Here is a 72,089-nt window from a genome sequence, read left to right as displayed (position 1 = left end):
CTTCCACTGACCCTGCTGTGGGAATGATAGCTTCCAGCAAGCACAGCAAACAGCTGGCAGACAGAGGCGGTGGGAAGGAGTCACCCTCAGCCCTCAGACAATGCTGCACTGCCAGCGCCTGAGGCTCCTGGACACTGACAAGTGAAAGATTTACCTTACCTTTCTTGTCCACATCAGTCCGTTTGTGGGGATCAAGCACCTAATAACTGGGAAAACATTAATTAGGCAGTCATTTTCTCGATCTTCCCATCCCCGTGCTGCAGCATTTCTCAGTACTAAAGAAGGGGTCGGATACTCATACATCGCTCAGTTCTGGACTCTTCCAGTCTTCTAGCTCAGTCCCTGTTATTAACAAGTAAATTACCTCTTAATTATTTTTCATATGTATGCACTGTACTATTTTAGGCAGATTTCTATAAAGGAATCTTTCTACTATACACCATTTGCCTATGATCCTTTTCTCGCTTTACAGACTTTTTTTTAATTGCAATTAATTATTTTTAGCCTAGCTGCCTCATCCTGTACCACTGAAATCAGTGGAAATTCTGAAGTTATTTTAAATATATGCTTTTTAAAAAATAGCCAGGAAAAGAGTAGACCTATATTCTGAGTGCCATCTGACATCACCATAAATGTACAGAACGCTCCATAATAATAGGTCTCAAATGTTCTCAGAACTCTGGCATAAAATTAACATTTACATCAGCTGTTCTATCAATGTCAGCGACTCATCCACTGGAAATTTTAAATCACTTGAGTCTTCCTTAAAATTGAAATGAACCCTCTGTAAGAAAAATATTTTCCGTCTGATTTGTGTTTTCCATTTAGAATGTGTAAGCAATATAGTGACCTTAATCAGTTGTGGCTTAGGTTAAAATTGTGCACTGTCTTGAGAGCTGCCCAGTTTATAATTTTTTGAAATTTTTTTTCAGTCCTTGGCATTAATCCTTCATAATCTGGATATGTTTGCACTATTGTCTCTGTGAAAAGAGCATGCAGACAGGTTTACATTTCTCATAGGGATGTTTTAGTAACAGATTTGCTATTAAATTAAAAAGTATGAAATTGATCCGTTTTACCTAAAATCCTTCTCTGATTGAACATCCAATATTGCAATTCAGAAAAGCCATTGCAAAAATCTGTACTTTGGCTGTTAGTGGTATGAATAATTTAAAAAGTAAAGGCATTTTGAAATATACAAAATATTAAAAGATTACACACTTTAAATGTCAAGATGGGCTATCTATGTAGGGCCTTAAGAAAATGTTTTGAAAGATACATTTTAATCTAGCATAACAATGTAGTGTTGCTGGATTTTTTTACAGCAAGGTTTTCCACGTTAGCAAGATATTAAAATACTAGGCCGGAAAGATTTCTATTGCAGCCTTTCAGTTGTTACTTACAATTTTGGTTTTAGATCTACTGCTGAATTTCACATTCTGTTCCTTTTGACTTATTGACATACTGAGCTGATTACAAAATTCAAAATAATGTAGTGGAAAAGGTGGATAGCTAAAACATACAGTTCAGCTTATGCTTAAGCACTTAAGAAATCCAACAAAACTATCTCTGGATCTCACAACTGCACTGTCTCCTTATTGTACAAGAAACCCCCTCACAGTAGTGAGGAAAGTGAAAGCAAATAACCACAATACAGCAGAATGTTTTTTCAGACAGATTTGCCAAAAGAAAAAGCAACTCAGCTATCAGCAAGGGAATGATTTCCACTACTCCATCATAGATGTCTCACATTTGGCCCTTAAGGAGAGTAGAAAGCACCTTATAAAAAAAAAGAAAACCAGAAATCCGTACATTCATAAAACAGATTGTGTTGGAAGGAACCTTTAAAGGCCATCTAGTCCAACCTTCCTCCAATGAGCAGGGCCAACACCAACTATGTAAGGTTCCCCAGATTCATGTCCAACCTTACCTTGAATGTTTCTAAGGATGAGGCATCTACCATCTCTCTAGGCAAACTGTTCCAGTGTATAAATGTCCTAATAATTAAAAATTTCTTCCTTCTGTCTAGTCTAAATTTGCCCTCTTTTAGTTTAAAAACACTGCCCCTTGTCCTGTTGCTATAGCTCCTATTAAACTGTCAGTCTTCATCTTTCTTTTAAGTCCTCTTGAAGTGATGAAAGGCCACGATAAAATCTTCCCAGAGCCTTCTTTTCTCCAGGCTGAACAGTCCCAATTGTCCCCCTGATTTTCATGGGAAAGGTGTTTCATTACTCAGGTCATTTTTATGATCCATCCTGTGGACGTGTTTCAGCAGGCTCATGTCCTTCTTGTGTTGGAGGTATCCAAGTTGGGTGCAGCACCCCTGACAGTGTCTTACTAGACCAGAGCAAGAGGAACAGAATACCTCCCTTGACCTGCTGGCCACACTGCATTTTATGTATCCCAGGATATGGTGATCATTCTGGGCTCTGAGCACACAAATGTGTGGGGAAGAAAATGTGGGGCAGATAAAATGTGGGGGAAAAAATCCTCAAAGCTACTGCATTGTGAAACACACAAACTTTGATCCATCCACTGCTGTGCTCTGTAAGTTGCAAACAAGATGGATCTCTCTTCTCCCCAGAAAATAACATTTCTCTCTTCTCCACTCCTTCACTTGCATCTCTTTTACTGGAAAGCTTTTAGTAATGTTTTCTTACAGACATAACCTGATAAACAACAAATTAAATTGTTAGTATTGCTTCCAGGTTCTATTTGGTTGCTAAGGTTCCTGTTTCTATTTCAGAAATGAGTACAAGACAGAAACTCTGAAGACAGTATCTTGTCATTGTTAGCTGATGTAATAAAAGATTAGTGCTGAAACGTGTCCTTACAAAGAAGCTTTTACAAGCTGGTCCTTTTCTATATCACTTACATTTAGAGCCATGAAAACATTGTCTTACGGGTAAGTTTTGCAGGCTAAGACTGAGAAAAACAGTGCTGGAAAGGTCATCTGAAATATTTGCTTATCTCCCTCTGTTACTGTTTTGGTTTGTACTACTGCAGGAGCTTACTTCAATGTCCTTCTAATGCACCTACAATCCTTGTCTTAAGCCAGACTCCAAATACTTGCAAATCTCATGTCTTTGTAGAAAGCATAATATAGAAATATCTTTTTGCCTCACTGTAACAAACACCTTAGGTGCACTTGGGCTTCTGACATGGATCCCATGACCTCATAACTTATCAGAATTTGCCACATTTCCTGGCTACCCCTGCTCCCCGACTAAATTTCCTCCTCCCTTGGTCTGTGAAATGCCAAGAGACAGATTGAAAAGTTCAGCTTGAATGGAGAAGTTTGAATTTGTAGTGTGTTGCAAAGGTGGTCACTTAATATGTTCAATTGTTTGATTTGCCATTATGTGTTTGTGTGAGGAAGCATTAGCACCATCTAACCCTTTAAGTCAACCTAAGATAAAATGAAAATACAAAAACATATTTATATGACCTGTTTTAAGAAGTGCCTCTTAGGAGGAAGTGTCTCTTAGTGTCACTTTACTGAGCTGCCTATTTTTCTCCACGGTCTATAAAGGAAATTCATATGTCTAAGCTAAGACAGATGATTCCACCCTCAGTAGATACATTTCAAAGGGAATTACATCCATCTGCTCAAACTTATATGTATACCAACCTCTACATAAACAGATATGCTGGCAACAACACTGATATTGGAGTAATACACTTAGCTTTTTTCTGGTTTTTTTATTAAGAACAGCTATAAATATAGTCAACTATTTGGGGTAATTTATTGTGATTGATCCCCAAAATCCTTGGCCTGCATATTCCAAGCCCACCCTTCTCTCCAAGAGAGGAATACCTATCAATCTTTCCTTCAACAAAAGCATTAAACCATTTCTCTCACTGAGCTGCAATAAAAGCTTCTCTGTGAGATTTAAGCAATCGCTCTACCAATCAAATCCTTAAAGTTGATAATCAAAGGAGTTCCTAAAGTAGCAGCTGCCAAACCCCTGAAGTCCAAAGAATGGTTATAAATACAATCTCTTGAGCAATCTTGCATAGCAAGAAAATTAATAAGCATCTTGATTGATTTGTGGATAGCTTGCAGAGAGAAAAAGCTTGTAATGGGATATAAAACATAGATCATGTTCTATGAATTGCTGAAGGACCGCCAGATCTTCTGCACTGACCACCAGCAAAGCATAGTCATCAACGTCATGTTGCAACAACCCATGGAAAAGGATTTAAATTCGAAAACAGAAGGTTGGATTAGAAAATGTTGCTGAACAATTCTGTTTTCTCATGTGTTCATTGAGGAGACATCCAGAGTCAGATGTTGGGAAAAGTTAGTTATGTTTTTGTATTTGAAGCCTCTCCTCCTTTGAGTCTCACTTGGTTACTCATGATCTCATGTTATTCGCTTGAGACAGAGCCTGGGGCTCTCTCCTGAGGTAAAGTATCTAAATCAAAGGTGGTCATTCTTAAAAAACATGGCCAAAGTAATTTCTAGCTTTCTTGGCCTTTGAGCCAAGGCACCAAACAGGGAAGTTGAGTTCCTTTTCACTGTAGAGAAACAAAAGCAACTTAGATGTTCCCCAGCCCTTAACATACAAATATGTTAAAAAACATCCCATCAGCTTTCCATCTAAACCTAATGAATTTTACATTCTTACAATGTAAGTAGTAAGTGCCTGTTTCACATCACATTGATCTTATACTACAATCCCAGGTACTGCTGCTGCTTCAGGCTTACTAATGTTTGCCAATATTGTGTTTAACTTTCTATGATAAAACATCCAGGTGTGATTTGGCCCTCATGTCAGACTGACATCAGAGCCACACCTCTTACTTGCTTCAGAAGATGAGAAAATAGTTCAAAACATTGCTTATCTAAAGGCAGTGGAAAGGAAAGTGTTTTATTTGAGGTCTTTATTTACTGTGAAGGTGAATGAGATAACGATTGAGTCATGGTAGTGATTTCTAACAGAGTTGTTCATAACTGATAGCTAGGTGAAAAGTAGCATCATTTTGGTTTGTACTATCAGTGTCTGTAAGGAGGTCAGGCACATATCTTGGTCTTTTTACCTTAACATCCCTCCTGGACTAAGACAAATAGCAACAAACTAAAGAAGTAAACTCAAATTCCTACATGAAACTTTCAGACAGACCCCGATACAGCTATCAGAGTCTTCACCTAGACTTCTCACCCCATGACTGCAATGGAAATGGTTACAATATTAATACCATAAAAATTTCTGATTTCTCTAAACTCAAGCAGTTTGGACTAAAACAGCCTCCACTGAAGCTAAAGAATGGAATTATTAAGCTGTGTCTCCAGGATTTCACTCAATTTTACGCTATGCCCAGTCATTAAAAATTTAACTGTGACTAACAGACCTTTGGACTTCTCTGCTTTGCCAAGCTGTCACAAGTACAAACTGGTTTAAGCTGTAAATGATCCTATAAAATTGGCTTTAAGCATTTAAAAAACATTTAAAAGAAATTTTATGGACCTTTTAACAATCCCCACTTATTTAGAAAGAGCATTTTTCTTCCCTTTCTACTGTATTGCAAGTAAATGAACCAGACTGCAGCTCAAAATGAGTCCCAGTTTCTAGTCAGAGTTCTCAAAATCTGTATTTCTCAGATGGCCTATTCAGGTATATGCTTATTCAAAACCAAAGTTGGTCTGATATTTTAGGTTGATTTCTATGGACAGAAATATTTTGGGTTTATATCATATGAATGAGCATTATGAAGCATGCTCCCTTCCATCCTCTGTGGATCCATGGGTGCTCAGAAAATAACTGAATACTTCTAAATCTTGTTTTATCCATGGGTGAAATTTTTTACATAAGCAACTTAATCCTGTAACTTTACCTACCAATGATTCTTATTTGCCAGCAAAAAAAAAAAGGTTTCCATATTCTGTTATTTCTTATACACTACACAAAAACCATATGGGTTTCCTTTGGTCAGTCACTTTAGTAAGTCACTAAGTGTTGAATAAGTTTGCTTTACTGATGAAACTTTGCCCCAAAACACTGTGTACAGAGCATATGTTTTGAATTGCCTGTATATGCATAGTAATAGAATGTTCCTTAATTCCTAATAAAAACGCATACTAGTACATTTTAGGACACTTTCTTCTTAGCCAGCCTGAGATTTGATTTATGTTTAACTAAATATCCTTTTCTATAGGATTTCCAAATCACTTCTGAAGAGGCAAACATCTCTGCATTCTTCTGATAGTGTACATTCAGAAATGTGTGAATTATTTAGGAATGTGCGGATCAAGAAGATTATGTGTGCTTTCCATGCCTAAATAATCTAAACCAGAAAATTCAACATGAAATGTTCCTCCCTATTGCCCTCCAACCCTGAGGTAATGTAGTGGTTTTCTGAATCCTGGACACTCCAGGAGAAGTTCAGTTGTTCTCATTCATCACGGTGCTGACGGGGCTTTCTCCAAATCCCAGGATTGGGTATACATCTTTAGTTCCTGGCTTTCACAAGCTGCTCCCTGGTGCAGCAGGGAGGTCAGCAAAACCACCAAGTTTTAAGGTTCAAGCCCTGTAAAGAAACTGAGCTTAAATGGAAAAATTGAATTAAAAAAACAAGGGCTGTAAATGGTAATCTCTAAATCCTTAAAGAGAGGAATACTGGAGCTTAGTCCCTGACAAAGCACACTGGCTTGTTGTGCCATTAAGTTGATGTGATAACAAGTTCCTTTAGCTTCGGTGTATCAATAACTGGCCTGTGCACTAGACTGCATTTTGAATTAAAGGGGTAGTTTGTTCATTAATGCAGTGGACTGGTACACAGTAAACACATTTCCCAATTCTGTCACAGGCACCTTCTGATACAAATTTCATGTTATTCAGTTTATTTCCCTCCTTATTCCCCAAATCAAGGACAATATTACCAAGATGTTGCAAACCCCAGTTCTCTGTTGTTACAACATACAGATATTATGGAGATGAATCACAGTAAGGAAATAGACGGTGCAAATATCATTAGCATGAAGAAATATCTTGCAAATGTGAATTTTGTTCATTTAACAGTAAATCAGCAATCTGTAGTGTTTTCAGCAGTTGGCTATTTGGTAGTAAAACATCAGGCCTACAGTATGGGCAGATGCCTTTGTAGTTATTTTTTCATGCAGCTGAGATCAGGATTTGGCCTGCACATCCTTGCCCTGATGACTTTTTAAAAAATCTAGGCACAGATTGCAGAGAATAAATGGTATGCTGAAATACTAGCTCATCTATGATTTCTTTCTTTTAAGAATAAAAGAGCATTTCCCACACTGTCTCCCTTTTCTATTTCTGACCCCAATTCAGTCCACAAGAATTGGTGGTGAATAAAATAATATGCCACATGAACTGAAGGCAGAGTTTAACTAATGTTAGTTATGGCCTATTTACAATGCTGGCTGCAAAAGTCAACCCTCTCCTAGTATTCCATAAGCTGAAGTGAACAATTTTACTTCAGACTATGGAAAAATTCTACTTTTCAAAGCACTGGTCCAAACAGAGGTCTGCAAGGGATGTTGTGGGCAACCACACGCTGTGCCCTTTCATGAGTGCTTATAATAACAGTACTTTTTGTTCTTGCCATCACTTTTGGCAGAAGATTTGCCTTTTTGAGGTTGAAAAAAACTAAAAGAGCAGTATTTGAGTGATATGAGTGTGAGCTCTGGGCTTTGCATTGTGTCTCAGTGTGAGAACCTGTGGTGCCTCTGAAGATCTCATGCAGACAACTTGGAGGGCCTGCTATGAACAGCAAACTTTCACAAATCAAAGGGAGTTTAATCTACCATCTTGCAAAGGCGCTGCAGCAACTTTGACAAATTCTTCCCTTTCTATTAATGCTCTTTTTGTAACATGGATTGTTGTAGTGTGTTGTTTGAGTTTTTTGTATTACTCCCCCATTTTATGTATTGTATTACCCCTTTTATATGAAATGGTTCTGCCCTTCCCAGTTTTCCCGCCACAGCTCTCCTGCCAGTTTTGTTCCCATAGCAACCCCTGCCCCTGGTATTGTCAGTTAGTTATGTTATGTAATTCCTCCTCCCCTATCCCTCCTTATATGTAAACTTTTTCTCGTCCCTGGGCCCAGTCAATCACCTCCCACTCCTCCTAGCTTTCGAGAACCTTCTTCTCTCTGGGGGTTGTGGTTGGCTGTGGTCCCGGGGCCCCTCCTTTACTTTGTATTTATTGGATATTGTTGTATGCCTGTTATGTTAAGTTCCTCCCAATACCTCACCTTATTGGTCAGCTGTGGATCCCTCCTTTATCCACCCCCTGTCTTTAAAACCCTGTTCCTCCCTTCCCTCCTGGCCATTTGTGGGGGACCCTTCAACTGATTGGAGCTTCTGTGCTATACAATAAACTGACCTTCGCCCCCAGCAAGTGTCCGGCTCCTTACTCGTCCCGTCCACACCGCGTATTCCAGCCCGCCATCCAGCCCAGCCCAAGGCCAAGACGCCAAGGGGGGCTGGCCTCCGATGCAGCTGAGGTGTTGGCCACTGAACCACAGCTAGCCGGACTCCGCTCAGGTGGCCAAATACGCCTGGCCGCAATAGATGAGCAAGCCAGGCTGTGGTCTTAACTTCCTATGTTCTTGGTCCCTTCTAACTGTTTTGTCAGATGGTATTTTCAACCTTCAAGAGGCTCCCACAGCCTCAGTCTAGCTGTTTATCCAGAGTGTTAACAGTACTAGGGGATAGAGAGCCACAATGTCCCTGAAAGCAGCTGGAAAGGTAAAATAACTGGGGTCAGGAGGCCGGCAGGTTTTAATTCTGATTCATGGATATGTTTGTGGAGAGTCTGTGAATCTTAGATATTTTCACCATCCTTCAGTAGCTTTGGGTGACGTCAGAGCTTGAGTTATACAGTTTCTGAAGCTGCCATGTAGGGTGATATGCTTCCTGGTAAACTTACATAGAAAAGATTCTTTTCCTTCCTGAGAGAGATCAAGAGGAGACAATGGGAGGAAACGTCATTAGGGTAGACTAAGCTAGAGAGAAATGGGGCCTTTCCAGAGGACTCTGTTTGTAGAATATAAATTCACACTCAATTACTCTCAAAGTGCTCTTTGAAGCATGCATTAAGTCTAACTTGGGTGTTGAAAGCTGTGGAAGTTTATTCAGTCTCACTGTGATGGCATCAGAATGATCAAATCCAGTATCCAGATCAAAAATCCCTATTCCTTAGTCTGGGTGAATTGCATACAGGAGGCAAAGGAAGGCAGCTGGCAATTCAGAATAATACTGAAAGATTATATGAGAGTGTTCAGCCAGAATGCATTTGGCCTGGAGAAAATAAAACAAGTTAATTCCATTAGAATCACGAAGGGACTTCTGAAGCTGTTGACAATTGTTTTCAAACATTTATAAATAAAGAAAGTGTAAATCCAGTGGTTGGGTGATGAGAAAAATATTTTAATGGGGGCCTAGGCACCAGTGTAGAGTCTCTAATGAGTAGCATGTCATGCTGCAACTGAATTTTCACAAAGCTAAGTTTTTAATTATTATGCAAATATAGTGCTTCAAATAGCTGCATAATTTTCTAAGTAGCTAAATCTGGACTAAATTTGTGTGACTGGCCAGAGCAAAAGGTCTTTGCTTTGGCTGGACAGCCTAAAACTTCAGTGATCTTCACTAAGTTGTGTATAGAATAAAAGCTTACTACTGTTCTTCCCACTGAAGCCCAGCCAGGAATAACAGAGGTAGGCATGGTGCTGATGTCATTGTCTGGAGCTGTTAAGTCCACATTTATCAAACTAGACATGCCATGGAGGCTAAATAACAGGTTGCAAGTATTGAAGGCTCTAAATCTAAAAAGATTCATGTTGTTTTGATAGCTTTAAATAAAAATCACTTCAACTGGCAGTGAATCTAGAGAAAATCCTCTATTCTGAGTACACTTGAATCTATGTTAGCATTTTCCAGCAGCAGAAAAAAGTATGTGAATTCATGTCCTGTCAATGTATGAAGATGAGATTTCTAGCCATGCCTCTGGTAGTAAGAGAGGTAGTAAGTTTGTTTGAAAACAAGTATTTGTTCTAAGCCTGAGACATAGAGAGCATTTTATGTTAACCTGGGGGGGTTTATATGCCTCTTCAATGGCACTGGTTGAAAGATTGCTCGTGCAAGTGAGCTGTTTGTGCACCAAAAGGTAACCAATGTACACAGATGGACATCAGTGCATGGATGGAAAGAAAGCAGCTGGCCAATTTTTATTTGGAAGTTCTATCCATTGAAGAAATAGTTTACAGGTTATGTATAACATAGTTTCCATCACTACATAGATTTTTATTCTCATTTTCTAAAAATCTGCCTTTTATTATCTCTCTGTAGAAGAGAAGTGCTTTGTCCTTTTCACTGAAAACAACACAGCAAAAATGTGGGTTTTTCTTCTCTTTCCATTTGTTTTGTAATTAACCATTCCTGTGTGGTTTCTAAATGATGTAGAATGTTTAATGACAAAATCCTTATACTATTACACATACTATACATATTGCAAACTGCTTGCATAGTTCCATTGGATTGTTCTGTATAGCATGGTCAGTCACCTGCAATACAGTTATAAATTTTGAAGTAAAGTCAGGCAAATTATCATACAGATTACTCCTGGGAAAGTTAAATAACTGCAGTGTTTAATTGATGTTGGACTAAGTACATGTATGTATTATTTCTCCTCAAGAATTATTTGTTTACAGCTCACATAACAAACTGAACATTTTCCCCTTAATGCTACTGGGATAAGTATGCAACATATGTCGCTTTATTTAAATGGGGATCTAAAATGTCATTTTATGCTGTGGAATTATCTCTTTTCTCTTGCATAGCAGATGTGTGCAGATTTCATTGCTGAAATTTCCATGTAGCTAGAAATTTTAATGATATAATAATAAACTCCTATATAAAGAGTGTGCATTAAGAGTTAATGACACTTAACCCACTCATCCAGATATTGCCCTTTACATTCTGAATAGAGAATACCACTACCACTAACAGCATGCCATTACTGATGTAAAGCATAGGCAAAGCTTCAGAAACATTTTGTTGTGGAAATGGAAGGCAGTCTCATCTTTCTGTAAAAGTAACAGGTGAGAGAGTGTGTGTCTGGCTCTTTCAGAAAGTGCAAGCATTCTGTGTCCAGCAGTTATAGTCCCTTAATGACATACATTTTTTTATTTCCCTTCTTTTGTCACTTTTCTTTCTGAGTAGTACCTTAGATACATATTTAAATTACATTAGTTTCCTCTAGTGTGACGTCAACATTTTTCTTCAAAGCATTTGAATTTCAGTCATTATTTAAGTTTATAATACATCCTCATAATCTTTTTCTCCTAAAATTAGTGCAACTAATGAAGACTGAAACTTAAGCAACATAAAGAATTTCTCTAAAATGGCAACATTATCCTATGAAGAAACTTTAAATCTTGTTTAAATTATCATAAAAGGCACATTTTTAAGACCACATTTATGGAACAAGTGATGCATAATGTAGGGCCACACTAATCATTCTGTGTGAGATCATTTCTGTAAGTATCATTATAATCTTCTTAGATAACCAACTAGCAGTTTAATCTTGCAAATCAGACATGTTCTGGCTACTGTGATGGAAATATTTAACCACCCTCTGAAACACCTTAGAACTGCCAGAATAAAAAACAAGTGTGAAATATTGTTTCTTAAACTTAATGTGGAACCCTTCAGAATTCTAATACACAATTTACAGAAAAAATAAAATAATTTTTCAGCTTCTAACATCACAGATTGATATTACTGCTGTATTTCTTAAAAATAATTTGATATTTAGTGTCAGTTGGTAGGAAAGAGACTGATGTCTTTGGGGTTTTTTCCCCCAAAATAACTCTTCAGGAGATAGGGAATGTCTCTGAAGAGTTCTCAATTTCTTTTAGTGTCCTAAATAGTGAAAATGTTTTTAAAAATTCAGCATACTAGAGCACCTTCTATAATACCATCATTATTTGGCTTCTAAGCAGCATCAGATACTGGGAGAGATTGAATTATTAGAACATCACAAGGAAATGCAAGAGTAGTGGCTCCACTGTGCAGCCCAAAAATCAACCTCACTGGTGCTTCCAGTCTTAGCCCAAGTCAATCAGTAGGCCAAGTACGTGGTTTTCTTTCAGAAGCGTAGCATAAGTGTTTCCAGAGAAATTCAAGCAAGCGTGAAGTTCCCAAGCCAAGTTCTAGTCCTGCTCTCCAAATCTGCAATTCTGAGAAAGTATTATACTTAAGTGGAAAAACAAAGAGATTCCCCCATTGTAGCCCCTTCTTCCACACACACAGACATATGGCATAGGAAGTTTTTTTTAAGCTAACATGGGACCATAATACTAACACTTGTCCTCTCTGTCTGAGGAGTCTCCCAAGAATACTTTTGACCATTATTTGGTAAAAATCATTAATCCCAGGCAGTTTGTTTTGGCTGAGTTTGAGACTGATTCAATCCATTCAGAGCTATTTTGTAGTGGTTTCATTATCCAAACTTGTATGCATCTTCTGGGCTCAGGAAATGTTGGCATGAGTGCAGGGTTCTTAGTTTCAAAAGTATTAAAACATCTTACCCTTTCACCAGTGTTTTATTTCTCTCATTACACCATACAAAAAGAAGCAAGAGCTCCTCATTCTGGTGCCAAATTTTACTCTCTTAATAATAAGTAGTAAATGAAACAAACTGTACAAAATTGATCATTTTTATTCTACCCAACATATGTACATAGGTTTTAAAAAGGATGACAAGACAACACTGACTTTCTTCTACAAAATCTGTCAAAGTGCCAAAAGTTACTTCCTATTTCAATACCTTTGTAAAGAAGGGGTGATTATAGATGATGATAAACATAATAGAAATAATAAAGATTGAAAATATGAGTACCTAAAATAGTTTGGTTATTATTTTGGTTATTATTTTGTTGCAATACCATCTGTTTGCAAATGGTGGGGCATCTTTGACAGGATAGGAAAAATAGTCACAGTTCTTCCATGACTAATGAAAAATGTGCTTAAAATTAGTTTCTATGAAGCTGAAGATTAAATTAGATACAAATACTACATACCTATGTCATTAAGAGATTTACAAAAATCTGTGCATGTTACAAGCAATGACAACCACTAGTTACTGGCCTACAATGCTACAGCTTTTTAGTATAGATTTGGGGATTTTTTGATTCCTCACAGTCTATACCATTCAGATTGATCAACTGATTGATCTGTCTGCCTTCAGATATTTAATTCCCACACAGGAGTATTTCATCTTCTATTGTCATGTGAAATACTTCACAGAACCATAGAAGCACAGAATATCCTGAGTTGGAAGGGATCCACAATGATCATCCATCCAGTCCAGCTCCTGGCCCTGCACAGCACCATCCCCAAGTGTCACACCACGTGCCAAGAGCATTGCTCAAACTCTTCTTGAATTCTCTCAGGCTTGGTGCTGTGACCACATCCCTGGGGAGCCTGTTCCAGTGCCCAACCACCTTCTGGGGGAAGAATGTTTGTCTAATATCCAATCTAAACCTTCCCTAACACAGCTTCAGGCCACCCCTCTCCAGGTCCTGTCACTGTCACCACAGAGCAGAGGTCAGTGCCTGCCCCTCCCCTTGCCCTCACAAGGAAGTTGTAGCTTCACTGAGGTTTCTCCTCAGTCCTCTCTTCCCCAGGAAGACTTGAACAGACCAAGTGCCTCCAGTTGTTCCTCACATGGCTTCCCCTCAAGGCCCTTCCCCATCTTTGTTGCCCTCCTTGGACACTCTCTGATAGTTTAATGTCTTTCTTACATTGTGGTGCCCAGAGCTGCCCCCAGCACTCAGGTGAGGCTGCCCCAGTGCAGAGCAGAGCAGGACAATCCCCTCCCTTGCCCAGCTGGTGATGCTGTGCCTGATGCCCCCTGGACAGGGTTGGCTCTCCTGGCTCCAGTGCGCTGCTGACTCGTCTCCAACTTGCCGTGAACAAGGTCTGTTTCCATGGCACTGCTTTGCAGTATCCCATTCCCCAGTCTGTCTGTACATCCAGGGCACTTCGCACTATTGAACTTCATTAGACGGTGGCTGCCCAGCCCTCTTATTTGCTGAGGTCTCTCTGCAGGGCCTTCTAGGTCCTGCCCTCAAGTCATTTATGAAGATGTTGAAGAGGGGATTTATGAAGACGGGTCTGAGGAGCCCTGTGGAATGATCCTACTAGTGTCAGGTCACCGATCTGATGTCACCACATTCACTGTAACCCTTTGTGCCTGACCTGTGAGCCAGTTGCTCGCCCATCACATGATGTGTTTATCCTGCTGTGTGCTGGACATATTATCCAGAATCCTGTGAGACACAGTTGAAATTTTTACTGAAATCCAAAAAGATTGCATCAACTGGTTTCCTCTGATCTACTAGGCAGGTTATCTTGTCATAAATCAGTTTTGACAAGAAGGGTTTTCCTCTCATGAAGCCATGCTCTCTGTCACCAGTGACTGCATTGTCTTTTAGGTGTTTTTCACTACTTCCCAGAATAATCTTCTCTCTAACTTTACCAGGCACTAAAGTAAGACTGACAGACCTTTAGTGTCCTCCTTTTTATCCTCCTTGAAAATTCGTACAATGTTTGTCAGCATTCAGTCAGCTAGGACTTCTCCAGATTCTCAAGACTGCTTAAAAATCATTGAGAGATGTTTTGAGAGGGGATTAAACAGACAACTCTTGATATTCAGATGTTGGTTTGCATTCTTGACTTAAGTTTGACTGAGTGGGTACAAAGTGCTGTTTCAAACTAGATGAACATGAGTCAACTCATTAACAAAATGCTCATTTTAAGTCCTTGATCCAGCAGAAGCTGTAGAAATTTTTTTTTTGTTAAATTTTAAAATTTGAAAATAATAAAAATTTGGAGAGTTTTCGACATGTAAATTGTTTTGAGGAAAAAAATCCATAATTTTGATACTTGCTGTTGACCATTTTGCACCTTTTCAGATGATAATCTGATTTGATAGCTTTTAATTCCCATATTACCAAAAACAAACTATTTTCTGGTCATACTTTCCATGCCTTCTGAGATTTGAAGGATTTCTCATATTCTTGCCCCTGTTATCTCTTTTCATGGCTGAAGAGACCTTGTGATCAATAATGTTTATTGATCAGTCATTCCATGGCAGCTTTCCAGGTCTTCGTCACCCTTGAATCTTCCTCTGAATCTTTTTCAATTCTGTTTTACCGTGGCTGAGACACGAAGGTGACAATACCCTGCAGTCAAGATGGGGCTGCACTGTGGGCTTGGTCACAGTGAAATGTGACCAAGTGAAACAGTGAAACCATTTGTTTTTTCACTCTCTGCCTTCCCCTTTAACTCCTACTACTCAGACTGTTTCCATGGCTGCTACTGAGTTAGAAATACAAATTACAAATCTGTGAGATTTTTCCTGAATAGTAGTATCGAATTCCGAGCACGTTATGAATTATCCGTGTGTGTGTGTGTGTGTGTGCACGTGTGTGTGTGTGTATGTAGGTAGCTTAGCTAGTTTAGGTATTCAAGATACATTTGGCTTTTTTTGCCTCTCTACATGCATCCATTATCACTTATTTTCCTAAAGCATTGTACTCCATTATCATCAACATATATTAATTTGCTCAAATGGAGACTTTAAAGGAACATTTTTATTTAAAATAACTTGCATTGAATTGGTTGTTTTCTTACAGTACCTAGCATTAATTAATTTATATCATGCAGAATAAGTTAATCCTTTTTTTTTTCAGAGTGATTTTTTCTTGAGGAATAAAAATATGAAATATTTTACTTAACCTAACATACTTAATAATCGACTTTTACTAGGAAAACCTTTAATGATTTACAACTGCTTTTTTAGATTTGGAAATCAAGAAGAACTCTTAGTACCATTTAAACAATTCCTTTAAAGTCTTTCCTGTTTGGTAAAATCAGTGTTATCTTTCTGCACTGTCTTTTCTTTCTGCCTTAAGTCATTACAAGATAGGCTTATATGTTAATTGGTGCAGGAGCCCTCTATGTCATAAAAGGCAGAATGAAAATGTAGAGAATATTCTTTAGTATTTTAGTCTCAGATTCATTATTTAAATTCCAAAGTTCATTTATGATTCGGTATGGCTTATATCTACCTGAAATAATTGCCCCCCAAAAGACAATTTTCACCATGATGGTGAAAATAAAAGTTATTTATTCCATAAAGTGATGAGCATATGTAGTGATTAATATATATTCAGACATATAAAATTTTCAGGCAATGAAGTTAATGTTAATTTTTGTCTTTGGTTGAAGTTTGAGGTATTTTTAGTTGTTTCCATTTCAATTACTTACTTCTAGAAATTGTAATCAAATCATTTAAATGTTAGCACACTGATCAGATATTGGATCAAAGCAGCACAAGGGGTGATGCATGCAATTACATCTAGGTATTTTGATAGGAATATTTATTACTTGGCTTTGTGTTCAAAATTAGGAAGAAAAGGCATACAAGGCTACAATTTCACATATTACTAATGCCAAAAAGCACTTTGAAGAATTAAAATTATTTGGAGAACGTCTATACTAATAAAATGGCTTTTGGAGCATCACATAGTTAATGGAAAAAAAGTTAATTCAGAATGGATATCAAAAGAGATTACTGTGACAACGTGCTTATCACATGATAGGGTACATTTACAGTTTCAGCGGCAAAGTACAAGATACTACAGGTTGCCTAGAGAGGTGCTGGCTATCCAATCCCTGGAAAAATTCAAGGCCAGTTTAGACAGGATCAATTGTCAATCGACTAGATTAGGATGCTCTGAGCATCCTAATCTAGTTGAAAATTTCCCTGCCCATTGCAGGGGGGTTAGACTAGAAGGTCTCTAAATGTCCGTTCAAACCCAGGCCTCTCTATGATTTTGTGATTATTTATATGCTAAAAGATAGAAATTATTCACTGAAATGGACCAACATGGGAGTCCACAGTGTGTGGCCAGCAGACGGGATGGGGAGCCCTGCATCCTGAGCCAGGGCAGAGTGGAGGCTGCAGTACTTTAGAGCCAGACTAATGCTTTGCTTCTGCTACTCTTTCAGATATAAGGCCACAAAACAGGTGTCCAAGTCAGCCCTGTCATGAACTGGAGAGATAGTTTCTTGTAGGAGGACAAATTTGGGGTCATTTCTGTGCTGTTACGTCATGTGTTCAGGTTAGCAAATTTGCATGTTCCTCTGGATCAGCTAAGGTCTTCAGCAGGAGCACTAAAACAGCTGAAACAAGGGCAATTTATGAAGTCTAAGCTGCTACCCAGAGACACAAGTGGAATTATTCCAAGGTGCTGCTCTCCAGTAAGATGTGGGTGTTTTTTAGGTAGTTTGGAAAGCCGAAGTCTAGCTGGAGGTCTGGCAAATTTTATTAATCTCAGCAGTTTTGTAAATCTCATTACTGGAACCACGACCTTTATGAAAGTGGTGCCTTTCAACCATTCCTAGTTTGGTATTTAACATTCACTTAAATGATATCTATTTAATCTCAAACATTTTACTTTGCCATAATCTTTCAGACAGGCTTCATTTGAAGTGTAGCTAGGAAATTGCTTTGTAGGTAGGATGTGGAAAAAAATGGATCAGAGCAGCTGAATGTTTCCTTTTAAAATCAGCATTTTAAAAGTAACTTGGATCTGTTTTTCAAAGAAAACAATGACTGTTTTCTCTTGGTCATTTTCCAGAAGAGTGTATTTGATGCTCAAAGAGCCTTTTCTAAACGGCAGAGAAAGCCCAAAATTTAGTTTGGAATGGAAACCTTGGGGATATCATCCTCAAAATGGATGGTGCTACTGTTGCTGCTGATTGTAACTCTAGTGCACATTTTGCTACAATATAAAATGAAAGATGCAGAGAAAATATTTAAAGAACATTTCGAGATAATCTCCAGCCAAAAATATGTTACAGCCTGGGTGAAGGAGTTAAAATGAAATAAACAAACAAAAAACCCCTAAAGAAATCAAAAAAGTTTTACAATTTTTTATGCCAAAAATGGAGTTGATGCTATAAAAGGAAGTGAAAAAAAAGTCTGGCAGAAGTCACAGGTGAAGCAAATACTGCAATTGCAAATACTAATCGGATTATTATATTTCACAAATTATAATATGATTATTTGACATAAAGTGAAAAACCAGAACTTACTGAAAACAAAAGCTTTCGCTTCAGCATTCTTCAGTATACAGAATATTTTATATTGGTACGTATTCTATTGGCGCAGAATATATCTTCAGTGTACAAAATATTTTATATTGGCACATATTAAGACATAGGGGTTTGTCAATCAAATGAGAGATTTGGCAACCTAGATAGCAAAACTGAATCAGCAGAAGAAACTTTTTTGGTATGTATGAGTTACAACTCATATTCTGCATCTTAATTCAAAAATGCTGGAAATAATATTTGCCACAGAATAACATAAAAAACCAAAGAACAACAAAATATCTCCAGGCCATTTCCTTTTTAATGTTCTCCTTGTTTTAAATTGAGGTTTCAGGCAAGCTCCCACCTTGGAGAGCTTCAAAACTCCAGCAGACTCAGTAGCTGGAAGAGGACCATTGCCATCACTTAGTCTGACCATATGTGTAACACAAGCGGTGGGTATTTCCTGATTTATTCATTCAGACCCACTACTTGGTGCTCATCTGTGGGACAGGGGAAAAAAGGTGCAATATTACTTAATTGAACTAGCTAAGCATGTTGAAATATGATGGGAACTTAATCTCTTAATCTCAAAGATTTCTTTGATGCTGTACCCTCCTACTTAAGGCTATAGTCAGTGAGGATTATCTGAAGAAATTATTTTTTAAAAATTATGTTAACATTCTGTAGGCTACATGAAGTACAGACTATGTACATGTCTGACAGCTTTTAAGGCAGACCATCCACACTTTATTTTCATAATGACCAAGGCACCCAGGTGACATTAAAGCCCTACAACCCTCAAAATCAACTTGAAACAGAGAAACCTCATCTCCTCTGGGCAAGCAATAAGGTTAGAAAACCAGTCTCCCCTCTGTGGGATGTACTCCACCATTCAGGACTAGCCCTTCACCCCAGACTTTCAGCACCTTCCTGAGCTGTGTCAGTATCCATGTTGAATGTCAGTGTTCTCCTGAGCCACGGGGTGATTTTTTCCAAGCACCTCCAAAGCCCAGTTGTTGGGCTGCATCCTGCCCTGACGCACATTGCCACCTCCCTCTCTGCTGAGCCCATCACTTCTCTCTGCGTGTAAACACTGGGCTGAGCCCCAGTGAGGTGTAGAAGTTTCTCCCCTCCTGCCACATGTTTCTACCTGATCCAGAATAGGGCAGATGGAATAAGGCCAGCTTCTACTTTGCTGAACAACATGTCTTTAGTACACCAGAACACATGGTGTGCACACAGCAAACCGAGCACCAATGAAACCTTCACACCGTCTGTCGCAATGTGTGAGCACACGGAAACTCTGATGTGAGTTAGAACATCTCTTTTACTGAGAATACTGGACTGCTCATGGGATTGGCTTTCACAATAATGACCCAATCCAAAATTACTCTTTTTCCCCCTTCTGAAAGAGTGTGGCAGTATCTGGAGCCAACATGTACCTGGGGGTAGGATGGTTAGAGAGAACAAGTCCCTCATTGTTCAGTATAGCACCTGGCAGATCTGTCAATAAGTGATGAATACAAAACATATTTGCTGCTACAAAGAATTATTCAATTACTGATTAACTCTTATTCAATCTAAATTTGAACCAGGTGCCTGTAGTTGACAGTTCCACAACATAGGCCAAGCTATGCCTTCATTAGAAAGTAAGAAATCAAGTACAAAAGTTTTAAAACAAGGCTTTTAATTGTTTTTAAATCTGATATTTGCCAGTCATTTTGCATGAATAGAACTTTGAGGAAAATGTAATTAAGTAGAGAAAAAGTTATATAGTAAGACTATGTGAAAGCAAATTCACTGTCCTTAAAATCTTTTCAACTTCCATAAAATTTTATTTTCTCTAGGAGGACTGAAACCTGGTTCATAGATATGTGATCAAATCTGCTCCGGTTCCAATAGTTTGAGAGGTTACCTTGTGCTAGTTGACTGCAAGGACATTTCAGGACTGCCTTGTTTGCATATCTTAGGTGTGAGGTGAAATTTATGAGACTATCTCATCTTCACTGTCATTTAAGCTACTGCATTTTCACTTGCAGCTGGTACACTCCAACACCACATTCTGGCAAGAGGATAACTCACTTAGGTGAAATAATTTAATTGCATGTGATGAAACATCTGTACTCCAAGACTGTTTTTTGCTACAAAAAAGGAATAACAAGGTGTTGACAGCTGGTGCACTTCAGCTGGTGCACTTCTCTGCCATGTGGGAGAGCTAAGATCCAGTCTTGACATCAGGGCTTACTTAAAATCATGTTTGGAAACTGAAACTGCTCCAAAAGACAGAAACAAGGCAGCTGGTTTATAAAAGGCCAATCATTAGAGCAGGCAAGTTTGAACTACAAGATGTCTGACTCTCCATTTCTCAGCAGAATGAAGTACAACATGGATTTCACCTCTCGGATGCCACGAGACTGATTATCAGTTTGCAGATAGCATCTCACTCTTTTCACAAATTCTTAGCAAATGAGGGCACAGAGCACAGGTATTGCCATGAACTCGCAATTTGCAAATGGCTTGTGAGACCTGATGAAACATAATCTGAGTTCAAGATTCAGAACATCATGTGAAAATAAGAGACATTGCACAAGATTGGAGACAATTTGTTTGGAAAGAAAAAATTGCTCAGAAGGCAGAAAGAAGTCTTTCCTAACAAACATCAAAATATCAGAGTTTATCAAGAGCTCCAATCTGGATTCTCTAAAAAATTATTTCAGTATTAAATGCTTTAGAAAAATATAATTATGACATCAGTGAAAGTCAAAGTAAAAAAATGTATGTAGATATTTTTAAGAGAAAATGACAAACCACTCAGATGGACTCTCAAGGGGGATCATGGAATAACCCTCCTGGGGTTCTTGAGCTCAAGACTAAATGTAATTCTGAATACACATCCGTCAAACACAAGACATGCAACAACAAAAAAAAGAAAAAGCAAGGGTTTTTACATGTAAGTTTTTGAGTGAAATGTAAAATCTCTTTGCAAACAAGAGAGGATGAGCTGGATTTTCCAGTGATCGCTTTTCACCTAATTGTTATGAAACAAAAACAAAACAAAAACAGAGTATGAATCAGATCACGTCTTTGTAATGATCCTTTGAATGGAATGTTCTCTTAAACTAAGTATTTCTGTAATGCTGTCAAATCAGCCAGTCATATTTTCCTGGTACAGTTTGTCCTATATTTACTTTTTACCCTTCTGGAAGTTTTCAATATTAAATTATACTTCCATTTGCACTAATGGAAGTATTTTTATGAGGAAAGAATTCTGATTGATTGGAGACACTTTGTCATGCTTGTTGTCTTGTTTTGCAGTTTTATTTACTTTTTTCATAAAACAGGGTTTTTCCAAGAATTTATGTCATGATCAGTCATTTGAAAAGGTTATTACTTCACTCTGCAACTACTTCATTTGCATACAATCTGAACTGACTGCCTGTGATATATCTAAGTATCTAGGTAATATATTGCCTTTCCTGTTTTTTGACAAATGCCTAACCTCTTGAAAGGTTTTTCCGGGGAAGCAAGAATAAAAAGGTAAAGCTCTGACAACTGCAAACAAGTGCTGAAAAATATTGAAGAGAATTGTTATACCCTTTTTGTGCCTCTTTCCGCTGTGGTCTGCAGCTTATGTAACACAGTGTCAGATGGACTGTGGTCTGTAAAGACGATCGAACAGCTTGAAGCATGCCAAAGAAGAGTTCTTATTTCTTTTCTTAAAAAAAAAAAAAAAGCATAATAACAAAAGAAGCATTTTTTTTAAAAGGGTTTTGGAAAATTTTTCCAAAGACACTCAAGTTTTATGACATGTTATCACAACAACCGCATGCAGTGCTACAGGTTGGGGACAGGCTGGCTGGAAATCAGCCAGGCAGAAAGGGACATGAGGATGTTGACTGACAGACAGTTGAACATGAGCCATTGTGAGCCCAGGTGGCCAAGAAGGCCAATGGCACCCTGGCCTGTATCAGCAACAGTGAGGCCAGCAGGGCCAGGGCGGTGAATATGTGCCTGCCTGCACTCAGCACTGGTGAGACTGCATCTTGGTTGCTGTGCCCAGCTCTGTGCCCCTCAATTTAGGAAGGATGTTGAGAGGCTGGAGTGTGCCGAGAGAAGGGTAAGAGAGCTGGTGAAGGGTCTGGAGTACAAGAGCTTTGAGGAGCTGCTGAGGGATATCGGGGTGTTCAGCCTGGAGAAAAGCAGGCTCAGGGGAGGCCTTGCCCCTCACTGCAACTCCCTGAAATGAGGCTGTAGCCAGGTAGGGGTCAGTCTCTTCTCCCAGGCAGCCAGTGACAGGACAAGAGGACACAGTCTTAAACTGTGCCAGGGCAGGTTTATGTTGGACATAAGGAAGAAGTTCTTCACAGAAAGTGTGATTTGGCCTTGGAATGGGCTGCCCTGGGAGACGGTGGAGTCACCATCCTGGAGGTTTTTAAGGAAAGACTGGATGTGGCACTCAGTGTCATGGTCTAGTTGACAGTAGTCTGTCTAGTAGTTCAGTCATATGTTGGGTTTGATGATTTCAAAGTTCTTTTCCAACCTAATTGATTCTGTGATTCTGTGATCTAGAATTTTGGATGAAAAGTCAAGTAATTCCTCTTCATTTACATTGTGCTATTGTTGGTAAAAAATAATTGAACTTTTGACATTCAATTTAAGCCATCTCAGCAGCATAAACAAAATATAATTTTGTCAGTTCAAGATGGTGGGGCAAATATTCATCACATGGGAAAAAGCAAAGAAACTGTCTGACTGGAGTTAGGTGATTTGAGCTCATTGCTCCTTAGAGGCCGGGAAGGAAATCTTCATGGGATGACTTTTCTTGGAAATGTGTTCCCCTTTGTGCTTGCCCCTAATTTCTCCCTGGTGTCCTCATGCAGCAGTTTCAGCAGCAGTGGCAGCCACTGTCCAGCCCTTCCACAGCCTTTTTTCTCACCTGACCTTCCCCCTGCACCCAGGAGCTGTGCCTGAGGAATGTAATATGCAGCCCCTCTGGTCCCCCTTCCTGGCAAAGAGAGAATTAACCCCCTTATGTCAAACAATGTAGATGTTATGATTTTCCTAAGCCCAGCTGCATAAGCTGAGCAGTAGCTGTGGGCTGTATCCACTGCCCCTGCTCTCTTGTGGAGACTCAAAGACAAGTCTTCAGCAGGAGGTACAGTTGTGTCAGTAGAAGTTCCAAAAGGACCCAAAATGCAGTACACCACAGTTAAACTGCCTTTTTTGTCAAAAAAAAAGAAGAAGAAAAAAGTGTATAATTCCATTAAATTGGCCTGTGATAAAGGAGCCATATAGGACTGGAGTTTACAAAATTTTGGGTATTCTACACTGACTTTGAATTTTACCCCTCATTTAAATGTGAAAAGGCCCCATGAAAATGATACAACACATTTCCTCGTGATTGTCTAATCATAGGCAAACCCAAATTGTGCCCTGATCTGCAGATGGCTGTGTATTTTCATAATGAATGGCTAATTAATACTTTATACTACAAAATGTCTTCCTGGTTCTCCATCACCAGTGGCCAGTGGAGCCCAATGGCAGCCCAGTTTATATGGACTGGAAGGCTCCTCTCAGGCTGAACTGAGTTCCCAGCTGTGACAGGCGACCACAAGTTACACAGACAAAGGGCATTGTGGTAAAGAAGATATCCAACTCTGTATTCAGAAACTGTCAAAAAAAAAAATGTACTCAGGCCAATAACAGATAAAAGTAATACAGATGAAGGATTTATGGGAAAGTGGGCAAAGACACATTGTTAGTGTCTGACAATAAGCAAAAGATATTGTCATATATTTGCCAAATTTCTATGGATTTTTTTAAAGATTCATACTTACTTCCTCCTTGTATTTAACATTTTGCCTTCTACATAGCTTTAAGATCACAGTCTTCTGCTACAAATGTTAAATTTGTGATGGTTTTGGCATGTCTGCTTGATGCAGGATTAAGAAATTAACGATATGAACTGAATCTGTATTGACATAGCTGGCAAATGTACCACATAATTTCAAAGGAAATCATAAGTTACAGCATGCTCAGTTCTTCTGCTACTTAATGTTTTTCCTTATTTCTCTGTTTAATGTTTTTCCTTATTTCTCTGTTTAGATTGTTGTTCAGAAAGCTGAGAGACATTTACATGCATTTGAAAAGGCCTGAAGCTCAGATTCCTGTTATCAAGGAGCAGCATCCACCCCTTCATTTCAGCCTCAGTGGGAAAGGCAGCTGCTTTGTCTTCAGCTTTGACCAAGTCATCTTCTCTTGACATCTGCCCCAGGAGAGGAAGCTGTAAGACCTTTTTCACAGTCAAGCAAAGCGAGTAGTGCAGATGACACATAAAGCTGAAATTCTGTTTCAATGGAAATTTGAAGATTTGTTTCTGTTTAACTACTTGGACATAAGTTCACAACATGAACCACATGCACAGATCCATTCACCAGGGCCTTTCTCAGGGGTGCATCCCACAGAGGCAGAGAGAAAAATGGTGTTTTGGACAGAGAGCTGATGAAGTTCTGAGTGTTGGCTCCTTTCCCTGCTGTGTCATCCCTGCTGCTGCGCAGCGTTTCAACTGCAGCTGAACCACACTAGAGGACTGGTCCTACAGGCTGATGATCAAAAGGATCAAGTTATTTCAATCTTAGCTCTGTTTTAGATTGCATAGACATCTTATTAGTGTGTCCCAGAAAGAGTTATGATAAATGTTTGGTTTCCATGTTCGCATGTTTTCTGAGTTCTTGTGAAGTTTTCATATCCCTGCACAGTTTTTGTTGAATATACCAATTTCAGGAAGACAGTCAGTATCTTATACAGTGAAAACTATAATGGAAGCAACAAAAAATTTTTAATTTTATCATGTATGATTTATTCAGCTGAGAACCCAGGCAGCTATTTCTGGCTTAAATTAATGAAATCACTCATAATTCTTGAGACTTCCAAAGATATCCACAGTATGACACATTAAGTGGCCCAATCTCAGCACTGCATGTGTGTAGGTATTACTTTGTCCTGCTTCAGAATTCATCATTTGAATTCCTGTCTCTTCAGACTATTCCATTTCTCATGTGGTTTGTCATTCACAGATTTCATTAAACCTTCTTTCTATCAAATTGTTTGGAGCCTCAAAGTAGAACTTCTCCTTTCATTAGGATTGGGCAACAAGTGGCACTAATATAGTAGAAGATTTATTTTCCATCTAGCATCCAAAGGAATTATTTTAGCTTATTCATCATAAGCATAGTGACTCTGGTGTGAAATTCAATGTACTTGCATTAATTTTATAGCAATAATGTTAAGTATGGTGTTAATTACTACCATATTAGTACTAGTCTTAAGAGTTTTATTTCAAGTATCAATAACTGAGTGCATTAAGGACACACATTATTCTCCATCTTGTGTCTCTGCCACGTTTGTAAAGGATCCAGAATACTTCTGGCCCAGGAGCCCTATATCCATTCCCTATCATGTCTCTATCTCTATTGACCAATGTACATACTGTGCACAATCCAAGTTTGGAATATCTATTTCTACATAATGCCACACCTTGTACATGGTATATTCTTTTCAAGAATAAAATTTATCACTCACTCATATTCTTATTTAAGTATAAATTACCAATACAATTTTGAAAAAAGCATACAATAAAACTATTTGGCACAGTGCTTTGGAATAATGTCAAGAAATACCAGAAAATCAAGGGGGCCGACTTACAAGGACAGACCATTACGTAGAAGTCATGCCATTTCCTTCTTGTTGATAACAAGCTAAAATCAGGCTACTTAGTCCTATAGCTAAGAAATAAAATAAAATTAAAATAAAAAAAAGCTCTGAAAAGAATAGTGAGTATTTTTTCACTTTTTTGAGTTGTTTCACATCAGCCTTCTCAGATGACTGAAAAATGACTGCTTTTTAAATAAAGCCATCATTTAAATATAATAATATAGTTTTTGTCAGAGCTAACAAATACATCCTGATTGCATTTCTGGTTGGATTTGCAACATGTTATTGGCAGACATGAACTTTAACCTGTGGTTGCTAGTGTCTTTTGGCAAAAGCAGCTTGAGCTGGAGCTCATTCCCTGGATTCAGCTGATTGACCAAGCACTGTGTGATTTTCCTTATTAGGAAAGACGTCTGACAGGGATGGCCCCATCAGCATTCCAGATGAGAGCCCTCACCACTGACCAGCTTATGGAAATTACAGTACAGAATTTTAAAAGATGAGCACTCCCTTTCCAGTGTAAATATCATTGCTTTATTTTAATTGCATCTTGGAAGAACAGCTTTACAGGGATTGTAGAAATGCCTTTTTCATCTTATATTTAACTTACATATGTACGGAGTTCTTCACACTTACAGTAAAAAACAAAGGTGTAAGTACAACAGGTTTAAAGTTATTTATGCTGATTCAAATTTTATGAGACCAGTCTTTGGTTCCTTACTTGGGACATATATTTATAGTCTTAAAGTCTGATTGCAAAGAGCAAAGACTGCTTCTCTCAAAGAAAAAATCCAGTTGTCACAATGTTCCACTATACAGAGATTTTGAACAAGAATATATTCACAGTCAATAACCACCTTATGTAAATTCCCATCACAACAAAGTGAGGCAGCTTTTCAGTAAGATATTTCAGTAGTAGAATTTCATCACAGAAATATAAATATAAATGTCATAAGGTTAAACATTAGCAGATTTTCTAGACAGATGGAGAAAAAAAATCTTTCTTTATGTACTCACTTTTTTTTTATTTTGACCTGGGGATGAAGCCCAGCTTAAGCTATTGGATTCCTGACACCTGAGATTCCTTCACAAGGGGAAGCAGAGGGGATCACACTGATCTCTGCTCTGTGGTGACAGTGACAGGTTCCAAGGGAATGGCCTGAAGCTGTGTCAGGGGAGGTTTAGGTTGAATATCAGGAAAAGTTTCTTCCCCCAGAGGGTGGTTGGGCACTGGAACAGCCTCCCCAGGGAAGGGCTCACAGCACCAGCCTGACAGAGTTCAGGAAGCATTTGGACAATGCTCTCAGGCACAAGGTGCGACTCTTGTGGATGGATCTGTGCAGGGCCAGGAGCTGGACTAGGTGAGCCCTGTGGGTCCCTTCCAACTCAGGATATGCTATGATTCCATTATTCTATGCTTTCTGCTGGATTTTGGGAAGATTCTGAAGTGGGTTTTACCATCCTGAAACCCTGTGAAATCCTGGGTTGCTACTCAGACCTTGGTTTAATGTAGAAACATGATTTTGAGGCTTATGGCAGAGATTGCTTCGACCATCTTTCTGGGAAAATCAGAAAATATTTTTTTCCCCGGTCACTGAGATAACTCCACAGTATGAGGTTTTTTGTCTCCTCATAACACTAGGGACAAAACAGGAGGGAAAAAGAGACACCTATCCAGTTGCTGACATGCAGTGGGTTTCAGGGCTCAACCCAGAAAGGGCTCGACCTCCTTATAAAATTAAGATGAAGGGAAATCAAGAGGGGTACATCCCTAGAACAAGCTAGGATGTCCCATTGTGCCTGTGAGAGGAAAGATGTTTGAGACTCTGTTGGAATGTGGGAAAGGCAGCTATTTATCAAGCAGAAACAGCTTTGTAAAGAAATATGATCCCAAACGTGAAGGTTACTGCTGTAAATTCCCAGCCAAGGTCAGTCAATAAATGTGTGACCTAAATTAACCACTTCCCTCCATCTTATTTTCTTCTTTCAGGTCCGGGACAATGGGGCCTATGTTGTGGGCACAGCACAAATTTCATTCTGTTTTTCATACGGTACTTTAAAAATACACAAACCTTTTGCTCTACAGGACAAGTCATGCGCTGGATATTTTGGAGGGCAGTAATACTGTCAAATTTAATAACCAGAATTTAGAAGTGGTCTAGCTGTTTCTACTCAATAAAAAATGGAGTATGGAACAATAAGTTTTTTTGCACTCATGGATAATAAAGCAGAATCTTAAGGCCACGAGCTTCAAATATGGGAAAGGGCCTGTTTCTTTTCTATGATGCCCCTCAGCCAAGTAATGATTGAGTTGGTGCAGTATTACATTTTAAGCATGAATCTTACAAGGCTTTTAAGAAAAGCTAGGAAAGGAACAGCAGAGGAGATAAATCTTTTGATCACCAAACAGCCTGACCTGCTCTTTTGGGGGATGACAGCCTCAGGAATGCACTGCCATTCATCTGCTGCACCAGGTGGGAGCACAGCTCCTCCTTGTTATCCCATGATCCACATCAGCTGTTTTCTGTCTTCTGCCCTCAAAGTTTTCTGTTCAGCTGCCATCCTGCAGCTGAGGATTGCCTTGAGCCTTCCTGCGAGTCTTCATCAAACCCAGCATTCCATCACCATCTGCCTCATTGGGACCAGGCTATCAGGGTCCCTGTGTAGTGATCCAGTATCTCCCATGGTCCAACTTTAGCTCAAAATGCTGAATCTGTAGCAGCTCAGATGCCCACACAGGCTGTGTCTTGTGTGACAGAGGCCTGTAGTCATCAGCAGCATCAGTAAATTTCTGCTCAGCTGTTCTGAGCCACAGGGCTGGCTACAGCATCATTCCTGCATTCCCACTAGCACAAGGAGTTATAGTGACCTCTCCTCCAGGATTTCAGCAACTCACAGCTCCTTTTTAAAGAATGATAAAATATATAAGCTTATTTATTTACTATATTTTAGGCTTACAAAACTAAGCTCACTTCCCTGTCCTGCCCCACCTGTTTGTTTTTTTTTTTCATTCTTCATCTCTATTTTCTTTTCTTTTCTTTTTTGTTGGTTTTTTTTTTGTTGTTGTTGTTCTTGTTCTTGTTCTTTTTTTTGTTTTTGTTTTTTTTGGCAGGGAAGCTCAGATCATGTTGAACTCAAAGGATGAAAACCACAAGAATGCAAGAAAATCATGACAATCTTTGCTTAAATCACAACTGTATAGTGCCAAAAAAATATTTGCTCCTGGTATTTATTCCCAAATGTCATAATCATTACAAATAGCAGTCCATCTGAAACACATGGAATTCGTCACTGTCAGAAAGCAAAGCAAGAGCCCTGCAAACTGTTTGAAGAACATGACATCGACACTGGAGACTATGCCCTTGCATTGCCTCAAAAATTATTTATATTCATTGCTTCTTCAAAGAAATAATAAGAAGCTGATAAATTGAACAGTTAGCTCACCTGCTATGCAAACAATATGAGTGACTCACTTTAACTAACATTTGAGATTGGCTGTACTGGCTGGGGTTTTTTTTGTCAGTACTCCACAAGAGATGAAACTGAAGTGGAATTGATTGAAGACAAATATTGATCACTCTGCCTTATATCACCATTTGCCCTGGAATGTCACAGTCATATAGGACATGAAATAACTGCTTGTCGGTTTTTTTGGTTTCCTCTGAATAAGAAACTGAGGTCATTCTGAAACAAAATATTGTAGTTCAGGACTGTGACAATTTTTAACATTGAGAAGGAACTCAAATCTATGGTTTATTGCAAACATTCCCAGACAATTTAAATAATAATGCCAAGTGAGTGAAAGTTCCAAGCCAGCCTCCATGTGGGTGCATTTGTCTCTGTTTTCTGAGTAGACCTTTCTGATTAGTGCAGAGAGAACAAGACCCACCTTTATTTTTTATTTTGTGCAGGGCTGGGCTGCCGGGCTGTGGCATGACTTGTTTCCCTGTTGAACCTGGTGGCAGGGACACGTCTCAGGAATGCGGCTTAACATGGGGAGCCCGTCAGTCCAGACACCTTGAGTTTTAATTCTTGAACTGAATAACTCAAAATTCAGTAACAGCAAAACACTTTTAAAGAATATTTATATTTGAGCACATGTATGGGCCTCATATCCTTGAACTAACTTATTTGTATAGGTGCAGTTAAATATTCCCCTAAAAGCTTGCTCCAAAGATATGGATTTAGAAACATTAGCTGTATAGGCTTTGTAATAACAGAGTCCCTGAATCCTATCTGATTGCCTCCAGAGCTTTAATATTTTGCGTGCCAACCTTTAGTGTTTGAGTAATCCCAGCACGTGGTTTATATAAATGACCCAGAGAGGCTTCACTGCATGGCATAGCAACTCTTTTTTTCCACACAAGGCAAACAGCTGGAAAGGATGACCTCCCACTTACTTCTGCATGAATTTTGATATGAGCCTGGAACTCCAAGACAACAGAGAACTCTCAATATAATGAAAAAAATTCTTTCTGCATTTCCTTTTACCCTTTCTGCACTGTTTTGACAAGTATATTCTTTCAATAAATAAACTATAATCTTCCAGTGTGAAAATACTGCCACAGCAATTAAATAGATTTACCAGTGTCAGGCATTCTCAAGTAGCATTCTCAGGACCATAAGAAAAAAATTATTTATCCCTTCAGCTGTCTGGTTTTGCTCAATTAAGATTTGAAATATATAGTCAAAAATTGCTTGGGAATTTTTTTACTGTGTGTTTATCTTGCAAACATTCTTATATCAATGCTGAAAAACATTCTAAAGAAGAAAAATTTAAAGTGAGTAGTAGTACTGATCTCAAATCCCTTCTCAACAGCAAAAATGCAATATGGCAAAAGACAAAATACAATATTATTAGTTATGACTACATCAGGCAAAAAATATCCGCTGTGTTTTTTTGTTTCAGCAAATCCTTTCCTGCTGGTGATCATATTTTGAGTGCTTAATTTAAAATAATGCTTGTTGTAAACTCATTTCAGCTTTCAGGTTCCTTGACTCAAAATCAATTCAGTTGCATGTGATTGATTTCTATTGAAGTATGACTAATCAATCATATACTACTTCTGGTTTTTGAGATAATAGGGAAGAATAAGAAAAAGGAAATTGTAAAAATTATTTCTGAGAAAAAATTTCAAGCAACCTATAATTATGTGTGAAAAAAATCATATTCTTATGAGTAATTCATAATTATGTGAACACTCATGATCAAATTATAGAGTATTGCAAATATGGAGCAATACTTTCATGTATAGTCACATAAATAGCCCCCTTTCATCATCAGTGCTATTTAAATAGCTTGATCTCCTGGGTAGGTCTATTGCAGTAAATCAATATTTCTTGAATGTCTAAAAATGCCATCAAGTTATATTCAACATGAAAAAATCAGTAAGAAAAAAATTTAAAATCTACACAAGGTAGCATTTATGCTTCTTTATTTTGCTGTCATTTAAATTTGCAGTGACAATATTTTGTTAATAACATTTTAGATTATGTATAATCTAGGGGTATTTGTGTTTTCTCAGCAGAACACTCTGCAACACATGCAAGTAGTACATGGTCTGTGAATACAGGTTAAAAACCAAGCACTTCATTCATGTTTTTCCAAAGCAGAAGCCAACAGGAATCACGTTTACTTGCAAGGAGATACTGCAGACCTTTTAAGTCTCCATTTTGGCTCCATTTTGAGATAGAACACTACCCAAAAAGTCAGCCCCATGAGCAAAATGTAGGCAAAATTGCTGTGACACCACCTAGAAAATTACTATTTTTACTCTTCAGAGGAGGAGTTCTATTCCTTTTTAATTCTTCCAGAAATAAATACGCAGGTAGGGTAGCACAGGAAGATGGAATGCCAATGGCAGACAACGAAAAGTCAGAAACCTGGAATACTGGGAGATTCGCCCCCTCATTCTCAAGAATGCCAAACCATAAAAGTAGTTGGTGACCTCCCCCTGCCGGCAGTGGAGAGACCCATCTGCCTCCCAGCCCTGACAGCAGCTGTCCAAAATGTTACTGACAGCCAGAGGGGATCCATCTGGGCTCCTGGTTCTCATCCTCCCTCATGCACACATAAAAGCACAGCCCAGACTGAACCTAGCACACCACAAGTGACTGCAGCGCTCTAGCAGTGGCAAGTGCTGCTCTCATCAACCCTCCCAGGGAAACAAAGCAGGGTTCACACAGGGACAAGTCAAGCCTGAGGGTAAATATGGCCATGCCAGCAATGTCAGCAGCAGGCTTTTCCTTTCCTTCATCACATGATGGTATTCTGTAGCTACTGAGGGAGGATGGGCTCCCCTGGAAAAAAGACAGCAGTATCGTTGCACAGTTGTGAATGCAATGAGTAATGTTTTCAATTAGGATTGAGGGGATAGGGAAAAAATTCCTCCAGGTAAGGAAAAACAGGAGAGAAGCTTAGAAAGTGGGATAAAGTAGTATCCCACTAGTAAAGTAGTGGGATAAAGTTTTGTACAAAAGGATCAAAAGAAAAGCTGATGGTGCATCAGCTGCAAATCAGAAACGCCTTTATTCCAGCACAAGAGACACAGGGATTAAATTTCAGAAATAGAAAGTCCTAATGTATAACTCAAACAAAGATTTAATTGACATAGAAAGTTGAACAGTTTGGCTTTTTATGTCAGGAATACTGATGTGAAATAAACATAATTTTTCTAAACATGCTTGTTGGTTACTTACAGTTTAAGAAGTAATGGTCTTCAGCAGCAACAGGAAAAAGGAAGCTAAAAGTGTAGAAAAACATGGGCATGCTATGGGGTCTTTGGGATCAGGAAAGTTTAGGAACATTTCCAACCTGACAAGACTAGCAAAGGCAAAAGTAACTCTGTCAGAGGCAGTCAATAGATGAGGTGAATTGCCAGCCAACAGTTAATGTGATTTTCTGATCTCCATGATCTCCCAATGTGTGACTAGATTATTCATTGAAGCACCAGAAGTGTTCAGAAAATACGAATTACAAAAAAAAAAAAAATCCGTGTCTGTTGTATTTTTTTTCTTTTCCTGTCTGAAGGAAACTGAATTTATAAGACGGAAGGAGTCACATAATTCATCACCTGATTACACTGGGGTGGGGCCCTGCCTAAGGCTGTACACAGCTCATTACAAGGGTCTGCTTTGTCTGTTTTGGGGAAAAGGGGTTTTTTGGGTTTTCCTTTTCACAATTATATCATTCTACTGTATTAAATGACCAAAGAACCTGTACCTAGCCGTTCATTCTCCCATGCTGGGTCTTTTTTCAGATGGATCTTTTGACCAGCTGTTCTGTCTGGAGGCAAGTATTGCAGCTGCAGCTGGTTTTGCCATCTAAAAAGATGCAGCATAGCAAAAGTTGGTTTCTCTCAATTTGTGTTTTCTGAGATGTAAAGTTTCATTTGAGAATTTCTGTTCAAATCCAGAAATGGCATACAATGCTCTTTCAAATCTGTTTCTATGACTTGTGACTACAGTGTAATACGAGAATGTATAGACTAAAGAGTAACACTATGCTGTCATCATTTGCTCAACAGTGGAAAGATTTCTTTGCAACTCAGATTAGTTTAGTGGTAGGGAGTGCCAAACTTTGCCCCAAAATCTTCAAAAGAAAATGCAGTTTCCAAAGACATTGAGTAATTGACTTTAACAGTTTGCCTTCTGCAGAAGACATTAACTTCTATGGAAATGTGATAATCAGCCTCTGAAACTTGCATATAATGATTACCAAATTGTATGCTTGTAACATAAGTTAAAAGAAATGTTTCATGTGTCTGTTAGCTGCTATAAAAACACAGAAGATCAATCAGCCTTCTCAATTCATCTATTTTTAATAATTGGTTTCATACTGTTAGCAGATTTTTTGATTTTTGAAACCATACATGAATCTCTGCCTTTTTTAAATCATGCTTAAATTCTTTCTCTACTCAGTATGAAAAAAGTAATTTGACTCTATATTCTCTCACATTAGTTTAGAAATATGTCCTCAAGATGATGATGACATATACTCCTATGTTGCTATTTCTCTGGCCCCAGAGCACTTTTGAAGCACTGAATGTTGTGGAAATAGACTTAATCAAGTTAGAGAAGGGGTGCTGTGCATGCTGAAGACCTAGATAGTGGTTGCATTTTGATTATTTCACTGACACTGGAATTCAGCTCCCTATGAAAGAGAGTGCAGCAAGCTTGCTGTTGAAACAGAAAAGGAACATCGTGTGCAGCCATAAGAAAAGCATCCTTCTGTACAAACAAATGTATCAGCAAACATAACAACAATTCAGGGTTTAGCTTGCAGAAAAAGTGCTTATTGAATCTGTTTTTTACCTCTTAGCAACATTTTTCTATATGGTCATACAAGTGTGATAAATGCTACTGTATGAAATATCATATTTTTGAACCTCAAAACCAAGAAGAAATAAGCTTCATATTCTTAAAAATACTGTGTAAATATTCTAGCAAATAAATAGTGATAATTTACCAATAGCTTAGTGAGGATGAATGTTAAATATTTGAGATGTCTTCTTTTGAAAACAATTTGTTCTCTAATTAGAGTCTCAGAAATATTTATCTCAAAGTTGTCTTTCATGTTATACCTTAGCTTCTGATGTTTTTATTCAAAATGTGAAAGCTAACTCTCTCAGCCCTATTTCCATCTCTTCCCTCAGGTAATAAAAACTGAGATTACTTGTTAATATTAAAAAAAAAAAGTCTCCATTCTTATGTCTATGCTACTATGTCATCAGCCTGCTCTTTCCTTATTTTCTGCAATGTGGAAAGTGTAGTTTCCTGGTTTAGAATATTGTTATGGTATTGTGTTGTGTTAAGGACGCAAAAAAAGAGATTTACCTCAAACATTAATAATTTGGAAAATCCTCTTCCAATGTACTGCTGATTCTTATGTGATCAGTGGAAGCACTTATAGCTGATAGCTCCTTCATAAGTCATATGTTTCAAAATAACATGTGCATTGACAGCCATTTGATTCCTGTCATGACTCTCTCTCTCTTGAGCAGGACAGGAAAATAAATGCAGAAGTTTAAGTTATGCCCACAGTGAGAAAGGGAGTGTGTATATATACATGCTTCCACAAATTCCATGGCATTTTAAATACTGTGTTAAGGTTTGAATTTGGCTTTTGCACAATATGGAAGAGACACTTAAGGCTAAATTTCATATTAAACTGTCTTGGTTTTACTTTACCATTCAAAACTAAAATCTCAGGACTATCCTCCAGGTCCAGCATATTTGTTGTATTCTGTGAGAGAGGAGAGAAGGAGTAGATGCAAAAGCTCAGTGTGGGGAGCCATGTCCTAGGCAGGCTTTTTCCCCCACAGCACCCAAGCCCACACGTCACTTTCATGCACAGGGATTTCAGCCGGAGAACTGACTGACCACTTCCCTCAGAGCATTTGAGAGAGTGTTCAATCCACTGGAAATATTGGCAACAGTCCTACAGACTCAGATTGACTGGGTCTCTAGTGAAGAATGGTACTAAAGTTAATGTATTTTGCCTATTTTACTACAAAGGTTTTAATTTTTGAATGAGGCATTCATATAAACACGCACCCAGACAGCTACTGAACTGTTAGCCCAGATTAACTGAAGTCCATAAAGTTAAATTGATCTAAAGCAAAAGTTCTTCATTAATTTAACCCAGCAGGAGGGTATTTAAATTAAACATATTTATGCCTGACAAGTAGAAGCAATGAGTTTAATTTGTTTTAAAAGTTCTTTCTTTCTTTGGGAGATCTGCATTTTACAAAATATTCTTCCATCACAAATTTTAATCAAAACAACATCTCATTTGTTAAATGCCTCCTGCTCTAGCCTCAATTGTGGTCTTCACATATTTTCAAAACATGACAAACTGAGATTCTTTCTAATGGAGACAAATGTCCACTTGGGACTCTGATGAGATCATTGATTCAATTTCTGCTTGTGACCTAAGCAGAAAAACACATTAACCTCTTATTTTTTATTACTGGAAGTTTCACTTCCTATAAGCAATTTTCATGTGGTGTCAGTGAGAAGGCATCAGATGATCAGAACAAGGGTTGGAATAGAGTGTGGTATGGACAAGCTTCTCACACTGTCCTCACTGTGCCACGTGGAAACATCCATCAAACCAGTGTGGGTGTCTGTCATACCTTGGAGAACATGGAGCAGTACCAGAGTATGACTTAAGAACTTTCATGATGGAGTGAGTCCAGAGGATGTCATGAAGATGCTCCGAGGGCTGGAGCAGTTCTGCTACGGAGACAGACTGAGAGCTGGGGTTGTACAGACTGGAAAAGAGGAGGTTCCACAGAGACCATGGAGCCCTTTCCAGCACCTAAGTAACCAGTGCCTGGAGTGACAGACACTCCAGGGGGAATGACATTGACAGAGCAAAGGGTTAAATTGGACATTAGGGAAGAAATGTGAAGGTGGTCAGGCACTGAAACAGATTGCCCAGAGAAGCTGGGCAGCCTTATTCCTGGAAGTGTTCAAGGTCAGGGGCAGTGGGGCAAGTCAGGTTGGGGCAAGTGTTAAAGGTCAGGGCTTGAAGAAACTTTATCTAGTGGAAAGCATGGGCATGGGCAACCTCCATGGCAGGGAGATGGAACTAAATGTTCTCTAAGGCTTCTTCAAACCCAGTCCAGTGTGTATTGAAATTTAGATCAAGTTAGGACCACAGCAATCCAATATACATGGTTTTCCACATCCTCCCAGCTGAAAACCTATCTTTCTGGAATAAAGCAGAAAAATGTCTGAGAGCATCAATGTGTATTGAGTTGTCATGGATTTCATGGTGCTGTATGTCATACAACTGTTTTGCATTCTTGTTGTTCCTGCACTCCTATGGGAGAATGTGTCCCTTCTGTCTGAAATGTAACAAGAACAGTCAGAGACATTCAAGACAAAGTGCCATCAGTCACCAGAAACCAAACATTGGAAACAAATAAAATTTCATTGGAAACAGATTAAATTTAGTCACATCTGGTCCACCGCCTAAATCTCCTAATCCTTCGCACATCTACCCAAATTCACACCTATGAATTAATGATCACCATGACCCAAGCAAGATCCTCCAAAGTTGCCTTCATCTCACATCTAAAATCACCATTTCTCTGCTGTTTGTCTTTCTCAATTAATGTTTGATAGTCTTCATATCTCAAAAAGTCCTGGCTAAAGGTGTCATGGGCTTGAGATTTCAGACAAACACCTAGGAAATTAAACCATCTAGATGCTCAGTGAGGCAGGGAGTTCAACAGATGGACTTAAGAGATCATTTGGTTTCATTTGGTCTACAGAGGGCAAAAAGAAATGAAAACATAAAGTAACAATTCACAAGTAGCAAATTACCACTAACCTCAAGAAAGATATTTGGTAGTTCTTTAAAGGCAAGTCCCTCACTGAAAACTCCATCACTGAGCAGCTGCTCAACCCCGTCTTTCCCCCTTTCAGATCACCCACTGGCTGTCCCAAGGAAGTGAAGAGGCCAAGTTTTGGAGGGCATCAGCAGCCTGCCCCATTTAAGGTGTCAGGGAAGGAACAGCCTCACTACATGGCTGATAAACTATGTTTTGTTCCTGCTCAGAATGGCTGCAGGTGGTTGATCCCCTTCACTAATCTCACCAGTCATCTCTATCTGAGTTTTCTGGTATTCCTGCAAATCATCTTTGCTTCTAATCATCCTCACTGGGCCATGGCCTTTTACAGTCATTTAAATTAGCCAGATTCAACACAGTGCTTTAACATCCACTCTGCTGGCTGGACTCCTGCTCTTCTGCTGCTATCCTGGCTTGCTGAGCCATTGCTTACACAGAAGCCTCTGGCAGTATTTCATCTCCCAAGAAAGCAGGCATGAATAGGCACAATCCATTCAGCATCCATGCTGCTGTTGACCCGTTCAGTATGGAATATTTTCTCTTTTTTTTCCAAAAAATTATTGTCAGAATTCTGTGTGAAGTTGTCCTTCAGACCAGGCTGAAGCTGTAAATCCTAGTGCAAACCCTCACGCAGGCTCTCTGCAAATCATCTGCTTATGTTTTCACAACCTGATTATTAATGTCATCATATCACGCCCTCAACTTCAAACAGAAGTGTTTTCAAAGGAGGTGCCATATGTCACTGCCAAGCTGTGTGAAATTTGGTCTTGTTTCTGCCTGTGTATTCCCCCACTTTAGCCTTCTGCACTTTCTGTTTTCCACCATTTCCCTCAGCACCTGTGGGAAGATAATTTTCAAGTCTCAGAGGAGCAACAGCCCTTTTTGCTCAAGCTGCAGCCCGCCAGCCCATGTGGCTGCACAATACAATACAAGCAACTCCACTACTGTTGCTACAATTAGTCTAGACTTTCATCAGTGCACTAATAAAACTCATAAAAATTGTATAGAAGGAGTTGTGGATGCTGTGCTCAGTATGAATCACCAGTCTAATACAGAGCTGCTGTAGCACAAAAAACTAAGGCTCATTTTGTAACACTCCAGTGTTGGAGTAGGAAAAACTGATCAAAATTCTACTACTGCTGTAAGTCACACAGAAGAGTTCACTGACTCAAGGGTAGTGAATACAATGGATTGCAGAATTAATTCTTCATGTCTGGTGTACGCAATCTGTAGATCTTCTCTCTCTGTGAGGCAAAATAGTTGGGGAAGTTCAGTGGTGACAGGCTCAGTCCATAAAGCCCACCCTTTAGATTCTCCTTTCAGTGAAATTTGTTTGGTAATTTTTATTACCTTTAAGTTGCAAAAGTGCAGATCATGCTAGAGGGGAAAAAAGTCTATGCCCTCTGCCTCTATTATTCTTCTACCTTATATTTGCAGACATTTGCTCTGTAATACCTTATATAGTTTAATAAACACCAAATGAGCTCCCAAACACAGCACATGGAAGTCTTCAAATCTATAGATGGAAATCCGGTGATTTATGGTAACAGTAACAGTAATTTATGGTAACTGTAACAGATTAATCTGAAAAGGGTTTCTACTAAAAGAAAATTGTTATTAACAAAAATAAATGTCTTCAGAAATAAATTAAGAAAAAGAATTGAAGGGAAAGCAACAAACAACAAAAGGAAATGAAGACCTGGGAAAATAAAATGAATTAAACTAAAAAATCAGGTTCACAATTCCAAAATTTCAGTCTGGATTATTTCTACCATTGGTCTTGAATTTTGGTTTCAAGAAATATTTGACTGGTTAACCAGTTTCTGCATTTCCCCTCATTAACTTGATTGTTAGAAACTTCATGAGAACATCTTTCTTTGTGATGTGTCCTGATTAGCTGAGGCTTCATCTTTGCACCAGCTGTGCTAACTATACTTTGATGGTCAAATATCAGCACAAAATTGAAAGGCCCAGGGCAATAGTCACCATTTCAAACTATATCTCTATCACTGTTCATTATGTAATTGACAGTAAGGGAAAGAGAAACTTGCCCAGTTTTGAAGACAGGGGAAAGTAATTGCTTGGAGCAGATAAGCAAACAGCATGATCATATATCTACACAAAGATCCTCTATATTTGCATCACTGTGAAAAGGTAGAAATACCCAAACCCTGTAAACTTGTTCTAACTGCTCTAGTATCACTATAATGAAATTCCATGACCTATTTCCACTGGCTCCTATTAAAAGAAAAAGGGGAAATGCCTGCAAAATACAGAGTAGAACCTCAAGATAGGAGTATGAGTGTCTCTTCTCTACATTTTTTGGTACATTTTTTGTTTTGACTCCTCAATAAAAATCTCTGACAGAAGAATCAATTTGTGGCTGTAGTATTTGAAAATGTGTGATGGAAAACTTTGGGTTTGTCTTTTTTAATCAATTCATTCATCTCTACCAGGATCAAAAGCCATTTCACCAAAGCTGCATATGCTGCAAAGTTAATGACAGGAAGGCCCTTTCCATAAGGTGTGGCCAGAACCAAGTAACTCGAAAATTATGCTTTCATCGTAGAATACTCTAGTACAAAAATGAAGTCTTGAGCATCAAGAGAAGTTTAGTGTAGAATAGTAATTTTTTTTTTTTACAGAAATTGTTGTTATATTTTGGAGAAATAAGTAATATATTCTAAGGGAAATATTTAAATAAGATTATATTTTTATTCTCACTTTTATCCTACCTTATAACTTTTACATTTCTTTTATGAAGAAAAGAGTTTCTTTTATCCTCAAATTAAAATAACTCTCATATACACAGCCTTCCATTGTTTTAATCTGCAAAAAAAAAAAAAAAAGGACATATTTGCATTCCTCAGAGGGTTTAAATTATGTTATGAAAGTGTCATGACCATTTTACGCATTTATATACAGCTCCGATTTCTAGTAGCTTGGATGTTGCTATTGCTGTACCCTGTAGGGAAAATAAATACATTCAGGGCTCAAGACTGCTACAGAGATTTACTGTTCTCCTAAAGCATATGTTTTGCTGCTTTTGCAGAAAAAGAAAAATTAAAAATGAAAGAAATCATACTCATATCAATGCTTGTTGCTATACGTAATGTGCAATACACAAAAAATCATTCTTGCACAGCACAGACATATTTTCATGCAAAACACAAGGTTCAAATATAAGATTTTATTCAGGAATCAAGCGCTAAATTACGCATGTCTGATAGATTTGTTTGCATGAGACACAGAAACCCAAAAATGGGGTTGTGGCTTAGAGCAGTAGAAGGAGATATTTAGCTGAAAAGGTGAAGAAAAGGTAGGAAAGAGTAAAGTAGCAGAAACTGGGCAGCCATTCATTGGATCATATGACTATATATGTCATTTCAGTTGTATGCCTCGAAATATCATAGAAAGACTTTGTGAGCAGCAAGAGGAGCAAGAATCTTTCAGATTGTTGCACTTTCAGAGCTCCCACCATCTGGCCAGTCTTTCGCACTCTTTACTCAAAGGCTCTGATTCTGAATGTCACTTCACTTTCCCGTGCATGAGTTGGCACCCTCACTTTATACAGCTCATCCTAGGAGCCAGGCATCCTTAGGACAGCAAGGAAGGCACCTCTGTGCACTGGGAGCTGGAGTGCTCACCATCCAAGCGCTCACCTCCTCATCCAAAGTATAAACACTCCAGAGCTGCAGTCAGCTCCCTCCAGTGAGCTTCAACATTTTCCAAATCCATCTGTCTTAATGCTGCATCCTTCAAGCCTAGGAAAACCACTGGAAGACAGAATATTTGTGATGAGAGAGAACATAAGAAAAAGACTTCTGCCCTCACAAAAAAAAAACAATGGAGTATAAAAGAAACTGAAGGACAGGTAAAGAAACAGAGAGCAGTCAACATGAAACAAAATGTCCCATAAAAATGTGCGGGGAAGAAAAGAGACTTTTGTCAGCAAAAAAATTAGCTAACAGATTTCCACAGGGATAGAAGTTCAGGCATTATTCCAGCTGTTCTCAACAGCAAAAAGAAATGTCCAATAATAAAGAATGAAAAAAAAGTTTTGAGTGTTAGGGTTTCAGCTATTTCTTACAAGGAATGAGGTACAGGGGAAAATACTCAGACAAAAGTCTATTATGCACTCAGGAAAAGGCAGGCAATTGGAGATCTATTTTCAGTCACCACCTTTTAGTACAAGAAAACCTTGTACATAAAATCTAGGTTCCACTTAACCTCCTGAAAGATATTTCCTGCAAAATTTGAAAAATTAATTTTGATAAAAATTCTTTGAGAGGCTGTGTTTTAAAATCTATGCTTATGTACATCCGTTATCATGAAAGATTGTTGCCTTAAAGTATGAATTCTGTTTATTGCCCTCTGAAGCCATCTGAGGTTGATGACATGGAGACATATATAATAGCACAGGAAGGGGATCGAGCTTGTGATGGGCTGACTACAGAAAATTTCACTCTATAATTTAGTTTGGATTTGTTCTAAAATTCTGTTGTTAAAGTATGCCAATATTTTCTCAATTAAGTAACCTTTTGAAAGTTGCTTGCCCTCTCCCTGTGATGCTTCATCAACTCCTTCCCTACAGTCATTTATTCCTGCTGACTTTCTGAAACACAGGAGCGTGCTGCAATGCCTCCTCCTGAATTTGTCATTTTTCCACATACTGCCCCCATTTGGATGGCTCCCAAAAACTCTGGGAGCCCTGAGCGCCTGCTGAAGTTAAGCCGTTCCTTTTTTCACTGCTCTTGTAATGTAAAATGCCAAGAGTTTTATGTACACTAGAATGTATATAACTGTGCTTAGATATTGTTTATTAGGCAACTACAGCATCATAAGCACTGGCAATTTAATCCTGACTTTCATGGCCCTTATGATCCCTAAAGACTCTTGAGTGAAGTGGTTGCAAATGATTCTTTATGCCATAATGAGATCATTGTGCTTCTAAGACTATGATATCAAAGAGCATCTGAAAATTATGTTCATGTGCCACCTGAAAGGCTCAGTAGCCAAAGTTCAGGGTTTTTTTTAACATAATCCAAAATCACTTTAATTTTAAAAGCCTCATAGTTTCAAGGTTATGTGTCCTAACATTTTTCAATGTCCACAACTAAACATACCACAGTCACATTTGTATGAGGAGTAACAGCAGCAGCAAAATTTATATTTAATGCCTTCAAGAATGTAGCAACAGATGAAAATGTAGACTACAGCAAAGAGGTGGGCAGAGGCCTATTGTGGAATCATTAAACTGCATGATCTACTGGAAAGGCAGGGGAAGGAAAGAGTTAACAAAACAGACTTTTCTGGAATAAAGAATAGCAAGAAGCAAAATAGATCTGCTTCCACAAAGACTTACTTCATATTTAAGAGAAATGAAGAGCTAAATTATGTTGAAGGTTTTATGTAAAAACAGATTATATCTACAGATGAATACTGAAAACAATAAAGATCTTAGATTTGTTTTTGTGCTTGTCCTTCATTTATAGCTCATGGTATCCCAACAAAATAATCGTCAGGTTCCAGCTGATTTCATTTTACAGAAACATCACAGCATGCATTAATGGTTAGGGAAAACAGAGATCAATAGAAATGGAAAGGAGAGGAAGAGTTGTAAAACTCAGTATGTTTCACTGATTCCAAACTCCTTACAAAAGGATCCTTAAATGAAAGCAGCTAAGTGCTTTGTTTCTCATCTGGGTGTTTTTCCATTTTTTTCTTTTCTGAAAACAATCATTCAACATTTAAAATCTTTTGAAATAAAGATTCATTAAGTGCTCCATAACAGTATGCAAATTAACCTGATTTTCCCTCAGTACATTGAGTTGCAGCACTCCCAGAGGATCACATTTTGCTTTTGTCAGCCATCAGAGAACAGAGAAATAGGTTATTATATTTTCTTCCTAACTTCCATAAAAATCTTATATATCAAGGCAAAATGACTCTATTAACTGTTGGGTTTTTTTCTTTTCATAAATGAGACAAGATATTGTCTCATCAAGTTTACAACACATGCATTCTATTCCAACAAGTCTAAATCAATTGTAAATCTTACCCTTTGCCACATGCAGTAAAATCAAGATACGCCTAAAGAAAAGAGAGTGGATAAAGCAGGAAATATAATTCTGTAACACCTGCTGCTTAGCACCACTAGCCAAGATTCTACTTTTTTTCATTTTTCAGCTGAGGTACTATGCCATTTAAAGAAAATGGACTTCAACTTTGCACTCCACATAGTGGACATGTATGTCAATGTAAGATAAGAATTTGGTTTCAAGATAATTATTTCCAGGATCTGGAATGATTTTTTCCTATAGTATTTAGGACAAAAAATAAAGCATACAGAGCAAAGCATTGTAGTGAATAGCAGTTTGTTTCTTGCTAAAACAACTTGGATCTAATTCCACTGAATTTTTGTTTTCCTTGGTAACTTTCACCAGATGAATGTTTTCCCAGCCTATCATCAGCGCTTTCCCAGCGCTGACATCTCTCACATCTGTGAGCAGGCTTTTTTGACACATCTTCACCTCACCTCACACATTAAAAGCATTTTTTCTCAAAAACTAATCTGTGTCTGAATCACTGTTTCTTTCAAAGTAGTCTGGCTTGCTTTCATACTTACAGCTTCCTTTTTTTTTTTTTTTTTTTGTTATTTTGAACTACATTTGTTGCTCCACGAAAGGACAAATAAATGCATCTGCATGTACAGATCACCTTAATGCACATCTTTCCTCCCCTAAGCATCCCACAGCCCTGTGCTGCCCTGAGTGCTCTTCCCCCACTCAGGGTGATGTGTACCACACCAAAGTGTCGGTTCTGTCCCAAAAGTGCTCTGCTGCTGACCCACGGCAGCTAAGCCATGTCCCACTTGGACACTGGGGCTGAGATTATCCTGAAACAACCCTGGAGGGTCTCTCCACACAGGGTGTCCTCTTTTGTTCTGATTTTGGTGTTTCCTCCAACTCTGCCTGCTGGCCCCTGTTATAAGTCTGGGAGCAGCACACCAAGGAAATATTTGGGCTCCTGTCCCTGCCGTGGCATTTCTGTGCTCCTTGGTGGTTGTGCAGAAAGCTCTTATCATGTAATAGATCTACTAGCTTTACTTATATATATATACTCACAATCCTTAAAAAGTTATCCAGTTTGGAAGTTGACTTTTGGATGTCTCCCTGTTTGCAAAAGAACAAAATGAACTTTTGATATCTGGTGTTAAAGAGCAAAGAGAAATTGAACAGGAAATTGGAGTGAGAGTGATGTGAACCTGTTTTAATGTAAATTTTGATTGTTAACATGATTTTGATTTCAACTTGAAGTAACCCAAACATTTCAGTATTTCTTAAATACTGACTATGTTAATTACATTGACAAATCCGCAAAAACCCTTTACTTTCTCCATTCCTCAGTGTTTGCTCTAATTGTGTTTATGAAATGCAACATCTTCTCCATCTTTATTTTGACCTGTTAAAAAAAGTGAAATTATTTCCTCCACTTGGTCTGTACTTTGCATTTGTTAAATTATCTAAATTATGTGTGAGATGAGAATTATTAATTTTTTAGCACATACATAAATTTTCTTTTGTTACCCTTACATCACACATTTTTATACTCAAAACAATTCAGTTCGTCCTGCATTTATGATGGTCACTTTCTTATTGATAATGTCTACAGCCAGATGTACATAATCAATTTCAATTATTCCCAAAGGTAATGACTGACAATGTTAAATTAAAAGCCATTCATAACATTTCTCCAGAATAGTATACCTTATCATCAAATCCAATATTGTCTCCCATTTTCATTTCCATATTAAATAAAATCATTATTTGGTTGTGTGATTGTATTTAATCTTCTTTATATTAACTTTTAAACTTACAAGAGCATTACTACTCTATATTATGTCTTAGATGTTGAAGTTTGGGCTTGCTTATAGATCATTTTAAAATATGTTTGGTCTTTGTAGTTGGTTCAGGGTTAACACAAATGTGTTGTTTCCTCAGAAGAGAGATCTCAGTGTGCAAATATGGAATGAGAAATCTAACTGAAAGTGACCAAATTAATTCAAAGAAGGGTGACCAAAAAAGGAGTTGTTTGAAGGGGTGAGCATGAGACACAAAATTGTAGTGCCATGGAAAGTGAAAGAATAAGCAGACGTATAAAAGGTTTGTATGGGTGACTACTAGAGTAAAGCAGAAATTTCACAAAGAATACATGAAAAGAGTGCATTCAAACCACATATAAGGAATTATTCCATGCCTTTCTCCATCTGTAGGTCCCTCTGACAGATGGTTGTTGTGTGAATGTCTGTTAGATTTCCCAGTCCTTGAATATTCCTATCTACCATGTTTACATGGATTATGTTTATGAAAACAAATAACAAACTTGGGAAACAACCCATACTTCTTGTCTGAAAAATAGGCTAGGCACAAAGCTGCCAGAGAAGTTCTCTTATTCCATAGAATTATTTATCCCTGTCTGTAGTGCAACTCAGTCTTGTGTGACTTGTAAAAAATCAGGATTCTGATACACTGGGGAGCAGTTTATGAAAGTGTTTCTACTGACTGCATTCAAGTGAATACCTGAGAACATTGTTATTTATTAGGTTTGCTCTAAGGCACTAAATATAAATTTGAAAATAGTTGTAAGGAAAAAATCCCCTATGGTATGTAATACTTTTTCATTTAGAACATTGGACAATGGAAAATGAAAGCTGATTATGCAATTGTTGTTAGCTGCCAAATACACCATTACTGGTAACTGGCTTTCCAAACTATTTTGATAATTAATATGGGGTTGAGAAATATCTGATCTGAAATGGACATGGTGCATTTAACCCAAGTAGCCAATTACTCATACAATGTATCTTGGCTGAAGGAATATGAACTTGAAGTACTCAGAGTAGGCTGTGTTTCTGATTTTAAGAAAGATAGCCTAATTGAGAAAAGCATAAGAGTGAAGTTATAATCTTGGGATTTTACAAAATAAATTAAAATCTCTATATATTTGCACAATTCAATATTGTTTCAAGGTAATATTGAAAGGATCCCATTATTAATAGTTTGTACTTACCCATTAATTAAAGTAGTACCTGAACCTAATTATAGACTCTTCTTTATCCAGCTTTCACTAGCATAAAACAATTTCCAGCCAGTATCAATTACCCCAAAAATTGTTGCTTCCTTTACTTACTTGTTTTTTTCAGAACTAAATACATTGAGAGGGAGAAATCATTCTTCACATGATTCTTCACATGCACATACTTAGAAAATCATACAATATAATGGCCCATATAATGGGCTTACACATGAGCACATAAAGTCTCTTTTTTTTTTTTTTTCACACAGGTGGAAAGGACCAAGAAGTTTGGAAACAATACAGATCCATATCTGGTGGAACAGTGGAACCGAGTGACGTGCATAATACCAGCAATACTGTGAGTCAAGTATAGTAAACATCCAAAATGTAACCATGAATTTTCAGTCAAAGTCAGAAGAGTGAATGTGAAAGGGTAAAGAGGAAGCTTCTATAAGGTGACTGAATTTCCAAGAGTTCTTTTTCAGGAATGCTTTATGGCCAGTTTTGATTACTTGGTTTGACTGTTTTATTTCATATCAAAGAAAAAAAGAAAGAGAAGGAAGGAAGGAAGGAAGGAAGGAAGGAAGGAAGGAAGGAAGGAAGGAAGGAAGGAAGGAAGGAAGGAAGGAAGGAAGGAAGGAAGGAAGGAAGGAAGGAAGAGAAGGAAGGAAGGAAGGAAGGAAGGAAGGAAGGAAGGAGGAAGGAAGGAAGGAAGGAAGGAAGGAAGGAAGGAAGGAGAAGGAAGGAAGGAAGGAAGGAAGGAAGGAAGGAAGGAAGGAAGGAAGGAAGGAAGGAAGGAAGGAAGGAAGGAAGGAAACTCTAATTTGCCAGTTCTATTTTCTCACTTTCTAGGGGGATAATATAATAATAGTATATTAAAATAATAGAAATAATAATCATATTAGTAATAATAGATACTAATAATAGGTAGCAGTTATCTACTACACAGCTTCTTAGTCTTATTTGCACAACCTTGTTGTGGCTTTACTGTGTAAAATACATTAGAAATGCTGTATTTGACTGTATTAATGGGAAGTAATATACAGAAGGTCTGCCATAAAAATAAATCTCTCAGGCAGACCATGGCTCTCATCAAACCCATTTCCTTTGATTGTGAGGCAAACCCACAGTCTCTTGTGCCAGTTCTGGATGGTGCATACCCTGCTACCAGGAGACACAGTCCTCACTCTTCCTTCTGGCTGAACTCACCATCATTGCTATGGTTGGGAGCCCTTGCTTCCAGGGGACCAAGCTGGCCCCATTCTGAGAGATGCAAACCAGTACATAGCTAAACACTGCTGAAAGGGCAAGATTATTTAGTACCTCAAAAGCCAGAAGGACTTGCTATAAAATTAATAGAAACCTTTTCTTGATCTTCTGTAGCCTTTGCATGCACAGCCCATCTTGTTACACTCAGGCAAATACACTGGATTTCAGGGAGCTACTTATATCATATGTACCATGCCTGGATTTGGCTCACAATCTCTTCCACAAGTTACAGAGAGAGGATAAAGAGTGCCAAAATCAATAATATTTTTTTGGCACTAGTAGACAAGTATGAATGAAAAAGTTAATTTAAATATAGAAGGAGAGAGCCACTTCTGCTTAATAAGCATTAAAAATAAATAAATATAATCTTTTATAAATGGATTTTCCTTTAAAACTAAGCTTCATTCTTTTCTCAGCCTAGTAGTGCAGGAACCATTCTTGAAGGGATACAGAATGGGTGCCAATTCTTACAGCAAACATGAACATTTTCTCTGCTTCAAAATTCATATGCAGTTTTGGCAAGGTGAATCACAATGTTCTTTTTAAGGATATTTGGATAAAGATTAATCTACCATAGCCACTATGGAAAGAAAAAAATATTAGGTGAAGATTTGGAAATCCAAATGTGTAACATGGAGCACCTGCGAAACCTATCTCTCCATAAATTGTATTAACAGAAATTCTTCATCTCACTGTCCCTTTTCTGTAGAAACTGTACTTGATATAATAATTTGTCTTCCTAGATGGCCTTGGTAAGAACACAATTATTAGTAGCAATGGAGTAAAGAATATAAAAATTACTGGATGTGCATTTGGATGACCATATTTGCTTTCATAAGGCCTAATACACTTGAATTTTCTGTCTGTAGAAAAAAGATGTATTGACTAAGTTGCTGTAGATTCTACTCCTTATTTTTAAGAGAATTTTAGCTAAAAAGAGTTTTTAAAAAAAATACATTTGCAAGCAAAGTTTATGGAAGAAGTTCCAAGGTTTTTTCCAGCAAAGCTCTCCTTCTTAAGCCCCTGGTTGTTTTGGCCAACTCATAACAGAGCAGCCCTACTGAGAGTATTTTAAAGAGCAGCAAAAACTCCCCGGCGTGCACTAAGGAAATATCAACTTGCGTGTAGCCCTTGAGACACCAAGCAGAAGAGGTGGGTAGAGCCTCCCTCCCTCCCTCCCTGCCTGTAAAAATTCTTAACTGGGCCCTTAACACACCAAGAACACTGTGCTGGTGCTGAGCTGAGTTCATTTAGGGAGATTTCATCGTTTCACAAAATAGACGATACAAGCGCAAAATTGTTTGTAGTCTTGAGAGGAAATGCTTCTGAAAATAATCTGAAGGCAAAATTGAGCAACTGGATTTTCCTGAATCCAAACTTTTGTTTAGGGTTTTTGGGGGGTTTTTTTAGGTCTTTTCCCTCATGATAGAATTAATCTATTATTACTGTCTTTCTATCTTACTGCCAGTTTTTTGTAAGAAATTAGTGTAATATTTCAAAGAAATAAGAGCTGTGTAAAGAGCTTCTCTTTTCAGTGTTTCTGTACTGCTTCAGAGTAGTTTTTTCTGATTCCTTTGAGCATTGAATAGGTTGTTTAGCCATTTAAAATCATTAAAAATAAATTTAACTGTACCAATAAACAGTTTAAGGTGCTCAGATTTAGAGGAGAGATATGTCTGTACATGATTTTTGCACAGTCCCCATCCTAAATGACTGATCTGTAATATTGACCATGCACTATGGGAGGGAAGAAGGTTTTACAACTGACACCAGTAAAATTGAAAGCATTTGGAAAACACTCATTTTATGTACATATATATATTTCTAAACATTTATAGTTTATATTGCAGTCTCTAACATGAAATGGTAGTAATTTTGGATCTTCATTCTACAGCATAACAAAGCCTATACTTATAGTAAGTCAGAGGCCAGATGCAGAGAAAAATGTAGGTTTGATGCTTCAACACCATTTGTCCTGGTTTCAGCCAGGGTAAGTTAATTTCCTGTCAGTAGCTGTTACACTCCTGTTTTTTGAGAAGAAGAATCAGCATATGCAAGGTAAAAGATCATAAAATATTTTGTTGAAGCAGACTCCCTAGAATTAGGATTTCCCATAGGTCACATTTACTTAGATGAATTTCTTATTTTTCATGGAGCTTTGTATCAGTGCTTTTTTTAATTTCCAAAATGATACTGAAGGAAACCCTGATGAAAAAATCAAACAAGTATAAAATTTGTCAAGTAAAAATATCAGGAAAATTATTAAATATCTCAAAGAAGATTAACTAGAATAATCTTCAGTCTTTATTTACACAACTTTATTAGTAATATTTATATATTGTAAATGCTATTGTAACTTGTGCGGAACTTGGCCTTTTTAACACAAGGATAATGATCAGGTTCTTTCCTGGATACTGACAAGAGAAAAAGTAATGTGAGAGGGAAGATTCAGCACCAGCTTTGTTTACTTTTGCTTGTAAAGGTTGTTAAGAAAATGTTCTGCTGGGAATATTACACAGACATTTCTCTTTTGCTGCAGGCTGGAGGAATGCAGTGAGCTCCTTTTTGGCCTTGCCCAAAACACCTTCTGCAATAGTAGTGAAGGATAACTGGCATAAGGATGACTTTCCTCTAGCTTGGGATTCCTTTACACTTGGAAAAAGATCCAAGTCTCTTCCCTCCTTACAGCTGACTGAAGATTTTTTTAACAATATTGTAATAAAGGGACAAGGGTAGTGCAGCTGACCTGGGAAATCAACACCTCATCTTTCTTGCTTAATGATGCAAAAATGAACTGGCTTCACATCACTGAGAATTTACAGACAGAGGATCCCAAGTGCCTTTTTATGTCTCTCATCTTAGTTAAAAACATGGAACTTGCTTAAGGAAAATTAATTTGCTCAAATTACTGCAGTCCTAAATATAACAATTGTTATTAAAAGTGGAACAAAATTAATCATAAATATATTTCAAATGAATCAGTAATTTTATACTATAGCATCCTAGGGACTGGTACTAAACCCAAGGCCCTAGAGCATTTCATAATCCATATTATACACAGCATTTCCACAATTACAGGTAATTATCATATTAGATCATTGCTGATAAGCTTTGGCAATAACATTATGATTGGTGGGAAGGGAAATAGAGCAGGTGACACATCAGGCATAGATTTCCTAACACTAAAAATAGTATTAGGAGACAGTCAGAAACAGTTTGGGAAAAAAAATTAAGGCAGACACGTAAATAGCAAGTCACTCTCAGAAAAAGGTAGTAAAGAAGTAAAGAAAAAAAAAAGAAATATTGCAGAGGTACAGGAAGTTACAAGGAAATTAACTGTGATAATATAAAAAATTGTAATAATATACATAGGTGGATTTGTAAAACAAAGTTTTTAAAGTCTAAGAACAATTGAAAGAATTAAAGAAATTAATTGGCAAAGCTAGTCCAAAATTAAGTGGTGTTTATCTGTGCTAAGACTTAGCTTGTCCAGGCTCCTAGAAACATGGCAGTGAATAAAAGGCCTCGTGTGTCTCAGGCTGCAGGAGGCAGAGGAAAGGAAGTTGGGCAGGTCTGTGCTTATCTGCAGTCCTTGCCATCTGAGAGAGGACATGCAGAGTGCTCTGGCACCACACAGGTATGGGAAAACAGAAAATTTCTGATGGAAAGCACCGGATATGGAGGACATGGGTTTATTTCTACCACAGTTTCTGTCATCATGGAGCACATAAGACACCTTTATGCAATAAAATGTGTTAACAGTAGGACTAGAACGAGGACTACTGAAGAAGAAAACAAAAGGTGAAAACATGGAGAAACACTGGAGATAGCAAAAAAGACAACTACTTCCAAAACAGTGTTTTTGCAATTCCTTATGACCCTTTTGATTACCTCACTGGCACATTCTTTGGTCCTTCTTCCTATTTGCATGAGCCAGCAGACTGATACTAGTATTCAGGCCAAAAAAGCATTAGTTATCTTTAGAAGATAGTAGATCTCAGGACACTCAGCACTCTTTCATGGCTCACGCACCGATGTTTCAGCCACCCAGTGTGGCCATCACCAGTGTGTCAATTGCCTCCTTGTGCTACAAGCCCAAGTGTCTGCAGTCTGATGCATTTAAGACTTGGAAATACACTTCCAAACTCATTACCTCAGACCACTACCCTGGGAAAAAGGCTGTTTTACTAAAGAATAACAGAAAGATTAGCAAGAAATTCTTCTACCTACACCATGCTGTTTACATTTCAGCTCTGTTTCATTAATTGCCAGGAGTCTGGGACCATTTTCCTTGCCCCTAGTTGCTTTCTACTGTCTTCTCCAAATTTTAAAAACAATTTCATCACATCAATTAACACACAAAATAAAATCTTGTGCACTTGATTGCTGTCACATTTGTGGATGCTCAGCTATGTAAAGAACCCTGGCTACAAACCTCTGGTATAAACTTACTTCTCTTTGTTTTTTCCGCAGCATTTTCACTAAGTAATTTCACTCCAAAAACAAGTGTCTATTTAAACAAATGCTGCAGCTGTGAGATGTTTCAGACTTGTGGAAAATCCTCCAGCTAACATGTTCCTGGATCCATTTTCACATCAGTGGTGTCAGAGCAGACTCTTTTCCATGCTCGTAACTGTTCCTCCACAGCCAAAACACAACAGTGTTTGTTCTAGGCTTTTGTCACTGACCTTCTCCCCCATGCTCTCTGTGCAAGGATGTAAATGGGATGTGTATGTTCACCAGTGTTCAGCTGCATGTGTGGAAATGCATTTCCCAAACAGCTTCCAAAGACCTTTCCTACAAATGCCATATACCTGTTCCACTATTTTTTTTTTTTTTTTTTTTTTGCCACGCTCTCTTCTTCCTGAATTCACACAAATTTCTTAATTCTCCAAAAGGCTCTATATATATGCATGTCAACAGATTAAAAGTCCTGGAACAGAACATACTAGGTTATGCAGCTCAGTATCTGGCCTTCTGACCTCTCATTTACTGTGATGATTCTGAATGATTATGAACTATTCTTTTTTTTTTTTCTTTTACAAGTAGGTTAAAAACACAATAAAGACACAAATTAGATGAATATTTGGTGCTTGTATGGCACTTTTTTACTCTTCTAGAAATTACTGTAGAGTGACAAAGCCACAGATAATTACTATCAATTGCACAGATAGGCACAGGGAAGCTTCTTTGTCAGCATGGTTGGAATTTGGTCTTTTGTGAGTCCTTGAGAGGCTTTGACACAATAAGTTTGTATAAACCTGGGGCTATACATGAAAATATTCCTATTAAAAAAGCATTTTAGTGACACAAAAATGTTATCATTTTTAAGGTCATTCTTAGTAGGAATACATTTTATATTTCTTACATTAGACTTTTTACCTTTAGTAAAGTAAATGCCTAATTAAGATGACTGCATGAAAAGTGAGACTCCCTCCAAATAGTTGCTATGTGGACTAAACTAAAATCTTTAGCTCAGTCTTTAGGAATTCTTAGCAACCCAGAAGCTTGCCACTACTTATTTTCTAAACTTTCTTTTGTAAATAATAGATGTGCCCTCAGAAGGAAAATATTTGTATGTTGTACAGCACAAGCCTAGCATCTGCTAGCTGTTTTCTTGTTTGGCTCATTCTTCTGGTTCTCCTTTGTTTGCAAAATACATGAATCCTGAAATCCATTTTTTTTTTCTGTATTTCAGACAGCAATTATGGATATGACAGAATTTTGGATCTCTAGATTCTTAACTAGAGATATAGGGAACTCTAAACAAATTCTAATTAGAGAATATTTGTACTTTTTTTCACACAGATTTTGAAAAAATAAAAACAAACATAATCAAACAAAATATAATCAAAGAGATTTTCAAGATGTCCTTGTCTGTTGCACACAAAAGAAGAAAGGGTGAAGTTTGCCTGTTGTGAAGAAAGCTCACAGAGGATCTACAGCTAAAATTATGCTAGATTGAAACTCTTTCCTCTTAAAAATATGGTAGGAGTAGATGGTCGGTGAGGAAAAGCAAGAGTTGGATCTGCCAGCCATCCTGCAGTTAGACAGGCTGAGAGAGCTGGAGTTGTTAAGCATGGAGAAGATTTCAGGCCTTCTCATTTTGGCCTTCCAATGCCTGAGAGAGTTTATAACAAGGAGGAAGAGAGATGTTTTTATATGGGCAGATAGTGACAGGACAAGGGGCATTGGATTTAAGCTGCAAGAGAACAGGTTTAGATTAGATGTTAGGAAGAAATTTTCTACTCAGAGGGTTGTGAGTCACTGGAGCAAGTTGCACAGAGAGGTTCTGGATGCCCTGTCCCTGTAAGTGTTAAAGGCCTGGTTGGATGGACCACTGAGCAACCTGGTCTAGTGAACGATATCCCTGTTCATGGCGGGGGAATTGGACCTAGATGATCTTTACACTCCCTCCCAACCCAAACTAATCTATGATTCTAAACTAGGTGCATCAAGGATGGTGCCAAAGGAAAGTGGGTGAAGGGAACACAGAGAACACTCAAAGGACAGGGCCATCTCTCTCGCTCCACTTCAGGTGGTGGTATAGCTAGAGCCTATATCTCAAGTGTTTACACTCAAATACATGCTCATGAAAGATAAGTAGAGGAATTTGGGGCCCATGCACTGTCAGATGTCCATGACATCACTGGAAATGATGAGCTGTGGCAGCACTGCCGAGTCTGTGGGAGTGTCAGCCACAGGGTCACAGTTAGGGAATGCTTAAGACATTTGGACATGAAGAAGTCTACAGGATTAGGGAAGATGTATCCCTGTGGGTTCCGGTATATATCATCAGAAAGCCACAGTAAGTAATTTTTGAAAGGTGATAGCAAATGCAGAAATATCCTATCAACCATAAAGAAGGCAACAAGGGTAAAAATCAAGATACCCAGCCTAACACCAGGAAGATTGCGGACAAAGTCCTCTGGGAAGACAATTTCAAACACATATTTTCCAAACAGTGATTTGGAAGATTAATATGAATTTACCTAGGATAAATCAAGCTTTACTAACTAGTTATTTATGAGGAGATGACTCACGTTTTAATAGACAGTTCCACAGTGTTTTAACTTGCACAGACACAAGGGAGTAAGACTCTTTTAGTCACAATAGTTGATACCCCATATTCTGCCAGACAGATGTTTATAAGAGGGGTTTCTGTAACAATGAAAATCTACTGAATTGAATCCCAAATTAAACTACTAAATAAACACCCCAAGACTGTGATGCAACAGAAGATAGATCTTGCTCCGGAACTTTATTTGAATATTCTCTAAATCTGTCTCCCAGCCAGCTGCCTGTTCAGATGTGAAAGCTGGAAGTACTGATGTCCATAGCTTAAATATCAATTCTCTCTTGTATTCTGGCTCATACAAGTATTTCTGAATTTATATGTTTCTTCATTTCTTAAGAACTGCAGAACCTCAGACACCCATCAAATACCTGTCAAAGCTCTTAAAGCCAGACTTCAGCCTGTCTTGAGCTTGACAACCACACTGAGTTTTACAGAAAAAAAAAAATGCAAATTTTGTTCAAGAACTTCAAGGTACTTCAAAAAAATCTATAAATGCAGGGGAAGGAGGCACAGTTCAAAATCACAAACAGTTCACTAAGACTATTAAACAATCCAGAAACAGCCCTTAAGCATCTGTAATTACCTTATGATCAATGATGCCTGAAAATATAATAATACTGTTTTAAGGACCCCTAGGTTATGTCTTCTGAATTAGCCCACAAGTACAAGGTCTAATTCATTTCACTATTTTTTTCTGTATTTCTGCCAGAACACTACTCTCTTAGGATATTCTAGAAACTTTTTATTAAACTTTCTACATTTTTTCAGCAGGAGTTAAATATATTAATTCACACGTTATCAAGCATAGATGTATTACTGGCAAAAGCAGAACCACAGAGAAAAGCCGTCTTCAAGGCTCATTCATACAGAATGGAAGACTTTAAAAATGTTTCTTTTTAGAAATTACTCACTCTCTTATTTTCTGTAATTTTTACATCTCTGGCTACATTTGCATGAAGGAGCACACATACAGTTCTTGGTGGTTTTTTTTGTTTGTTTTCCAAACTCATAATAAAGAACAATGAGACAAAATTCTCTGAAATATGTCTTTTATGTGTCTGCTAAGCCATCTTCTCCAAAGACCAATTAAATTCTGTTACATTTTCTTCCACAAATAATTTGTACATAGCTTTTCTTTTGTTCATAGCTTCTTCATTTCTGTCCAAATCTGTTACGTTTACATATTAGGAAAAGATAAATTTAAAGGCTAATTCATCTTCATTTTGGATTGTTTTTGTAAATTACAACAATTTATTTAAATTTTCCTTTAGGAAAATAAGATATTGAAACTTAGATTCTAAACATACACCCTTAAGATTGGAAATCTGTATAGCATATTTCTAATTAACTGAAAAATATCAAATTGAATTAAGTAGAAACTATTGCTTACAAATATTGTACAAAAGCCCATTCTTAAACATTTAGCTTCTGAATATCCCTATAATTTTTACATGTATTTTCCATTCAATAAAGTAGACCAAAAATTTATCTTTCCACAGAAGTAAACAAATAATATTCAGTCTGTGGGGTCCAGAGGAGATGTACACCTTCCTTTCAACTTCATTTTTAAACTTATCAGGTTTATTGCTTTCAGACTGAAACAATTTCTGTGTTGAAGCTACTGAACTATTCGAAAGCAAGCATATTAACTATGCAGCATACAAAGTAAGTGTCCAAAAGTGTTTTTGGACACGTTCACAACCTTCTCTTCAGCTGAGACTTTGTGAAATATAAAATGAACTTCAGAACTTGTTCTCTGGGCCCAGTGTTCTCTGGGTTGAAAATCATATCTCGTTACTGCCAAAGGGGGACATTTCAAGTGTTACTTGCAGTATAAAAGAAATGGTTTTAACACATGCAAACCATAAAGCTGATTTGCAGTTAAAAAGTTAATATACTGTATTTGGCAATTCATCCTGGCTGCTCGTAGTGTAGCCATAAATTTAGAGGATTTTTATGATGTAACGCTATCTACTTATTGACAGTTTATCTTGTTAAAAGTATTATTGAGAAGAAGGAAGCTGACATTGCTGTTAATACAATATTTTTCCCCCTTTTTGATGTGCCACTGGTTCTGGAATCCATTGCTGATGACCTTAACCAGGTATTTTTCCGTGAGTGTCTCACCCTTGATTCATTAATACATTCAGCACTGACTGGCAGATGGATAACTGATCATGATTTTGAACCACTGGCCAAATGTACTGATCCATAACATCAAAATTCCACTGGAATCATTTTTTTTTCCAGAGGTAATTTCTTGAAATCGTCACAACAAAGGGCAAGAATCCAGGACAGGTGTTTGAACACACATGAGACTTTGGTTTGAGGGTAAACCTGACCTGGAACTCAGAATAGGGGGAGAACAGTTTGTTGTACTACACACAGAGGAGACACTGTTGTTCCCCAGAAGAGCATGCTTTAACTTTGAGCCTCCTTCAACAGAAAAGTAATAAGGCTTCAGCTGGGACCGGATCAGAATAACAGAAATTGGAAAGATTTTTTTTTTTAAATATACTATTTATTACTAGGTGAACTTTCCAGAAGAAGTGAACATAATGAAACTAGATCCAATTCATTTTTTCTTTTCCTTGTTGAGGCCAAGCACTTGCTACAGTTATTTTCTATGAAGGATACATGGTAAATTTGCTTTATGAGAAAAAATGCAATTTAAATACTTTTATTTTTGTTCTACAAGACTATATGCTTTCATGTGCTCAAAATAAAATTACTGCAGTCAGACTGGTATGATCCAGAGGGAAGTTGTTGATAGCAAACCAAGTAGTAAAGTACTCCCAAAGGTTAGGTCCTGTGTGAGGAACACCATGCCAGAAGGTCTTAGATTGTTTTTTCTGTGCTTAGATAGAAGCACAGGAGCTCTCTCAGTTAATATCTTCCCCAGCCATTGGCAAAAGCAGGTGTGTTCACTACCAGTCCTGCAAACCTTGTCTCCACCCTCCTGCTCAGCTCTAAATTGGCCCCACTTGCTAGATTAACTTCATGTATTTTAGGAGCAACTCTTTAAACAACCTGGACATGTCTTTGAGGTGGGAAATTTTTTTTCAAATACTATCAAACAAAAGCCAAGAGGTCTTTTTTTTTTTTTTCATCTCCTCTGAGAAGAATACTGTTTTTCCTGAGTGTCTGTTCACATATTTAGCAAGCAAATAGAGAAGATAAGCGAAAACAACAAACAAGGTGCTGAAAGATTTGTCTGAATCATGATGAAATGACTATCAGTGTTCTCTTCTCTTGTCCTATTCCCCATCATTGTACAAGTTATTAAAATCAGTAAATGTAAAAAGGGGATGTTCTTTTCAATGTGTTCTGGTTTTCATTTGTTTATCACAAGCAAAAAAAAAAGGGGCAGCAACACAAAAATAATGGGAACAATAAGAAATACTTATGAACAGGAATGAATTATTATTGCTACTTCAAAGAAAAGCATGTCATATATTTTATTGGGGTAATCCTCCACATCTAACATGATGCTTTCTTCTGTACCTGTACATGTGGTTGTTTTTCACTGGCCACTATAGAAAATGTAAACCTACTAATGTTTTTTGATGAGCTGTATTTTTCCAAAGCCACAGGAATACTTCCTGAAAGTTTGATTCTCTATCCAGCACTCTTTAATATGTTTCGCACAATTTAAGGGTCTAATTTCGGTGGTTTTTTAATTCATGCGTTATCTCCATAGACTCAAACTGTATCTTCCAATGAATGTCTATTTCATGACGTGTCATTTTTTGGACCAAACAAAAGAACACATTCTGTTATGTAACTTATGTTGTATCCTTCTATAAATGAAGGGGATTTTTAAATGTGACTCGTTATATTGGATGAAGCCACTAAAACAGGAAAAAATCTTTAGAAAACCCCTCCTCTTTTTTCCTTCTTTCCAAGTTTGATTCTCTGGAAACACAAACCTGATTTCACAAACACCAATGCTTTTACGCTGTGCAACTGATACAGATGTGCTCATGAAGAGGTATGGTATAAATGTCTGTCAGAGGAGTGTTTGATACGTGTCTCTAAGCATAAATTATTTCATACAAATTATGTACAAAGAATAAAGCAGCATTTTCAACATAAAAACATAAGAGTAAAAAAATATCTCTATTTTTCCTGTTTCTGGATCCTTACCCTATTTTTTTAGGAAAAAAAGATTATGTGCTATACTTGAGCTCCCTTGTCTAAATAAGAGTAAAAATGACAATTCAATGAATGTGTTTTGCAGATGGGAAGACAAAACTGGAACGAGAAGATGCATTTCTTCTCTTTAGGGACAAGTTATTGAGGCAGTCTTGATTGAGCACTGGCAGTCTCGTAAGAAACTGAAGAGCAGTACGTTCCCCCTTGAGCTGCTGGCTGTATTTCATATACTCTCCAGGGCAAAACAGAGCTGCAATTACGGTGGGGAAGAGTTATGAAGGCTGACAAAGTAATGGAAGGTAAAAAGTTCCAAGCTACTTTTTAGCTTCTAGAAAATACAATTCTTTCCATTCAGTAAATTTAAGTTTCCTTTCCTGCAGAGACATTTAGAGGGAAGGGAAGGGAAGGGAAGGGAAGGGAAGGGAAGGGAAGGGAAGGGAAGGGAAGGGAAGGGAAGGGAAGGGAAGGGAGGAAGGGAAGGGAAGGGAAGGGAAGGGAAGGGAAGGGAAGGGAAGGGAAGGGAAGGGAAGGGAAGGGAAGGGAAGGGAAGGGAAGGGAAGGGAAGGGAAGGGAAGGGAAGGGAAGGGAAGGGAAGGGAAGGGAAGGGAAGGGATTTGCCAGTCACAGAATCAAGAGATATTTTGATATTCTTGATTCAGAACAGGCTACAGATTTGGTTGTCCAGCTCTGTCTCAAAGCACGTCTTTGTCAGATTTCACTTCAGTTTTAGAAGCCTTGAAGGACTGCTGCTACAACTCATCTCCAATGTAATCAAAGCAGGTAACTTAAAAGAATCCATATTTCTGTAAAGTGCAGATATATTTTGTATAGCCCCTCTTAGATGTGATTATTTCTGCTTTGAGTAAAGTTTTGAGTTTTAAAAAAATTACTGTATGGAAGAGAAGAAATCTAGACTAAGATGAGTTTACAGACAAAATATTGTGTAGTCTGATGCATTGAACGGTTTTGATAGTCTTATAAGATATTACTTAGTACAGAGGAAGAATAGCCATAAGGAAATTGCATTGATTAAAGGATGGATGATGCATACTTTATGTCATTATGTTTTTGCAAATTCTAGTCTTTTTCTGTTTATTTTTTATTTTTATTTTCCTTGTCTTCTTTCTTTCTTTCTTTCTTTCTTTCTTTCTTTCTTTCTTTCTTTCTTTCTTTCTTTCTTTCTTTCTTTCTTTCTTTCTTTCTTTCTTTCTTTCTTTCTTTCTTTCTTTCTTTCATATATATGAATCAACTTTTATATTCTCTTAGGCCATAGAGATGGTCTTCCGAACCAAACAATATTTATATGACCATTTTTTCCAAGGTTATCACCACACAAAAACTCCCCTTGTCTCCTTGCTAATGAAAATTTCTGACCTAAAGGACTAAAAGTTCTACAAAAAATGAGCTGAGGTAGACAAAAGTCCTGTCCAAACAGAAGCCTGTCCAAACAGAAGCCTGAAGCAAGACCACACTTCCTCCTGCTCTCTCATTTTCTGTTCGAGTTTCTTGTATTCTGGATCCAGAGGTAGTAATATGCTGATTTCTACACTTGGGAAGTAGCTATCACATATGAATCCCACATTGTTGCCCATTTTTTTCTATGGATTACCATCTGACATGACAAGTATCTTTTCTAGTCATGGAGCATCTACTACTAATGCACTCCATAGTTGTCTACATTTTAAGCTGACATTTACTAAGACTGTGTGTGAATAGGAATGTCATTCAACCATCAACTTCTTAAGTACAGTGATTGAAAAGAATTATCTCGGATTAAGTGCATTTTTATAGTTCATCTACTTTTCTCCATAATTATGGCTACAGTTTTTAGGTAAAAATGTCAGCACCTGGGACTTGTAAATGGAAAATAAAGGAGCTATGAGGACAGGAGTACCATGCAAATAGAGAAGGTCAGGTTGCTTTCTTGATTAATGGGTCATTTGTTCCAAGTACTGATGGCACAGCTATACTTCAGTGTTTATTATGCTGTAAATAAATATTCCAGATGCAAAATTCATTAATTTCTAATAACCCAGCAGATTTGCATAATCAAAGGCATTGAAAGCAAATCATCTACAAATTTTACATATAATTGTATATGTATACAACAGCTATGGAAGCCACGTTTCATTTTATCTAAGCAAAAGACAAACAGCCTGGTGCAAAAGGAACAGGACTGAAAATTAAGAGAAAGCTGATTTACATTTTCTTCTTCACCTGAGATCTTAAAAGCAGATTAGGGGAAAAAAAATACAACAAAAAAAAAGAAGATAAAAACAACTATGTCGCCTAAGTAGTTTCAGACTCCGTCCTTTGTCCATAGGGCATGAGTTGGCCACATCTATAGGCTTTTGCTGTCTTGGGCATCCCCAAGGTCGTCAAAAAGGTTAACAGCCCAGCATACAAGTCCAGAGAGCTCAGGAGCTTTCTGCAGCAATGGGGAATAGAGCACAAGACTGGCATCCCCTATTCCCCAACAGGCCACACTGTGGTTGAGAGGACCCACCAGAGCCTAGAAAGAGTTCTCGAACAACAGTGTGCGGCAGTGAAGGCGGAGTCCGCTCACGTCCAGTTGTCTAAGGCACTTTTTACAATCAATTTTTTAAACCCCCCCCCCATTGTACGCACTTTGGGCACCACGAGCAGCTGCACCTGAAGGCCAGACCTCCGGTTCTGGTTAAAGATCCAGAGACCTGGAAAACGGAGGGGCCATTTGACCTGGTCAATGGGGGAGGGGATACGCTTGCGTGTCCACTCCCTCTGGGCTGAAATGGGTACCATCCAAGTGGGTCAGGGCCTTCCTTCCCAAGAGAGCAGAAAAGGCTGGACTCGTGGCACAGGTTGAGGAGGCCTGCTGGAGGAGGAGGCGCAAACCCTTTACTTTAGACTTTGGCCTCCTTTAACGGCAGAATCGAAGCTTTAAAACCTGTTCACCAAACTTTGTCCTTTTATTGTTTTAGTGACCCCAACCCAATGGCTCCTTCCACAATCCTGGTCATCCTGCTGACAGCAGCACTGTGGTCCTTTACACCACCTTCAGACCCCTGGATTGTCCCTCAGACCAAGGCCAACGTCTGGCGCACCCTCATGAAAGTCCTCGGCCAGGACCATATATGCCTCAACAGCGCATCAGCAGAGGACCTGATGTTGTCATGCCTTGTGGGGATCCCTCTCCCTCCTAATGATTTACCTTCCCCCTTTAATACTTCCCCTGCTCCTTTAATACCCAGAAAGACCACTATTCCCCTGGAGCTGACCCTAGAGCTGCCTGGAGGAATGGAATCAAAGGGCTGGCTCCTTTGGATTCTGAACCTCTCAAATTCTAATTGCTCGGCTCCGCCAATGCCTCCATTTGCTTCCAGTTTATGTTTACCCCAGACCCTGCTGATAAACAGTTTGAATCAGTGCGGCAATTCAAAAAGGAATATACTGCAAATCAATGGTGAGAAGTTGTCGCACTGGTTCATACTGTTTCTACCTTTGGTGGAAAACCCTTATCACTGCCCTGTGGTATATTTTTGATTTGCGGAGACTGAGCTTGGGCAGGCATCCCCTCTCGCCTTGCAGGAGGCCCTTATACTTCTGGTCATCTGTCGCTGTTTAGCCCCAACAGGACCCAAATTAATAACTGGAGATCGAAGAACGTCACACTGAATTTGGCCTGCTTCAAAAGAGACATTAGAGACACTCGGCCTGAGTGTGACTCCGAAATTATTCATTGGTCGAAGCCAAAAGGAGTTGCCATTACCGTGTTTTTGCCCTGGGTATCCGCAGCTAAAGCTCTAGGTGAATTGGCCCACTTAGAGTGTTGGGTAGCTAAACAAGCCAACCTTACACCAGCCATTCTATCGGACCTGCTATCGGACAAGGAAATAACAAGGAAGGTGACACTCCAAAACAGAGCAGCCCTTGACCTCCTTCTTCCGCTCCACAACCATCAGTGTGAGGAGTTCAAGGGCCTCTGCTGCCTTAATTTATCATCCAAGGCTGAGGACGCAAGAACTGCAATCAAGAAAATGCAAGACCTAATCCATGACATCACAATAGAGACGTCAGACTGGCTGGGGGACATTTTCTCTGGATAGGGCCTTTCAGGTTGGGTGGGGTCAGTTTTAAAGACTGTTCTTTTAGTCCTTCTAATTTTAGTTATAGTTTTGGGTTTTTTCTCCATTATTTGGAGGTTAATCAAGAGACTGATAAGTAAGTTTGTTCCCACTCCGAACATCAACCAGGTGGTGGCCTCGGAAGATGGACAATCCAACGAAGTGGAAGCTCCAGAAGAAGATCAGTAGGCTTCAGCCCCACTGAGCCACCCCTGGTTCGGTGACCTTTACCCAGACTCAGAATATAACAATCAAACTCAGTTCACTTCTTTTTAGACATTCACTGTGTTGTGTTGTGTTGCACTGTTCCATTCCCCCGTTTTGTAATGGTTCTGCCCTGGTTCTCCCTCCCCTCCCTGCTACTGTCAGTTCCTCCCCGGTTTCCCTGGAGATCGATGTCTCTTTTTCTAAACCCCTCCCCTGTGCCCTGCCAGTCACTCTCTGCCACCACCTTTTTCTCCAGAAACTTCTGTCTAGGGCACAGAGTGATTGGCTCAGGGGCTGGGCCCCCTCCTCCAAGTTGTTATTATTGGTATTTCCCTTGGTCAATCCTCTGTACCCCACTCCCCCCTGCATTCCTACTTGCCCGAGGACGGGCTCCTCCCCTGTATCTCTCTCACTTTACAAGTTGCTGTGACTCCTCTCTCAGTCTCTTAGGTTGTTGGCTTCCTTAGGATCTGAATTAAACCTGGACTTGCCCCAACTGGAGAGCGCTCTCCTTATTTCCTGCTGGTGGTAGCCAGAGGCAGCCTCGTCCTTCTGCAAGGAAGCATCATTGCTATAACGCAGGGTGCTCTCCTTAGGCGCTGTCCCAAACACCGAGTGGGACAGTGCCCCCCGAGCTCCAAGCGGTGCTGGCCAGGTTGCCGGGACGCTCAAGAAGGTCGACCCTTCTCCTCTCTTGCCGTGCTGCTTCATGTGACAGTGCCCAAACTGCCTTTTGGGAACAGCCTCAGACTGTGCCTGCTCCCAGAGCAGGGAGCTGGTGGTGAGAGAGATACCGGCATGCCTGGGTCCTGCCCCCGAGGTACAGGGAGCTAAGCCTGAGGGAGCAGGCTCATCCCTTGCTTCTGTCTGGCTCATGGCAGTGGCAGCCATGGTCAGCTCGGAGGGCAAGGTTGGGGTCTAGGTCCTGTGTTAGCCAAAGTCCTGCCCTACCATAGCAGTAGAAGTATTTGTAGTTTGATGTTCAAGATGCTCTTCTATTTCCTTGTTGACTGTCCTATTCCTGCCTGAGACACGGGCACCAGCCCTAGAGATTATATTGTGAGGGGTCAACTCACTGTGCAGATGAAGATACCAACGAACGCAAGGTGGTTTTTAGGTGGGTTTTAGTTGTTCCATGAGCCCAGCTGCATGGAACAACTTACTGGGTTATGGCTGGTATATTTCAGTTTTCAAGCTAATGAGAGAGGAAAAGGTAATTTGGATAGGATTTAAAATACGCCAGTTGAAACCAAGTGGTATTGCATAAAGGACAATGATAAATGGAGGAAACTGCAGAATGGTTAAAATATGCTGTTCATAGAGAGATGCAGGTTTCAGTCAGTAGTGCACACAGTTGGCATGGAAACAAACCGTGAAGAGTGGAGAATGAGACTTTTCAAAGTCAAGCACTGTGTAGATAATAATCATGTTGCCTGAGGCTTAAACTATTCCCTAGCTCGTTTTTTAAGCAGTAAAATTAGGACAGTGTCACAAAGAGACCGACATCCGTTTTCAAGTTGAAATGCCGTATTCAACGTCTGTTATCAGTTGGTAAGAAAAGACAAAACCACCTAATTAGAACTGTAGAAATCAGCAAAAGCCCAAAGCAATAATTCTGAAAGTGGTTCTGTACTGAAAATGGTAGCACAGGATGAGGAACAAATTTTTGCTAGTGATATAGTATGACTAAAGGGGATTTAAAATTAGGGCAAAGACAAGAATACAAATTGTTTCCAAGCAACAGTTTTTATGTGTTGGTAAACTATGTGTTAAATAAGAGAGCTGAGGGGCAACTGAAGCAAAATATTGCAGGGAAAATCCTGTAGGAGTGTCTAGTATTTATTTTTAAAATAATGGTATGTAGGAATCCCAGCTATCCTCAGACATATGCATGAAGTCCTACATATCTGCAGAGACAGCCGTCTTCTGTAGCCTGAAAGAAAAACAGAGCATTAAGGCACATGGAGAATAACAGTAAGATTTTTGGGAGAATGAAAGCACAACTGAGGTTCCGAAACAGCTGTTTTCCAAAAGTGAAATTTAGTGACTCTGAAATAGAGAAAATTTTAGGCTGAAACTTTAATAGGAATTCAGCAGAGATTAGGAGAATATTTTAAAGAGTAAAAAAAGAGAAAAGGCACTTCTCTTTTGACAGTCCACTGAAGCCCACAATTTTTTCCAAACACATTGTGCAGAAGCAGAGCAGTCTTTTAGATATGAAAGGAACTTCCAAGTGTCCAACTGATGGCAGAATATGGGTTATAGGTTCAGAATTTCAGTTAGTTCAACCCAGTGTCCTGCAGTCAGAGTACACTGACCTGCTGTTCTACAAGGTCACTTTGACATATGGCAAGACATTTCTGTGTGGAGCCACTGTAGAAGCTGAAGCTCCACTCTGAAGCTCCAGTCAGGCCATTGCTGTCAGGCAGGCTTTGGGCTGAGCTGGTATTCTTACATGATGCCTGGCTGCTGTTCTCCTGAACCAACTCATATCTGCCTAGAACTCACCACAAATGCATACCTGTGGTTTCATCTGTGACCTTAACTTTTCTGTGGTATTTTCTTATGAGAAAGAATTGAAGCCTCTCATATTACATTGCTAATATGAGCTTTTCTGCAAATTTTTTTTTTTAAATGTTCTCCGTGTCTGGGTAATAAAGTCCCCACAAATTCAATACTGAACCAAAAAACAGAAGCCTGTTGAACAAAGAAAGCTGAGTGTCAGGAGCACAGCATCTTTATCACATTTAATCTCATTAATTAAAGAATTTTATTTATTAAAAGTTTCCTTAATTTTTAATTGGGTCTTTCCAAAAACAAACTACTGTTTGGTTGCTTTAGAAGTGTGTTAAAAATAAACTAATGAATGTTTTTTACATGACATTACAAACAGATAAGAAGATAAAATCCATTTGGGGTTTTTTGTAAATATAATTTTCTCCTTAAAGAGTTAATGCAAACCTTCTATTTGCTTCCCTTTTCATTGGTAGCATTTAACATGAGCTGAAAGAAAGAAAATGTGTCTTGGAAGTAAAGCCACATGTCCTTGGCAAACCATGTCTATAGTAAAGAAAAAGCACGTGAAGCTGTCTCAGCAGCAAGAGACTGGCTCAGAAGCTGAGTTTCCACCAGCTGCTGGATCAAAATCACCCCTATCCCATAAAGTCAAGTGACTTCCTGTCTCCCCTTGCCTCTGCCTCATTTTCCTCCTTCTCACCCCCTGCAACCTAACAACCAGAAGATCCTCTTGGTGTTTTGCATAGAAGAACAATTGGGGAATGGAAAATAATATAAAAGAGTAACAAGCATCTCTTAGGTCAAGGTGAGCTGAGGGGTATTCCCTTATAGAATTTAAATGGCTTTGGTGCAAAAAGTTGTGTACTTTAAAAATACAATAGAGGCAGAAAAGTCAGATATGTTTCTCTTGTTACACAGCACTGCCTCTGATGAACTCCATTAGGCAAAACTTCCGCTCCCTCTTTCTACAGAAAGGACAAGTCTGAGTCTTTTACCCTTTATAATGCCAAGGCATTGTTCCAGCAGAGTGCTTATCAGAGACTGCAGGAGAAGGAGGCTCCGTGGAGGTTTGAAGAGCGTTCATACAATGCCAGAAAAAGAGTACATGCACAAAGCACAGAGAAAATGTCATAGTAGTCTACAGGCCGCCACAAGCAGTTACTCACTAAGAGGACAGAGACACACAGAGCAGTCTAGTGTCACAGGTCTCATGCACATTTGAATTAATTGTAAAACTTCAGCTTGTGTAAGGACCCCCAGAGCTGTTTCTTCAGGAAACTTAGGTAATGCAGGACATTAGAAGCACATCCATCATATTAGGATTTAACATCATCCTCATCTCCTCTCTGATTTACCTCCTCTTACACCACAGGAAGAAGTCCTGGACAAAACAGGAGAGTGCTGGGGAAATACTGGGCTCTGTACATGATTGTGAACAGGCCTTTGCCAATGGATTACTTCCTGTCTTTTGCCTGACATTTGGTTATGATGTGCTCCTGCTGATAGATGCCACTTGATCTCAAGAGTCACTCTTCCTCCTGCCAACAGCAGCCAAAACCATCCAGGTCCCTGAGAATTTTATTTCAGCGTCAGCAGGGTCAAAGAAAAAGCAAACCATGAAGTTATGTGTGTCATGACAAATTGCTTGCATAACTCAGAAACTCATAAAACTTGGGCACAGCTGTATCTCATTTCCCTAGGCCAGCTGAGACACCGTGTCTTCCCAACCTGTTCAGCCTTACTGCACACATCAGCAGGGACACTGAGAAACAAAGTCCTCTGAAAAGCATTTCACAATATTAGCAATATTCAGAATGGCATGTACAAAAAGCATGGTGCTTGGTACTGCAAAAAACTCTGATATTCCTGATTCAAATGAGATGCTATCATTCACAGTACTTTAGAAGGAGGGAGAATATGTTCATATGAGGAACTAGTAAGGGCTACAATATAAAGCATTAACATTTATCAGAATAAATTGAATCATAAACTTGATCTCTACCTGTAATCAAGTGCTGAGATTTTGTTAGCTTAATGCATATGGTTTCTCATAAAATCTCTTGCTTAGCCTAAAGTAGAGCTGACTCAACATTTATTGAAGCACAAAGGAATTTTAAATGTGGAAAAACTGAGAAATTCTGTTGGGAATACTGGTTTGCTGAGAACTATAAATGTTATATAAGTCTTCAACAGAATCTGTTCATAGTAGTTATTTGGAATAATATGGTAACTGAAACATACTGTCTGAGAAGCTAAGGACAATGTAAGGCTTCAGTAAAATCCAAGAATGTGTTGCCCCACTGAGTCCTCTATAAAATCTAAAGTTTTACATTTTTTTCAGTAAAATTTCATAGCGCATTAATTCCAAAGTATAAAGAGCATACTCAGCTCTAGCTATTTGCCTTGGTGCTTGACCCATTCTGCTAATGACTTTAAATTTATTAAAGTCTCTGTTGTTTGTGTGACCCAATTGCAACAATAAACATTAATTACCAAGTGTCAGTATGTGTATTAGAAGCAGTGTGAAGTGTTGCATGCAGTAGGAAGCAATCTGCAGTGATTATGGAATTTGACCCTGGATAGTCATTGTTGTCTATGGCCCTGGCTCCCCCCTTACACACTTTCTTGTGGGGAGTAGTTCAGCTATACTGCTAATATTAAAGTTACTGTCCCCTTCCATCTTTTCCACCTGGGTTTTTCCAACTAGTCCAGGGGTCTGACAGCTTGTTTCTTTGGTTTTGGTCAAAACGAGCAGCTGCATCAAAGCCAGCAAGATGTCTTTTAGAGAAATATTGATTTTGACAACATTTGCAGTGGGAAATTTCAAGTGTCCAGTATAGACTCTTGGATTGTTTCCAATGGCAAAAGACATGATGAACTCAAATGCTGACTTTTCTGATCAGAAAACAGATGTTTCACCACAATTTCCTTTCTGAAAATATTTAAAGTGTTTTGGTTTTGTTCTAAGAAGAAAAACAAGATTTAAGACCTCAACAATTGTTGAGAAAAGAATTTTTATTTCTGTCTAGCTCTTCATCTGAAAAGGTATTCCTGAAATGTGAACTTTCTGCTTGGGATGGAATGCTATAACAGCCACCAATCATTCTGGGTGTGTTTCCGTTCATCTATCGGTCAGAGGCTTTGATAGATAATAATTACAGGCAAATTATTCTCTAAGGTTATTTAAGTCCCAAATATATTTCTAGATCTTTTCATAACATGCCAACCCTTTACCCTTATGTTGTCTTTAGTGATATAAAGGAGCAAAATTGAAGCAACTATTTGTATTTTTATGAGTAATGATTTATGGAATCAGTCTCCTGCTTTAAAATAATGGCTCCAACCTGATATTTTTTGGTTTTGCCTCTCCTCATAACAGAAACTACAAAGAATGTTGCCTGTAAGGAGAGTAGCCTGAATGGAAATCATGTTTTAAAAATGAAAGATTAAAGAAAATTATTGAGTACTGATCATAATTTAGAAATTTTGGGATTATCTAAAGATTTCTATTACTCTTCCTTATTAAAACAAACAAAACCCCCCCAAAAAATAAGTTTGAGGAATACAACTTGTATCTAGTACTACTCCACAACAAGTAAGTGAACTGTAAATACATAAGCTGGAGAGATGGCACCACATTATTTCTACAGTTTATGCTACATGTTGATATAATATTACTCTGTAATGACATAATTTTGACTCTGTAGTGTAATAATGTAATTATGTAATAATGATTTTGACAGTAGATGCAAATAAGCACTAGCTGTGTTTCACATAAATTTTCTGGGAACAGATTTCAAGAAATCATTTATGAAAAATACAGGCTTTTAGCAGCAGTACTGCATAATATTTTTAGCCTATTTCTTCACTCTTCTGACCCTGAAAATACATATTTAGTAATTTCTTTTCTGCACACATAAAAATAGTTAAAACCAGTCTTCTTGTTCTACCACTTTAATATAGGATCCTGCCTTGAGCACTATACTGGGTAAAAGACTTCTGATTTCAGCCTGAGCTGAAATAACCCTCCACAGCAAACATTGCCACAGCCCATTACCTGGCCCTGATACCTTAAGGCACAGTATGGCCACGCACATTCTATAAAATTCTTAAATGCATAAATGAGATGGCTGCTACTGTAATTCTGTATTGGACATGTATTTGAAAACTATCATAGGAGCTGGGGAGGTCCCAGTCAGTAATGGGCTGAACCCAGAAAGACCAATGCAGCTGTCCTGAACAACACAAATACATTTCCTTACTGGAAGAGCGTAGAAGCATTAAAACAAATTTACAATTACTTTTATGACAAAGTAACCCACGTAGTTGATGAAGGGAAGACAGTTGCTGTAATATTTTTAAAATTTCAGTAAAGCTTTCAATGCTGTCTCCACAGTATCCCTCTGGATAAAATGTCCAGCATTCAGCTGGATAAACACATCATGGGATGGGTGAGCAGCCGGATCATGTGTTGGACACAATGACTGGATAATATCAGACTGGTGACCTGGCACTGGGGGGGTTCCACAGGGCTCCATCCTGGTCCTGTGCTACTCCACAGCTTCAAAATGTACCTGGAGGCAGGACTGCAAGGGACACTAACCAGGTTCACAGACAATACAAAACTGGGAGGAGCAGCTGGCTCCCTCCAGGGCAGGGAGGCCCTGCAGAGGGACCTTGACAAACCAGAGGGCTGGGCAACCATCAACCACTAATGAAGTTCAATAAGGGAAAGTGCTAGATTCTGCACCTGGAACAGGCCAACCCTGGATGTACAGACAGACTGGGGAATGGGATATTGGAAAGCAGTGCCAGGGAAAGGGACTTGGTCAATGGCAAGTTGAACATGAGCCAGCAGTGCCCTGGAGCCAGGAGGGCCAGCCCTGTCCTGGGGGCATCAGGCACAGCAGCACCAGCTGGGCAAGGGAGGGGATTGTCCTGCTCTGCTCTGCTCTGCACTGGGGCAGCCTCACCTCCAGGGCTGGGGGCAGTTCTGGGCACCACAATGTAAGAAAGACATTAAACTATTAGAGAGTGTCCAAGGAGGGCAACAAAGATGGGGAAGGGCCTTGAGGGGAAGCTGTGTGAGGAGCGCTGAGAGCACTGGGTCTGTTCAGCCTGGAGGAGACTGAGGGGAGACCTCACTGCAGTTACAGCTTCCTTGTGAGAGGAAGGGGAGGGGCAGGCACTGATCTCTGCTCTGTGGTGACAGTGACAGGAACCAAGGGAATGGCCTGAGTTGTATCAGGGGAGGTTTAGGCTGGATATCAGGAAAAGTTTCTGGTGGTTGGCCACTGGAACAGGCTCCCCAGGAAAGTGGTCATAGCACCAGCCTGACAGAGTTCAAGAAGCATTTGGAATGCTCTTGAGCATGTAGTGGGACTCTGGGATAATCTTGTGCAGGGCCCAGAGCTGGTCTTTGATGATCATTGTGGGTCCCTTCCAACTCAGGATATTCTGGGATTCTGTGATATTCATTAATTTTCATTGAGACAGTCAGACTCTTTGAAGTAAGGAAGTTAATGCCTCTTCAGTTTTGATTAGACATAGATATTTTTAGGGCAGTTTATAGTAATGCATTAATTTTAAACAAGTTAGATAAAATTCATGGAGAACACCATATTTTGGGTTCAGTTTTATTCATCCTATTTCTTAGAAAGTTAATTTTGGTTAAAATATACTTGGATTTTTGTTACTCTAGATGGAAAACTTCTAAACAAGGGCACAAGGAACATTTCCTGCAAGCATCTCCACTGAATGTGCAGAAAAGATTCAAATGCAATTTAACATTAGTTATGTGTCTGGTTTTCACATTGAGAAGGCTTGGGCTCCCTGTGAGGAGGATGCAGGTGGGGCTTCCCCCAGGACTTCAGAAGGGTCTGTCCCAAAGCCCCAGCCAGGAGCAGGGCAGCCAAGCCCACAGGGTAGCTCAGCCTTGGACATCAGGAAGTTCTCTGGGGATGAGGACAAGCCAAGGTTCGATCAGCCTACAGGTGGGCGTCAGGATCCATGAGGTGAACCAGGGCCAGAAACTGTCTGGGGATGGCAGGGAAAAAAAGGAGCAGAGTTGTGTGACTGCTGGGACTGCCCTGGAGTAAAGGCTGGCACTGCTGCTCACCTGAAGGGTGAGAGCAACATGGTCCACTCCTAAATCAAGGCCACCAAAGGCACGCAGTTCACGTTTAGTTACTGTATACCTAAGGTATGATCTTCTGGAGACCACTTGTTAATGATCTGATGTGGGTAAATAAAATAATTCTGTGTGATAGAAAAAAACCTGACTCAATTGAACCCAAGACACCAATTTTTCTATGTCACAGGACTAAACATAGATTAAATTGTGTCTTAAAGGAACTATGATGTTTTGGTGCACATCTGGCAATATTGTTACAGAAATCTGGATAACTTTAAGCATTCCACTTTATCCTAAAATTTTTTGTACTGAAGTGTTTGTGATTCCTAGGTAT

The sequence above is a fragment of the Zonotrichia leucophrys genome, chromosome 3 (assembly GCF_028769735.1).
Source record: "Zonotrichia leucophrys gambelii isolate GWCS_2022_RI chromosome 3, RI_Zleu_2.0, whole genome shotgun sequence".
Classification (NCBI taxonomy): Eukaryota; Metazoa; Chordata; class Aves; order Passeriformes; family Passerellidae; genus Zonotrichia; species Zonotrichia leucophrys.
Note: the sequence above shows the minus strand (reverse complement) of the source record.